The 72,089-nt window shown below is 37.5% G+C and overlaps 1 protein-coding gene and 1 long non-coding RNA gene across 3 annotated transcripts; one reads left to right on the top strand and one right to left on the bottom strand.

Moving 5' to 3' along the window:
* The first annotated feature begins 36,119 nt into the window (after positions 1 to 36,119).
* LOC121992288 lies at positions 36,120 to 38,324 on the top strand. The gene is made up of 2 exons (XR_006114834.1): positions 36,120 to 36,493; positions 37,831 to 38,324. It is a non-coding gene; the product is annotated as an uncharacterized LOC121992288 (long non-coding RNA).
* Positions 38,325 to 41,148: 2,824 nt separating this feature from the next.
* LOC121992287 (chloride channel protein CLC-f-like) lies at positions 41,149 to 47,697 on the bottom strand. 2 transcript variants are annotated; one of them, XM_042546568.1, is made up of 9 exons: positions 47,139 to 47,697; positions 45,954 to 46,356; positions 45,410 to 45,604; positions 43,825 to 44,279; positions 43,640 to 43,744; positions 42,979 to 43,221; positions 42,649 to 42,870; positions 42,251 to 42,412; positions 41,149 to 41,683 (listed from the first exon to the last, which is right to left on the bottom strand). In XM_042546568.1, the coding sequence occupies exons 1-9, from the start codon at positions 47,499 to 47,501 to the stop codon at positions 41,618 to 41,620; spliced, it is 2,214 nt and encodes a 737-aa protein (XP_042402502.1). In that variant the 5' UTR covers positions 47,502 to 47,697; the 3' UTR covers positions 41,149 to 41,617. The 2 variants fall into 2 exon arrangements, with proteins under 2 accessions (XP_042402502.1, XP_042402501.1); XM_042546567.1 differs by having other exon boundaries at positions 42,180 to 42,412; positions 47,139 to 47,696.
* Between the last annotated feature and the right edge of the window lie 24,392 nt (positions 47,698 to 72,089).

Here is a 72,089-nt window from a genome sequence, read left to right as displayed (position 1 = left end):
ATTTCAAAATTTTAATTTTAAACTTAAAAATTAATTTCAAAATTTTAATTTTAAACTTAAAAATTAATTTCAAAATTTTAATTTTAAACTTAAAAATAAATTTCAAAATTTTAATTTTTAACTCAAAAATTAATTTAAAAATTTTAATTTTAAACTCAAAAATGAATTTCAAAATTTTAATTTTAAACCTTTCAGAAACAAATTAAGTGAAACTGGGGAAATTACTAGAAATAAGGCTAGGCTAGTTGCCAAAGGGTTTAGTCAGGTTGAAGGACTTGACTATGATGAGACCTATGCCTCAGTAGCAAGATTAGAATCCATTAGAATGTTACTAAGTTATGCAGCCCACAAGGGATTCAAATTATACCAAATGGATGTTAAGTCTGCCTTTCTTAATGGACTAATTAAAGAAGAAGTTTATGTAGATCAACCTCCTGGGTTTGAAAGTCTAGAACACCCTGATTATGTTTTTAAGTTAAAGAAAACATTATATGGACTTAAACAAACACCCAGGGCATGGTATGAAAGGCTAACATCTTACTTAACATCTAAAGGATTCAACCAAGGTCAAATTGACCCAACCTTGTTTGTTAAATCATTAAATACAAACATATTTATTGCACAAATATATGTAGATGATATAATATTTGGTTCAACAAATTCAGATTTTTTAGAAGAATTTATTAATCTAATGGAAAAAGAATTTGAAATGAGCTTAGTAGGAAAATTAACTTATTTCTTAGGATTACAAATCAAACAAACAAATGAAGGAAATTATATTTATCAACACAAATACACTAAAGAATTACTTAAAAAATTCGGAATGGAAAATACAAAAGAAATAAAAACACCTATGGCAGTAAACACAATCTTAGATAATGACCCAAATGGAAAACCAGTTGATTTAAAACATTATAGGAGTGCAATAGGTAGCCTACTGTACTTAACTGCAAGCCGACCTGATATTTTATTTGCAATTAGTATGTGTGCTAGATACCAAACGTGTGCTAAGGAATCCCATTTGACACAAGTTAAAAGAATTTTTAGATATCTTAAGGGAACAACAAATGTAGGAATTTGGTATCCTAGTGTTGGTGCAATATCCCTTAGGTCAAGGTTGACTGATTTGACCAAGCTTGAGTCTTGGTCATAGTTTCGATGTTTGACAATACACGTAGACACATGGACAATGCAGGTGCAGTTGGTCATGTGGGGAGACTCTGATCAGGGACTGATCAGTGTGATTGAAGAAGAGTCAAGTAGGTCAAGGATGACCGGATACTTGACTGGGAAGACCTTGTTAGGATCTCTTCGTACTCGGCTAGAGAGGGGGGTGTGAATAGCCGCCCCAAATCGCTCGTTTCTTCCTACGATTAGGTTAGTGCAGCGGAAATACAACGTAGAAAGAAAACAGGAGAAGAAAGATAAACCATATAACGAGGTTCGGAGATGAACTCCTACTCCTCGGCGTGTCCGTAAGGTGGACGAAGCCTACCAATCCGTCGGTGGATGAGTCCCCGGAAACCCGGCTAATAGATACTCCTTGTGGGTGGAGAAACCTCGCCACAATAACTCGCAACAGCAAGATAGAATACAAGGAATACAAGAAGTAATACAATAAATGTAACAATACAAGCTTGCCTTCTTGTCGTCGACTGAAGTCCTGGAAGCAACAACTTCACGAACGAATGCCAACAAGCAGCTCAGCCGAAGGAAGCTCACGCGGGGCTTCGGAAGTGAGCTCAACAAAGCTCAGTCGAAGCTGAAACTTCAGCAGTAGAACAGAAGTTCTAAGAAGGGAAAAAGGAGAGTACTTTCACAGAAGATGCCCTCGTCTCCTTTATACCTGCGAAGAAGAAACAGCGAAGAAACTAGCCGTTCCGTCGCAACGGCTAGAACCCTGATCGGTCTGTGGACAGATCATCTGTTCCGTCCCCGATCGGTCCATGGACCGATCAGAAAACCCTGACCGGTCAGGATGAAGCTGGACCTCTCGATCGGTCCGTAGACCGATCATGCTTCTCTTCTCGCTAGTTTGCCATCGATCTCCTTCGATCGGTCTGCACCGATCGATAACCATCGATATCGATCGGTCACTGATCGGTCACCAGACCGATCAGATGAGCCATGTATCATTGGATCGGTCTGCAGCCCGATCCAAACTTCTCAGCCCTAAACCTAAGGCTTCCACACCAACATCCGGTCAACCTTGACCTGTTGGTACATCATGCCTAGCATCCGGTCACTCCCTTGACCTGCTAGCACTCCCCGCTAAGTGTCCGGTCAATCCCTTTGACCCACTTAGACTTTTCCACACCAGATGTCTGATCATCCCTGATCCATCTGGATTTTCCTCTTCGTGCCAAGTATCCGATCACTCCCTTGACCTACTTGGACTTTCCAACACCAGAAGTCCGATCATCCCTGATCCATCTGGATTTTCCCTTGCCTGGGTTCACTCACCAGGACTTTCACCTAGCTTCACTCACTAGGGTTTTCACACTGCCTAACATCCCAGTTAGGACTTTCTCACTGCCTGGCTTCACTCACCAGGACTTTCCAACTGCCTAACATCCCAGTTAGGACTTTCCCACTGCCTGGCTTCACTCACCAAGACTTTCCAACTGCCTAACATCCCAGTTAGGACTTTCTCACTGCCTGGCTTCACTCACCAGGACTTTCCAACTGCCTAACATCCCAGTTAGGACTTTCTCATGCCAAGCTTCCTGCTTGGACTTCTCCGTGCCAAGGCTCCATACTTGGACTTCTCCAGTGCTCTCGTGCCAAGCTCCCTGCTTGGACTTTTCCCGAATCCGGTCAACCAGGTCAACCTTGACCTACGGTTGCACCAACAATTTCCCAAACATCTATTCTTGTCAAACATCAAGAATAGAACTCTCTTCTCGACAAACACCAACATACAACTCAACTAGGTCAATCTTGACCTAAGGTTGCATCAACAATCTTCCCAAGTCAAACATCAAAATACAACTCAAGTCGGGTCAACCAGGTCAACCTTGACCTAAGGTTGCACCAACAATCTCCCCCTTTTTGATGTTTGACAAAACCATAATCAAGTTAGGTTAACCCGATAACCTAACTTAGGTTTTCCAATGTTCTCCCTAGAACATTTTCCCATTTTCCAACACTCTCCCCCTTTGGACATCTCTCCCCCTAACTTAGGTTAATCCGATAACCTAACTTGGGTTCTTCAATAGTTCTCCCCCTTTTTGACACACATCAAAAAGAGTGAATCAAGGTCAAGAGTTTCCTCCTAATGAAAGTCCCATATCTTTCATTGAAACTCTTAATTTCCCTCTTGATACTAAACTCAACAATCAACTTAGTGATAATCTCATATCACTAATCCTCAAAAAGTCTTAAGGAGTAAAAACTCCCCCTAAAAGTCAACTCCCCCTTGACAATTAGGTAAAACTCCCCCTAAAGGTCAACTCCCCCTTGACCATTGCACCAACAATGTCTTGGAGAGTTTCAAACCTTTAGAAACCCAAAAACACCCCCAAAACTGAAATTTCAGACAACTGGCACGCACTGATCGGTCCTCAGACCGATCAGAAGCCCCCTGGATCGGTCCCCAGACCGATCCACGCTTCACTGATCGCACTGGATCGTCACTGATCGGTCACCAGACCGATCAGGCCTTCCCTGGATCGGTCTGGTGACCGATCCAGTCTCTGAAATCAGAGATTTCTGATTTTCTCCCCGGGAGAAGTTCAGAAACTCACAGAAAATTACAGAAAATTCCAAAAATTACGAAACTTTGAGGATACATTCCTCATATCATACACTATCATGGAAAAATTGTTTTCTATGAAAATAGCTTCCATTTTCAAATCTTGATACAAAGTTCAAAAACTTTGAAATAGTTCAAGTTTAACTCAACTTTGTATCATAATGTTCAATGATGAATGCTATCACTAGGAAAGCTTCATCAAGGTTTTTCAAATCAATTTTAATATGTTTTTAAAACCATTTGAATTTAGGACCATAATCTTAGGGCTAGATGTACATGACTTGTACACAAGCTTTCCCTATGATCCTTAATTTCTTGAATTAGGGTCATCTAGGTACAAGGACTATGCACCTTGATCCTAACTCATGATCCTAATATCTCACACACATCTAAGGTGTATCAAACCACATTCAAGTCAATTTGATGTGAGATATGGATTAAGGTCAACTTAGGCTAAATTCTCATGCATTTTCTAAACACCAATTTGATCTCAATATCAAATTATATGTTTGTCCTTAAATCAATTTCATTGATTATAATGCAAGAGATGATGACATGGCATATAATGATATCATAAGTAAAAACATGTGCCAATGTCATGATGTCATGACATAAAGTTTGAAAACTTAAATAAAGCATGACATATAAACTAGCCTAAGCATTATCATGACATTTCAAATGATAATAAAACTAAAACTTGATGTCATGACATGTGAGGGCAAACAATCATGGCAAGATTTAGCATAAATAAATATACCTAGATTACCTATCTAAGTATCCTTAACCACTTTGCTAACCTAAAATTTTACCCTTGATTGCCCTAAAATGCCAAAATCCTAATTTTGACACTTCTTGAACTCTAGATTAATTCATGCCACTTAAAGATCAAATTTATCCTCAAAACTTGACATGTTTCATTTTTCCTCGAGAGTTCTCTAGATTTTCCCAAATTGTGCCAATTAAAATCATTCTTTTCCATAATGGCACATTTTACTCTTCCAAGGAGTAAATGATAATTCCATTTCATTTTCAAAGGTTCACAAAACCTTGAAAATGCTCCTTGAGTGTCAATTTCCTCAAAGTTGGGTTAACTACCCTTCTTATTGGAGTTGACACTCTCTAACCCATTTATGGGGTAGAGAAGATGCTCCTAGGAACCCAATACCTATTTGAGCTCATTGGGTTCACTAAATATTCACTAGGGATAACTTCCCTAGCAACCCTCCTAATGACCCTCTTAGGCTCTGAAGCCTTGGTCATTTGGGTCTCATCAAGATCAACTCTAGGGGTGACTCCCCTTGTGACCTTGGTGTTGGTCTCCCTAGCCCTAGGTCTTGTTCCATAATCGAATGGAACATTATGATAGGTGGGCTTGACCATTTGGGACTTAGGTTTGTGACCCAAACCTTTCTTGTCCTTGGACATTGGTTTTTGACCCTTAAACCCTAGAGATGACTTCTCCAAGTTCTTAAGAGGCTTTTCCAGAGTATCAAGTCTTGACCTCAAGACTTGATTTTCCTTCTCTAATACCTCAATTTTTAACTTGTCATTTGTCTTTGAGGTATTCCTAGGCATGTGTCTAGTTGTTTTGGGATTTCTACCTAGGTTATCCTTAACCTTAGATGAGTTGATCCTAGGATTGGCTTTCCTAGTGTTATCCTTATCTAGACTAACATGTTTGGCACCTAAGCACATATATTGGTTCCTAGAATTAACATGCTTATCATTCTTGACAATTGCAATAAGACTACTAGCATGTATCTTATTAGAAGTGCAAGAATGAACCTTAGAGAATACCTTAGGGTTTGCCTTCGCTCCCCCTTTACACGTGCTTGGTTTTTTGTCCTTGTGAGATTGCCTCCCCCTTGGACATTGACTCTTATAGTGTCCTCGTTGCTTGCATTGGAAGCACACCACGTGCTCCTTGCCCTTGCATTTTGGAACTCCGACTTCCTTGACCTTAGGCGCCGGTGGAGTCTTCCTAACTCTCTTTGGACATTTGCTCTTGTAATGTCCATACTCCCTACACTCAAAGCATAATATATGTAATTTGCTCGAAATTAAAGTGTTTGAGTTACCTAGGTTTGTGGATGGAGATGAGCTTTCTTCTTCAACCCTTCCGGAGGTGGAAACTTCTTCTTCTTGCTCCGAACTTGAGCAAGAGGAACTCTCCTCCTCTTCTTCCTTGGATGTTGAGTAGCCCTCAACTCCCAATTCGCTCCCTCCATGATGTGAGCTACTTGGCTCACTAGGCTCCTCTTCATGGCTTGAAGTGGAGCTCTCCTCATGGTACTTGGCCAAGTTATCCCACAACTCCTTGGCATTGTTGTATTTACCTATCTTACTCAAAATATTAGTAGGTAATGAAAATTCAATTGTTTTAGTTACCTCATTGTTGATCGTGGATTGGTGGACTTGTTCCTTCGTCCACTTGTTCTTCTCTAGAGGCTCTCCTTCTTTATCCATTGGAGGAGTAAACCCTTCTTGCACACAAAACCAGTTCCACATATTAGTCCTAAGAAAATACATCATCCTTACCTTCCAATATGCGAAGTCGTCGTTGTAGAAGGGTGGAATGGTGATGTCTTCTCCGAATTGATCCATCTCTAGCTTGTGCTCCCACGGGTGTGAATCCGATGAAGAGCAACCTGGCTCAGATACCACTTGTTAGGATCTCTTCGTACTCGGCTAGAGAGGGGGGGTGTGAATAGCCGCCCCAAATCGCTCGTTTCTTCCTACGATTAGGTTAGTGCAGCGGAAATACAACGTAGAAAGAAAACAGGAGAAGAAAGACAAACCATATAACGAGGTTCGGAGATGAACTCCTACTCCTCGGCGTGTCCGTAAGGTGGACGAAGCCTACCAATCCGTCGGTGGATGAGTCCCCGGAAACCCGGCTAATAGATACTCCTTGTGGGTGGAGAAACCTCGCCACAATAACTCGCAACAGCAAGATAGAATACAAGGAATACAAGAAGTAATACAATAAATGTAACAATACAAGCTTGCCTTCTTGTCGTCGACTGAAGTCCTGGAAGCAACAACTTCACGGACGAATGCCAACAAGCAGCTCAGCCGAAGGAAGCTCACGCGGGGCTTCGGAAGTGAGCTCAACAAAGCTCAGTTGAAGCTGAAACTTCAGCAGTAGAACAGAAGTTCTAAGAAGGGAAAAAGGAGAGTACTTTCACAGAAGATGCCCTCGTCTCCTTTATACCTGCGAAGAAGAAACAGCGAAGAAACTAGTCGTTGCGTCGCAACGGCTAGAACCCTGATCGGTCTGTGGACCGATCAGGCAACATCCTGATCGGTCTGCAGACCGATCAGGGAAGAAGCCTTCGCTTCTGTTCCGTCCCCGATCGGTCCATGGACCGATCAGGAAACCTCCTGATCGGTCCACAGACCGATCAGGGAACCTTCTGATCGGTCCGTAGACCGATCATGCTTCTCTTCTCTGCTAGTTTGCCACTGATCTCCTTCTGATCGGTCTCCAGACCGATCAGATAACCATCAGTAGCATACTGATCGGTCACTGATCGGTCACCAGACCGATCAGATGAGCCATGTATCATTGGGTCGGTCTGCAGCCCGATCCAAACTTCTCAGCCCTAAACCTAAGGCTTCCACACCAACATCCGGTCAACCTTGACCTGTTGGTACATCATGCCTAGCATCCGGTCACTCCCTTGACCTGCTAGCACTCCCCGCTAAGTGTCCGGTCAATCCCTTTGACCCACTTAGACTTTTCCACACCAGATGTTCGATCATCCCTGATCCATCTGGATTTTCCTCTTCGTGCCAAGTATCCGATCACTCCCTTGACCTACTTGGACTTTCCAACACCAGAAGTCCGATCATCCCTGATTCATCTGGATTTTCCCTTGCCTGGGTTCACTCACCAGGACTTTCACCTAGCTTCACTCACTAGGGTTTTCACACTGCCTAACATCCCAGTTAGGACTTTCTCATTGCCTGGCTTCACTCACCAGGACTTTCCAACTGCCTAACATCCCAGTTAGGACTTTCCCACTGCCTGGCTTCACTCACCAGGACTTTCCAACTGCCTAACATCCCAGTTAGGACTTTCTCACTGCCTGGCTTCACTCACCAGGACTTTCCAACTGCCTAACATCCCAGTTAGGACTTTCTCATGCCAAGCTTCCTGCTTGGACTTCTCCGTGCCAAGGCTCCATACTTGGACTTCTCCAGTGCTCTCGTGCCAAGCTCCCTGCTTGGACTTTTCCCGAATCCGGTCAACCAGGTCAACCTTGACCTACGGTTGCACCAACAATTTCCCAAACATCTATTCTTGTCAAACATCAAGAATAGAACTCTCTTCTCGACAAACACCAACATACAACTCAACTAGGTCAATCTTGACCTAAGGTTGCATCAACAATCTTCCCAAGTCAAACATCAAAATACAACTCAAGTCGGGTCAACCAGGTCAACCTTGACCTAAGGTTGCACCAACAGACCTAACTAGGATGTTAGGCAGAAGAAGGAAAGTCCTAGTAAGTGAAGCTAGGCAAAATGGAAGTCCTGGTGAGTGAAGCCAGGTGAAAGACCTAGTGAGTGAAGCTAGGCAGTGTGAAAGACCTAGTGAGTGAAGCTAGGCAGATTGAGAACCCTAGTGATTGAAGCTAGGTGAAAGTCCAAGTAGGTCAAGAGAGTGACCGGATACTTGGCATGAAGAGAAAAGTCCAAGTGGGTCAAAGGGATTGACCGGACACTTGGTGTGGGAAGTCCTAGCAGGTCAAGGGAGTGACTAGGTGCTAGGCATGACGTACCAACAGGTTAGGGTTGACCGGATGTTGGTTTGGGAGGTTTGGGACTTGGTTTTGGGCAAAAACCAAGTGCTGGATCGATCAGTGGATCGATCCAGACCTTTCCCAGCGAACAGAAAGCCTCTGGATCGATCAGTGGATCGATCCAGAGGTCCCAATCGATCAGTGGATCGATCCAGAGGTCCCAATCGATCAGTGGATCGATTGGGACGCTGCTGCTTCGCGCGATAAGCACTGGATCGATCCGTTGATCGATCCAGGCATTTTTCCAAAGCACAGAGGCGCTCTGGATCGATCCGTGGATCGATCCAAAGCCTCCCCGATCGATTGGGAGTAATCCAATCGATCGAGATCCGACCGTTGGCGTCGATAAAGGCCGCAGGGGCACGATTCCTTCGGCATTACTTCACCGATTCAACTCAGATCTTCACCAGCTCCTCCACAGCTCTTCTCAAGCTCGAGATCGCCAGTTCTTGAAGGTTCTTGGAGGCTCTTCCAAGTCAAGAGGCGGATCAAAGCAAGAAGAAGAAACTAGGGTTAGGGTTTGTGCTTTCATTGTAAGCTTGTATTTCTTTACTACCCTTTCTTCTTCTTGTATTGAGTCTTGTAGGGCTTCTCCGCCCTTGGTAGTTACCATAAAGGAGAGTTTCATTAGTAGAGGGTGTGTGCGTTGGTGTGGATCCTTGGACTAGTCACCTCTTGTGAGGAGGATATCAAGTAAACCAACCGTGTTAGCGTTGTGTGATTGTTTCTTTGTATTTCCGCTGCGCATCTTTGAAGAAACAAGCAACGAAGCACACTTAGCAAGCGACGAGCTATTCACCCCCCCCCCCCCTCTAGCTACTTTTGGTCCTAACAAGTGGTATCAGAGCAAGGCCGCTCTTCACCGGAATCATCGCCGGAAGGGTCAAGCATAACAAGCAAAGCTGGAGGGTGAAGAAGTTGGAGCAAATTCTTCAAGTTCAAGATTTTATCAAGCTCAACTTCAAGATGCAATTCCAAGATGGACTTGGATTTGACACAAGGGTGGCTCCACCATACACTTCCGCGAGTTTCGATTTTTGGAAATCAAGAATCGAAAATTTCCTTATGATGGAGATAGAGCAATGGTTTGCTCTAATGGAAGGCTTCGAGGCTCCAAGAAATTCCAAGGGCAAAGTTCTCAAGAGGAGCAAGTGGAGCCAAGAGCAAGTCCAAAGGTGCGAGGCCAATGACAAAGTGACCAAGCTTTTGGTCAATTTATTGCCAAGCACCATCCTTTGCAAAATTGGAGAATTTGAAGATGCAAAGGAATTATGGAGCAAATTGGCCAAGCTTCATGAAGAGATCCCCTCCACTGTACAAGAGCAAGAAGAATCTAGAGAGGGTGACTTTTTGGAGCAAGACCAAGAGGAGGACTCCGAGGTTGAGAGATGCTCAACCCCCGAAGAAGAGGAAATCCAAGAAGCTTCATCCTCAAGGGAATGCATCGAAGGGAACAAGGAGGGAGCATACTCCTTGTTTCATATTCAAGATGATGAAGCCTCCACCTCTAGGATTGAGGGGGAGCAATCCTTGGTGACACCGGATCAAGAAGAAGGAGAAGCCTCGACATCCGGGTCAAGAGACGAAGAGGAGGAAGAAGATTCTACCTCCACAAGTCAAGCAAAATCAATTGGAGGAGAATCAAGGTCCGATCAAGAGGAAGCTTCTACCTCCGGATCCAAAGGAAAAGATGTCACCCCTACAAGCAAAGGTATAAATGTTTCAGTTAATAACAAAAATCATATTATATGCTTTGAATGTAGGGAACATGGGCACTACAAGAGCAAGTGTCCTAAAGTGGCCAAGAAGAAGGGCCAAGTGACACAAAAGGGCAAGGTGAAGCCCAAGGAGACCATCCCCAACACAAAGAAGAGCAAGGAGCATATTATATGCTTCTCTTGCAATCAAAAGGGGCATTACCGAAGTCAATGCCCTAAGGGGAAGAAGGTGGTCAAGACTCATGGAGGAAGCTCAAGTCAAGGGGGAGCCTCCAAGGTAAAGAAGAAGGTAACATTTATTGAGCCTACCCCTTTACATTATGGTAAAAAGCATGATAGTTCAAATTTTTATCATTTTAATGCAATTTACCATAAGAATAGAAAGCATGAGGGCTTTAAGGAAAAGCATGTGGCCCTACATGCTAAAACTACCCAACCTAAGGTTAGGAATGTAGATAGACACTTGGGCTGGAACATAAAGTATAATAGATACATGCCCAAGAACAAAAATGCTCATGGACCAAAACCTAAGGATTTAATGATGGAAAATCAAGTCTTGAGGTCAAGGCTTGATAAAATGGAAAAGACCCTAAAAAGGATGGAAAATATCCTAAAAGGGCAAAATGAGCATAGCATAGGTCTAGGAGCACAAAGGTCATCTAATGGCCATAGAGGTTTGGGATACAAACCCAAGGCTAAGAAGGATGTGCCCTCTTACCATAGGGTTCCATATAGTTATGGAACCAACCCTACGTCTAGTGGTCAAGTCAAAAATACTAGGAAGGTTATTCCTAAGAGTATTTTTGCAATAAATGTGACTAAGGCTTCTAAGAAGTCTAAGAAAGTCACAAACAAGGTCACAAGGGAGGTCATCCCTAGAGTTGACCTAGAAAATGTGACCAAGGCTTCTAAGAAGCCCAACAAGGTCACTAGGAAGGTATCTAGGGAAGTTATCCCTAGTGAGTACCTAGAGCATCCAAGGAGCACCAATAGGTGTTGGGTTCCTAGGAGCATCTTCTCTACCCCATAGATGGGTTAGAGAGTGTCAACTCCGATTAGAAGGGTAGTTAACCCAACTTTGAGGAAATTGACACTCAAGGAGCATTTTCAAGGTTTTTGTTAACCTTTGAAAATGAAATGGAATTTTTATTTACTCCTTGAAAGAGTAAAATGTGCCTAATGGTGGAAAAGTTGATTTTATCTTAAAATGGCATAAATTGGGAAAACCTAGAGAAATACCAAGTTGGGATTTTGGTATTCTCTTAGAAATTTTAAGGCAATCCGGGCCTTGATTTATATGATTACTCTTGTGGAAGAACGAAATATGCCAACATTTGAGAAATAAGATTAATTTCAATTGGCATAATTTAATCAAGAGAACTAGAAATGCAAACTTAGGCTTTGGCATTTTCTTGGAGCATTTAGAGGGCAATCTAGGGTTAAGCTTTAACTTAGCTAAGCTTTAAGGATTCTTAGATAGGTAATCTAGGTATATTTTATTTATGCTAAACCTTGCCATGATTGTTTGCCCATAATATGCCATGACATCATATTTTATTTTAATTTGTATTTTGCATTCATGACTTATCATGAAAAATACAAAAATACCATGTCATGTCATACATACATCATGTAGTTATAGGAATCTTTCTTTTGAAAGCTATTCTATTTTGATGTATGTCATACCATTATCATGCATAATGTTTATTTCCTTAAAAAATAAGGACATATGGCATTAGTTCAACAAGTGGCATTTGTTTACAACAATTGGAATAAACAAGTGACATTTGTTTAACAAGTGAATCAACAAGTAACATCCTTTGTGGATGTCTACCTCTCAAAATGCCTAGATAGAAATGCATGAACCCTAGAATAGGGCAAAACCGAAATCTTACATCTCACAAAGACCTATAAGATGACTTGTATGTTATTTGTACACAATAGATACAAGTGAGATGTTAGGATGATGAACAAAAAAACTCAACATGTTGATTTAGTACATTTCTTTTGAGTTTTAAGTTCATCAAAATACATAGTTATGTGTTTTCCCATCATTGGGAAAGCTAATGTACAAGTCATGTGCATTATGCCCAAGGAACATGATGGGATATTGGTTTTGAAAATGTTTTTAAAAAAGCTTTTGGAAAACCATGGTGAAGGCTATCTTTTGATAGTAATCACAATTGAAGAGTTAGACACAAACTTGAAGAAAACGCTAAAGTTTTAGCAAGTTTTCAAGCTTGTGTCAATCTTTGAAAATATGATGTATTTTCATAGAAAACTATTTTTCCATGATTAAGTATGCCCTAAAATAATGTCTACACGAAATTTCATGTTTTTTGGATTTTTGTAGAATTTTCTAGGGGTTTCTGAAGTTGACTGAAATGGAATTTCAGTAACTATCAGAGCTCCGATCGATCCATGGATCGATTGGAGTGCCTGAATCGATCCGTGGATCGATTCAGAAGGCAAAGCTCGCTGGATCGATCAGCCGATCGATCCAGGTAGTCTGAATCGATCAGTGGATCGATTCAAAATGGTTCAATCGATTGGAACCCAACTCCAATCGATCCAAGTTGCTGATTTTGGCTGGGAAGGCCTGATTTCAGCATCTTTGAACCTCTTTGAGTCTAGGTAACCATTCCAAACCCCTAAAATACATTTGTATACATACAAAGGGTGTTTTCGTGTGGAAAACAAGGATGGATTGGTTAAGGAAGGCTAAGTTGAAGTTTAGGTTGAGGTTTGTTTCAAATTTTGAATGTTTGAACCTCAAAACTTCTCAATTTGGGTTTCCTAAAGGTTTAGGGATTCCAAGTCATTGTTGGTGCAATGACAGAAGTTACCACCATGTCTTTAGGGGGAGGGACTCTTTAAAGGCATGAAAATTATTCTTCATAAACCTTGGAAGGTGGTTAACCTTCCGTTAAGAAAATGCTCATGGCTGAGTGTTTGAACTTGAAATGGGGAGTGGATATCCTCAGTATTTCAAGTGGTCTCAAGTAGTTGAAAAATGCTCAAGGTTGGGCATTTGTCTACATTGAGGAAGAATTTAGCAGGAAGAATGAAGGGGATGGGACCTTCATTATCGTATTGCTCACAACAAGTGAAGTTGTGAACATTGAGGGGCAACTCTTCAGGGGGAGAGTTTTCAACAATGGATTTGTTGAAGTGTGCCCAAAATTGAGGCACGGGTTAATGTGTGCTCAAGGATGGGTTGATGTGTGCCAATAGGGGGAGAATGTGTGGTTTAAGTTAAGCCTTCATTACCTATGGGGGAGGACATAGGGGGAGAATGAAGGGAACCAACATTCATACTTTGGCATGAATGGAGTTAAGGCTATGGGATTAGCTTAACTCAGAATGGTCCAAACTTAAAGGTATTGTCAAACATCAAAAAGGGGGTTAAGGCTATGGGATTAGCTTAACTCAGAATGGTCCAAACTTAAAGGTATTGTCAAACATAAAAAAGGGGGAGATTGTTGGTGCAATATCCCTTAAGTCAAGGTTGACTGGTTTGACCAAGCTTGAGTCTTGGTCATAGTTTCGATGTTTGACAATACACGTAGACACATGGACAATGCAGGTGCAGTTGGTTATGTGGGGAGACTCTGATCAGGGACTGATCAGTGTGATTGAAGAAGAGTCAAGTAGGTCAAGGATGACCGGATACTTGACTGGGAAGACCTAACTAGGATGTTAGGCAGAAGAAGGAAAGTCCTAGTAAGTGAAGCTAGGCAAAATGGAAGTCCTGGTGAGTGAAGCCAGGTGAAAGACCTAGTGAGTGAAGCTAGGCAGATTGAGAACCCTACTGATTGAAGCTAGGTGAAAGTCCAAGTAGGTCAAGAGAGTGACCGGATACTTGGCATGAAGAGAAAAGTCCAAGTGGGTCAAAGGGATTGACCGGACACTTGGTGTGGGAAGTCCTAGCAGGTCAAGGGAGTGACTAGGTGCTAGGCATGACGTACCAACAGGTTAGGGTTGACCGGATGTTGGTTTGGGAGGTTTGGGACTTGGTTTTGGGCAAAAACCAAGTGATGGATCGATCCAGGCTCTGGATCGATCAGTGGATCGATCCAGACCTTTCCCAGTGAACAGAAAGCCTCTGGATCGATCAGTGGATCGATCCAGAGGTCCCAGTCGATCAGTGGATCGATTGGGACGCTGCTGCTTCGCGCGATAAGCGCTGGATCGATCCGTTGATCGATCCAGGCGTTTTTCCAAAGCACAGAGGCGCTCTGGATCGATCCGTGGATCGATCCAAAGCCTCCCCGATCGATTGGGAGCAATCCAATCGATCGGGATCCGACCGTTGGCGTCGATAAAGGTCGCAGGCGCACAATTCCTTCAGCATTACTTCACCGATTCAACTCAGATCTTCACCAGCTCCTCCACAGCTCTTCTCAAGCTCGAGATCGCCAGTTCTTGAAGGTTCTTGGAGGCTCTTCCAAGTCAAGAGGCGGATCAAAGCAAGAAGAAGAAACTAGGGTTAGGGTTTGTGCTTTCATTGTAAGCTTGTAAGCTTGTATTTCTTTACTACCCTTTCTTCTTCTTGTATTGAGTCTTGTAGGGCTTCTCCGCCCTTGGTAGTTACCATAAAGGAGAGTTTCATTAGTGGAGGGTGTGTGCGTTGGTGTGGATCGTTGGACTAGTCACCTCTTGTGAAGTGGATACCAAGTAAACCAACCGTGTTAGCGTTGTGTGATTGTTTCTTTGTATTTCCGCTGCGCATCTTTGAAGAAACAAGCAACGAAGCACACCTAGCAAGCGACGAGCTATTCCCCCCCCCCCCCCCCCCCTCTAGCTACTTTTGGTCCTAACACCTAGGACCAATAATTTTGAACTAATAGGATATTCTGACTCAGATTATGCTGGATGTAAATTAGACCACAAAAGCACAAGTGGTGGATGCCAATTATTAGGTTCATCACTTGTCAGCTGGTTTAGTAGAAAGCAACATTGTGTTGCTCTATCTACAACTGAATCAGAATACATAGCTATAAGCGAATGTGTTGCACAATTATTATGGATGATGCATACTCTAAAAGATTTCAACTTAAATATCACAAATGTAAAAGTACTAATCGATAATATAAGTTCAATTAACTTAACCAAGAACCCTGTGCATCATTCAAGAACCAAACATATTGAAATAAGGCACCACTTTATCAGGGATCATGTTACTAAAGGTGATATTGAACTCAAATACATTGAGTCCAAATCAAATTTAGCTGACATTTTCACAAAACCACTCCCTGAAAGTGAATTTAGCAACTTACGTCGAAAATTAGGGATGTGCTTAATAGACTAGGATTTTTCAAAATCGTTTTCAAAAATAATTGTTTTCAAATTATAAGTTAAACCTGTTTGTTTTCAAAACTTTCTATTTTTAGATTTTCAAAAACAGTTTTGGCCTTAGACTAGTTTTGAATCCTTAGAAAGCATGTACCCATAGGACTAGTTTTGAGCATCTCATCAACACCTTAGGTTTACCTTGCTTGTGTTTGACAAACATAGAAAGGGGTGAGATGCATAGGCCAACTGTCTAGACTTAAGATGCTTATTTCAGTGCATCAGCATAAGTCTGGACGTTAAATACAAATCAGACAGTAATCAGATTAAGTTCATCAGTCAAGTCAAACACTGACTGCTTATAATCAACTTAATCTGACTAACCAAGTGAAAGCTACTATCTTCTGATAGTTAGTTAGTACCTAATTGGTTAGACAGCTGTTTAATTTTAAGTGTCAAATTCAGGGGGAGAAATTAATTAAAATTTTGTATATTTGAAAAATGCTTTTGTATATCTACTTTAAAACTAACTTATCTTTGAACACTAGTTTTCAAGAAGTTAAATTTAACTAAGTGTTTGAAAAATTGGAAGTTTAAAAATCCCACCTAATTTTTAAACTTAGTTTTTATCAAATTAGCTTTAACAAATTTATTTTGGCTAAAATTTTACTTACTTAAAACTAGATTCAACTTAGTGTTTGAAAATTAGATTTTACCTTTTGAAAAGTATATGTTACTTAAATTCTAAATTTGAAAAACCTGATTTGAATAATTTTAAACGTTTGAAAAGATTATCAACTTTAAAACTTATTCAGTTTTGTAACATATGCTTGAAAATTAAACTTTCCAAACTTAGCTTTTTAGCCTTAACAATTTATTTTGGCTAAAATTTTACTTGTTTTTTTTAAAAATCTTGCTTTGAAAAATCTAAATTTGAAAACCCGGATTTGAAAATTTTACACGTTTGAAAAGTTAAACTTGATTAACCTTAAACTTATACTTTTCAAAATTCAACTTGGCTCCCCCAAGTCGACTTGAATATCCTTTTAAATTGGTTTTAAAATTGTACTTTTTTCAGTATCTTTGAATTTTGAATCAAACTTAGAAATTTTCCAAAATTCGCTGTTTCTTAAATTAATAAACTTTTACAGTAACTCTACACTATTCTTGTTTACCCTTGCATATTTTTGCTGAATGCCAAAGGGGGAGGGTTAGGTGGTTAAGTTAGCTAAACCTAATTGAAAACACTAAAACTAACTTTAGAAACCATGTACCTGTTTTATTTATTTATTTTTGCGTCTTTTCACTAACTTAACCAGGTTGTCATTCCATCAAAAAGGGAGAGATTGTTGGTGCGGGTAGCACTAACGGTCTAACCTAGGTTTTGATGAATGACAAATAGGTTAAGTTAGTTTTGTTGTTGTCTGACACTTTGATCGAGTGTGCAGGAGAAGTCCAGACAGGTCGACGGGCTGACCGGATGTCTAGCACGAAATCCAGCTAGGTCGACGGGCTGACCGGATAGCTGGCGAGAAGCCCAAGCGGGTCGATGGGCTGACCGGACGCTTGGAAAGAAGTCCAGTTAGGTCGACGGGCTGACCGGATAGCTGGCGAGAAGTCCAGACGGGTCGAAGGGTTGACCGGACGTCTGGCAGGTAAGTAAGGTAAGTCACTGGAGGGGAGTGATTGCGAGGACGCGTTCCCGGGAAGGGAACATTAGGCGTCAATCCGGCTTAGATTCATTTCGGATATCTAAGTCGAGATCGTGACTAGATTCCTGTCTCGGAAAGACGGAATCTAAGTCATACTTTTTCTGTTAATTCATACCTTATAAATTGTGCTAACAATCTGTGTTGCAGGATATATTTTGCCTCGGACTAACCTTGTTTTGCAGGAGAAGGAATCTCTGGAAAAAGGTGGTCCGGGCGCCCGGAGGGGATCCGAGCGCCCGGAGGCAAGTTTTATCCTCTGCGTCGTCTCGCCACGTGGAACATCCTGACTGGACTTGCCACGTCGCACCAGGGCGCCCGGAAGGGATCCAGGCGCCCGGAGCAGCATATAAAAGAAGCCCCAGGGGTGGAGCTTCTCAACAATCATCATCTCAGAATTCCCAGATTGCTTTGCTGCTCTGTGCTCTAGCGACGCTGACAAAGCTCCGACAACGCGCCCTTGCTCTTTAAGTTTTCCTTTCTGTCGGTATAACTTTGTATTTTGTTTCATTAGCATTTCTTGTACTCTTTTCTGTAATCATATTCGAATTGCTAGTGATTGCCCAACGAAAGTGGTCAAGGACCACGGACCTTCGAGTAGGAGTCGTCACAGGCTCCGAACGAAGTAAAATCAATTGTGTTCATTTACTTTTCCGCTGCGTACTTTTATACTCGAGTTTTCGAATCGATATTCACCCCCCTCTATCGAACGATCACGGTCCTACCAAAGTATAAAAATGACAATCAAGAAAGGCATTTGTCGGGCCGCTGCTCTCCCTGCTGGTGGTTGGATAAGGCCTACTAGTGCAGATTGACTTAACTGGGCTAACTAACCTTCATCATGAGTGAGATATAGACGTTACTTCTCTTGAACTCTACACAGAAGGTTCAGCCACTAGAGTCATCCCCGCGCGAAACTCTTTCTCCTTTAGGGGGAGGCGAGACTGCGTTATGCCAAAGTGCCCTGTCAATTTGAACCTTAATAAACTGTGCCAACTGTCCTATGGTATGGGACCTCCTGTAGTCTCTACTATTACTGGGGGAGTGGATTGTCTTGGCTCCTCTGATCCTTCCCTTCGCGACTCAGTGATCGTCCTCTTGGTGTTCACCTTCTTCATGCCTTAGTTCCCCCATTCTCACAGACGGTGCAAGAAATGATGCGGTCAGAGTCCCCCCTTCTGCTGCCCTAGATCTCCTTTTCTGTCATAGTACTCTAATAAGGGTTTACACTTATAAAGCCTCTCACCTTGGCAATCATGCTATCCTCCCACAAGTTCCCAGCCCATGGCTCCAAGTTCTCCTCCAATTTTGGGCACTCTATTATCTCCGTCTGCAAGCGATTGCACCTCTAAGATATTGACCGAGACAACAAAACTAACATTGGTGAGAGAGGCCTAGCATTGTAGGCTTTGCCCTTCTGATGCTTAGTCAATGAAATGTTAAAGAGAAAAAAGATGCCTCCCAATAGGAGAGGGCTTAAGCTACAAAAGAAGGGTCTTCAATGGCGAAGGACCTTGATTGGGATCGTAGCCAAAAAAAAAAGGAAGGAAAAAGCCTCAAAGACAAGAAGAAGATGATATGCTTTAGCTTTTGCTCCCCTTTTTATCGGGAGGAATCCTTACCCTTATCACTTCACCTTTAGGAAGTATGGGCAGGGGGTTATCTCTTGCGTCGAATGACTACACTTTTGTGTTAGAGATATGCTCTAACACAACCTGCCCTCTACCTGCCACAGACACTCAACGACCAATCCCTTGGTGTCAAATGATAGTATGTCCCTAGGTGTGGGACACCTTATGATCTGAGAAACACCTTTCTTGCTATCATCCTTCAACTCGGTTAACAACCACAACTCCCATGAGAGTCAATGAGGAGGGGGACATAGGACAATGGAAAGGACTAGACTATATGGGAAAAATTGTCTGTACGAACTACTCCCACAGCCAACTTGAAAGAGTCCCCTTATGGACTACTAGTGATTGGATATAGTAAGAGAGATTAGTCGAAGGGGGCAAAAACCAAGAAAGCTATTCCCATGAAGGGTATTCTTGTTGGCCTAGGTGACAGGTTGTGGGCATTCCTTAGAGGGGATGCTCCTGTGCTGTTAAACTACTTTGGGGGTGCTCCCAAGGGGACATTCTCAACCTGTGCCTTTAGAGTCCATGAGAACTTAACCTTTCTAGAAATGTACCCAACGGGTTATTCCCAATCTTTATCCTCGGAGTCCCTAAGGACTTAGGTTGCATCCACATCTCTAGGTCACATATTCTTGTGGCCAAAGACTCAGAGATTTCCTTGTCATGGATTACGAGGCGCATCAAAAATATCTTTTACAAGTATGAAAATGAAGCACACATAATTTACAATGAAATCACTTTAGAGAGAAAAATAATATAGAACACTAACCGGTTAGAGAGAAAGGGAATGAAAATTAAGGTTTTATCACATCTCATCTTGAACTGTCATAATCCCTTATATTGGAACTATTGACATCGCTAAAGAAGGGAAAATAGTGATTCATGATTCTCTCATCATTTGTTGATCATCATACTTGTCTACAATGAGTTAAAATGTGACAGAAATAAAATTTAGAATAAATTAAAACACATGACACATCAAGATTTTACGTGGTTCGAAACCCCCATTTATTCCACGACCTACTTCTAGTAATACTCCACTAATTTTTATTGGATCAAAAGAGCTAGGGGGTGAATAACATTTATGGCTTTTTCACGTTTTCATAAAAACTCAGAGTAAAGAGAAAGTGCAATGGAAATAAGAATAAAGAATAACACGACCAAGTTTTTTTACTTAGTTCGGAGCCTATAGCGACTTCTACTCCAAGGCCCGCATTTGAGAGTGTTTTCATTAGACAATTCATTAATAATTCAAAGTATTACAAGAGAGATCTCGATTATAATGTAAATGAAAATATATAAAATTTATCAACAACTAGAGATTTGAAGATTCATGCTTTCGGTCGTCGGAGCAACATTTTGGCATCGTAGAGTCATTTTTGGAGCAACGCGCAAGAGAGAAAGTCATTCAAATTATTGTACTCAAGTTGTTGATCGACCCTCCTTTTATAACCCCATATGGGTGCTTGAACCGATCCCTAGACGCCCCTATAGTGCTGACGTAGCGTGCTCTCGTTGAAATTCTATCTAGTGAATTTTATCCATCTTCGGGCACCCGGACTATGACGTAGGCTAACGAATCAGCGTGTACCACCTCAGCCTCTGAGGTCACCCACTCGGTACCATCCCAAGTGCCTGGACCACTTCCGAGTGTCCTAACGTCCGGGCCCCTAGGACCCTCTCGTGCGCCTGGATAGCCTTTTTTTAGCTTTTGATTTTCTATAATATAGAGTTAGTCCAACAAGTAATAATATGTAAATTGATAATCTTCGGACTGTTTGACATTGACTTCAAGTTTCGCTGAAATTCTAGATCAGACCGACGCCTATTATTCCCTCTACGGGGAATGTGTCTTCACCTACTTCTCTCAATAGAGTTTACCTTTGCCAAAAATATTCTTTAGATTGTTTGGACTTTTGCTAAGCATCCGAGACTTTAGGACTTTCCTCTAGACCTCTGACCTCGATCCATTTAGTCTTCCGCCTAGTGTCCTCGACCCTAGGATTTTTGCCCAATGTCCTCGACTTGCCAAGACTTCACCTAGTCCCACAGACTAGAACTTTCTTGCCTAACCGCAACTAGAACTTTCCACCTGTCTAGTGTCCACTAGGACTTCTTTGCCTAGTCTCAATTAGGACTTTCACCTTTCTTAAGATCACTTAGGACTTTCTTACACACTTAGTCAAACTTGTTAGAATAACAACAAAGCTTAACTTTGAACTCTTTTCCATTATCAAAACTTAGGTTGATCATCTGGTGCTCCTTGTACCAACAATCTCCCATTTTTTATTATGACAACATAGTCCAAAGATAAGTTAAGCAAATAACATTTCAACAAGTTAAGAGAAAATAAAAATTTTCATTAGTAAGAATTTTCAAAGAAAAATACTTTTTTAAAGTAAGAAATTTCTAAGTATAGAAACATAACTTAGAAAAATATTCATAATTTTCAAAGTTAAAGTTTCTAAGTTCAAATTCCACAAAGAATATTTTAGCTTTAAGCTCCCCTAAAAAGTAACTTTTAACCAAAAAAAAAAAAAAAACTTCTTTAAAAACTTTATCTTTGAAAATACTTAGTTTTTGCAAAACTTAACTTTTAAAATTTTAAAGAATAACTTGATTTGAAATTTTGAAAAAGATAAGCTTAATAGTTTTTGAAATCTTGAAAAAGAACTTAATTTTAAACATAACTTTTAATTCTTTTGAAAAATTACTTTGCTTTAAATTTTGCATAACTTTTGAAAATACTTAATTTTTAATCTCTTTTTCTTTCCCTTTGACATATATCAAAAATAAGTGGTGTTCTTTGAAAAAAAAATTAATGATTTAAAATTCCTCCCCCTTAATCAACACCTCTCTTGAAAGATTTTGAAAACAATATTAATGAAGTTTAGAAAAATTTTGAAAATATGTTTCAAGATGAAAATGTTTTAAGGATTGGAAATTTTGAAATTAATTTTGAAAAGTTTTTAAGGAAAGAAAAAACTGTGTAACTAAAATTAATACTTGCAAGAATGAAGGACTGGGTAAAATAAAAGCACAAGTATGCAACCCAGAAAGCAAACATGATTAAAAATGCTTAATTTTTCTAGCATCTCACCTATTTTAGATTTTCAAACGTGGTAGCCTTATGTGTTTTGAGAGATGCATAATTTATATAATGCAGAATTTTATTGGATTGAGTCTATCATTTTTGGTAAGTTTATAAAATATGATTCGAATTTATAGGATTTAAATTAGTTGTTAATGAAATCATATTTGATTTAGAGTTTATCAAATAGAATTCTCATCTATTTGATTTGATTCGATTTAGAGTTTAATCCAAGTTAAACTTGTATTAAGTTTAAATTATTTTTAGATAAGTTAAATTAAATTAGTTATAAGTTAATTAATTTTGAATTAAGTAAAATTTCTATTGATAAATTAAGTAAATTGAATTAATTAAATTCAGACTACAATAGTTTAGATTGAATTTAAGGTTTTAAAATTTAATTAAAGTTCTAAAAATTAATTAAAGTTTTAAAATAAATTAAGGTTTTGAAATTAATTTAAGTTTTAAAAAATAATTTAAGTTTTGAAATTTAATTAAGGTTTTGAAATTTAATTAAGGTTTTGAAATTTAATTAAGGTTTTGAAACTAATTTAAGTTTTGAAACTTAATTATGTTTTAAAAATTAATTTAAAGTTTGAAAAATTAATTTGAGTTTTGAAATTTAATTAGGTTTTGAAAAATAATTTAATTTTTAAAAATTATTTAATTTTTGAAAATTAATTTAAGTTTGTATTTAAAATATATATATATGTTTGAATTTTGGAAAATATTTAAATTTGAATTTTGAGTTAAGTTTGATTAGGTTTTGGTTTAGGTTTGATTTAAGTTTAATTTAGATTTGATTTAACTTTGATTAAGTTTAATTAGGTTTAATTAGGTTTGAATAGGTTTTATTAAATTTGATTTAACTAGTTCTCATCTAGATTTTCAAACAGAAAATCTTATAGGTTTTGTGAGATAGTTAATTTTATCTTCAATTTAATTTGAAATCTAAAAATTGATTTACATTTAAGTTAGATTAGGTTTATAGTTAGTCAAATAAATATCTATTTCGATAATTGGCTTTCAGGCTGTGTGTCGAGGTACAGGGACCTTTTTGGGTATCAAAGCAATGACCACTTCTAGACAAAGCCTTTTAAAAAAATTAAATATTTAATTTTCTTTCTATTAATCCTAGGTCTAACTAGTTAAATGTCAATCAAGCCTAAGTCCTTATCTAACCATCCTAATATAGGAAGAAATAAAGAAAGCAGTAAACAAGAAATTAAGTAAATTTATCTAATAATAAAAGTAGTCTTTCTATTGGCTCACTCTGGATCATAGCCTCGATATGGTCTATCATGGTAATGAATTTGATCCTTGGGGATTCAATATTAATTAAGTCTAACTTGATTAATCAAGTTAGACTTAGAGACCCATGCTTGAACTAGATTTTGATTGGTTCAATTTACTAATGACAAGTAAGATCTAAATCGATGCTTAGCCTTGTATCCTAGTTTGGATAGATTGTATATGACCCTTTACTTTCTAAGAATCAGATCAAGGTTCTTGGAACCCAAAGTGAACCATTCCAATGTGTTTTTAAGTTCCTTGACTTGATTTTTCAAGGTAGACTTCTCTTCCTCGAATTGTTGGATTTGAGTTAAGGTTCCATCATGAACTTGGTCAGTCAAGGAACTTAGGTTCGTCACTTCCTTAAGGGATTTGACCTCCTTTTAGAGTGACTTGACCTGGATATTGGACTTGGCTAATTTTCTAGACAAATAAGAAATTAAATTTTCTAATCTTACTAACGGACATACAATGGAGTTGGAATCGTATGAATCGGACATGGATCTGTGGCTTCGCTTGGACTTGTCTTCCGATTCATTTTAAGTTTGGTTTTGGCAACTTGTTCTCGGGCTGGAAGTGTGAGGAAGCTTGTTTGCTTGTATCCTTTGTCAAAGTCTTCTGATGAAGATCAGAAGACTCATACCACGTTGTTTATAGCGCCTTCTTTGTCCATTGTTTCTTGGCTTCCTTCAGATTCAGACTGTTCACTTTAATGTGTCCTTTCTTATTGCATCCGTAACAGGTGACTATCTATTTGGGCTTCATGGTTTGATTCAAACTAGGCTACTTGCTTTTGGATTGGATCATCTTTTTCTTATTAAGCATTTTTTGAACTAGGTTGACTAGTTCAGTGGTGATCTCGTCTTCATCTTCAAAATTCGATTCGTCTTCAGATTCGAATTTAGGTTGGTACTTGGGCTTCACCTTCTTAGTCTTGAATTTTCTTGCATCCAAAGCAATATCTTTTTCGGCCGAAAGTGCATTAGTCTATTCATGTAATTCAAATTTAGAAAATAGCTCGTCTACTCTAATAGATGAAAAATCTTTTGGAAACTTTGTAAGCATCTACCATGGATGCCCACAATGTATTCCTCGGAAAGGCATTTAACGCATACCTTATTATGTCACGGTTCTTCACAAAGTAGTGAAGGCCGATCGGGAGGGATTCTGCGCACACAATGGTCCAGTCAGTCGGACTACAGCCTCCTTCGACTAGATTTGAAGGGGAGACATTTGATGCGATGATAAGGAGGGGCTCACCTTGGGAAGGGTCTTCGCCGCAATGGAGGTCAAAGTCAAGGCAGTCAACGCCCCACTATCACTGGCCGGGCAGGCGAGTGGTTCGCCCGACCAAGATATAAAAGGTCTGATCCGACATCATCACTAGCTCGGCCACCAGCTGAGTTAGGATGCTCAAGACAAGAATGAACGCCAAGTATTTGCAAAAGCAGGCCGAGCGGCTACCCTGCTCGACCTTACATCAATACTCAGAACATCTGTAGAGTAGAGTCATAGCCGAGCAGACCACACATGAACAACGCTACTACAGCCGAGCGGCTACCCTACTCGACCTTACATCAATACTTAGAACATCAATAGAGTAGAGTCATAGCCGAGCAGACCACACATGAATAACGCTACTACAGCCGAGCGGCTACCCTACTCGACCTTACATCAATACTCAGAACATCAGTAGAGTAGAGTCATAGCCGAGCAGACCACACATGAACAACGCTACTATAGCCGAGCGGCTATCCCGTTCGATCAAGATGCACGTATAGCAACCGGACAGTGGAAGTATCGGCCGAGTGGATATCACGCTCGACCAAGTAGTAGATTCATCAGCCAGACAATGGAGACTCCAACCGAGCGGTCGTCCCACTTGGCCCAGCAACGGACGACATTGGGACAGGGAACTGTCAGCCGAGCGACCATCCCATCCTGCTGAGCAACAGACACCACGGGATATCCTTCGATATCCTTTTGAGAGTTAGTGTCGCCGACGGGCGGCATGGTCAGGTAGAAGATCCTACGGCGGAAGCTTCCACTGTCACTTCAGAGATATATTCAGCTCGTTAAAGTACTGTGTCAGGGACACTTTACTGACATGTCTATTCACGAAAGATTTGGGACAGCATGCTCGCTTTGAGAAGTGTGCACATACGCTACAGGAGCCCTATATAAAGGGGGGGTCCAGGCATCGACGGAGGTATACTTTTCTCGTGATCTCTACAGTTGTGCTACAGTTTGCTTTGCTTCTTGTTTCGTCAGAGACTGACTTGAGCGTCGGAGGGCCATCGCCGAGGATCCCTTCCCTGGCTTGGCACTGACGCTGCTTGTATTGCAGGCAAGAGCAAAGTCCTTCAGAGGTCAGCAGGAGTGCCACGTCCCCAGCATCCACCTCCTCGACTTTCGGATAGGATCATTAATGTTTTTGCTAACCCTAATTTTACCCAAAAATCCTCCGCCACATTATTGTCGCTACACGATATTACTGCCAGCACTGTCGTTATTTGCTGCCAACGTCGCCATTGTCGCTTCACCGACACTCTATAACATATACATTTTGATTAAGGTGAAATTTTCTTATCTGATCTCTTTCGATTACGAATCTAAGTATTAGAAAAATATATAGTGTTAATTTTTTTCATATTCATATTTTTGTTTGCTAGTCAAGTATGTTATTTATTTACTATCCATTTTGTTTGTTATTTATTTTAAAATTGTTAGAAAAAAATAGTTATTAAATTAAGTCACTTAATTGCTAGTAAGTATGTTATTTGTTTACTATCCATTTTGTTTGTTATTTATTTTTAAATTGTTAGAAAAAAAATAGTCATTAAATTAAGTGATTATGTATCTAAAATATTATACTAATGATAAAGTAGGTGAAATAGTAATGTTAAAGTATTTTTAAAAAATACAAGATATACTTACTTCAAATAGGGGATCTCCCCCTCCATCACATCCTCCTCTACTTTTTCCATTACTTCTTGATGCTGACTCGAATGAGTATCGAGTATAATGTGAATTAAAGAGAGACAATTATAAATTTTATTTTATTAGGTTGCTAGTTATGATAATTATTTAGATCAGAATGAATGTCTTAGATATATGAATAATAAATATTATGAGAAAACGAGATTACAAATAATTCTTCGACTTTGAATCATAGATAAGCTCTAGCGATCGACGGATCGTGGTTTCAACTAAAACCAAGGGTTAAAGTCAAAATTTTTGAATTTAAATTTATTTTTAATTAACTTCTTAAATTCGAAATTTAGACTTTTGGATCATAAAAATTAATCTACACTAATATTTAGAAATTTTAAAAATCATCCCTCCCGGTCTAAAATTCAGACTATGCCACTAATGGTGAATGTATGCACCAATTCATCCAACGACTTGGTTAGATTTCTAATATCTCTTTGAACGATCTAATGGGTAATATATGAGATATTATCATTATGAGATCTGAGGTTTGAATCTCAACATAATCAAAATAAATATCTTCCACATATATCAATTATTATTCTAAAGATTAATAATTATTCATGATTTATTTTTTCAGGTTAACCCTCACATGAATTAGTGAGTGTTAGCCCAGATATGTTTTTTTTTTCCGCCTTGGTTAGGCTTCCAGCTAATTCTCTACAACAATATTCTCATTACATCTGTTATTATGCTTTACCAACACATGAAAGAAAGTGATGTTGCGATCTACCTCTTTGAAATAACCCATCTTTATCCGTTGCATACAAAAAAAATATAAAATTATATCGGTTACCACACGAATGTGTACGTAAACCAGATTAAATTTGCATTGTAACCATTACAATTTAAATATATATTATATTAAATAGTTATTATAATATTAAAGTAAAAAATGAAAGTCATCATGATTCCTTAGGACGGTCCAAGAATAATAATAATTATAGAAAGCATTTACCTTCGTGTAACTGCCTTTTGCATAAAAGACATCAGATAAGTATATATATAACCAAAATCAGATAACCAACGACGTATTTTACGTCAGACGGAAATTCAACTCAAAATTTATTAAAATAATCATTCATCTTAATTACTATAGTATGAATGTTATTGAGTCAAAATTTATCAAATATTATATTTAATATTTGTGGCAGACATATGAGCGTTTTTTTTAATTAAAAATCAAAAAAAGGTATGGGCTTCTAACTTTTTTTTTTCAACTTTATCGAATCCATTAAATAAATTTTTAAAATATCTTAATCACGTATTATAATTTTAAAATTATTAAATCATATATTCACTTCCTATTTTATTTTCGTCCTTAATCAATTTGAATGAAAAAAATAAATCAACCGATTGTTTCCAATTGAATCAATTTCATAATATTTTTGAAAAACTTATTAATAGATTCGATCAAAATCGACTTATGGATTTAGAGATCTTGGAATGATATAAAATCAATACTTATATGATCGTCTAGTTCTCCCAACATCAGGAACAGATCTAGAAATTCAAGATGGACTAGGCTAAGCTTGAGTTGATTGAATTTGTCAAATATATCATAAAAAAGGTTTGAGTAGAAAAGGTTTGAGTTAATTTCACGTGAGCATATTATCATCTTATTGTATAAAAAAATTGAGTTAAAATCTAAATCTACACCGAAATAAAAATTATATTAATTTAAATTGGAGTTGATTTAGATATGATTTAGTTAAATTATAATCAGATTAAATACATGGATGGATTAAAAATGACTTACGTTATTTTTTTTTATACTTTTTTTCTCCTTTTACTCTCCACGTACACAACAGCCACAACCATCCTCTGATCCTCACCGCCTCACAATGTTGACTTCTTCCCCTCTTTTCTTTCTTCCCTGGTTTTCCCAAGTGCAGTCTCTGCTCTGTTCTTCTTCGATGACAGCAACAACCTTGTGTAATAAAATTAATTATGCTAATACAGTAATCTATAATTACACCAATAAATAACGAGCATGTAATAAACGTTAATAACAGTAAGGGTTAAGAAATTGTGTATCTCCGGTCGAAGCGTCAGACGTGCCGATTGTCTTTAGAGAATTTATTGCCGCCCACAGTACAGAGGCTCTCCGGCAAAATCCTCCCAAGATCTGACAACCGCTCGCGTCGCTCATAGGTGCACTCCAAAACGAGCACCGCACTCGGACTCAACCTCAGATCGCGAACCAAGCCTCAGAACAACTCGGAAAGAAGGAAGAAGAAGTAGAAAGCAAGGAAGAAGGAATGCTTCGCTTTCTGGAGTGAGTTGAGAAGGAAGTGAGGAAGTGTATTTATACACTTGAAGCAGTGCAGAGGAAGAGACGCACACTTTGCTTATGCTTCCTCTTCTCACGCGCGGATGCGTTGCTTCGCATCCTCACGCGACGCGGACAGAACCGAAGCGCTGCTTCGGTTCCTCACGCGGATCAAACCAGGTGTGAACCAAACCGGCTAACAAAAACGAACCGGGTGAACCAAACCGGACTGGCAAAAATGAACCGGGCCGCCCGTAAGCGTGAGGCCCACGAGTTGGGGATTTGCACCCCCCCTGCGCGCGATGATCGCGTGCGTCGCGCCCGGTTTATGGATTTCCGGTTCGAACCCCCTGAGACCACCTGATTTGGGCTTAGCCCGCGCATGCGTGTAGGTCCTCCTTAACTTGACTAAGCTAGCATGGAAGCCTTCCATATATAAAGGCTTCTAAGCTTCTTTAGCTTAGCAATGTGGGACTAAAGGGAATTGAATTAAAAATCCCAACAATCCTCCACTAATTCAAATTATTTTAGTCAAAAACAAAGATATGTTCTGAGGCTGGGTTGCAATGAGCTTTCAGTGAAAATACCTTCCGGTTTGAATTTTCACCTAAGTACACCAATCTTATTCACATAGGTTTGAAGAAAACAGAGTCTTGATCTTAAACCTTTTATATGTGAAGATCAATTGGTAACAACTCATCATGGCGACGGTTGAATCCTTCTGGGTTGGTGCATTACGGCCATGCCACCGAATCTTGTTTCATAAGTGCTAAGGAGAGTTGCCTAGACCCCCCACACTGCGGCTTCACAGTTACACTTACATAGGTGAGTTCTCCAAGGATGTACTGCAAGCATCCTGTCATTAAGACCTTGAACTCATTAAGAGCTCCTAAGCTCATCCTTACTAGCAGTCAAGCATCTATCCAGGGAAGAGACTATGAGATTACATCTCAATCAATTTGATGCTTACGTTTCACCCTTATAGCTTGTTTGTACCACATTGAACCTATTTTTTGGGATCTCCAATCTGATAGGTTGGGTTGCCGCTATAGATGAAACCAGGACAGGCCTCAGTCCCATTCCCTTACTGGATCTCTTGATTTTCTCAGAATCAAGTCCTTTAGTGAGTGGATCAGCAATATTATCTTTTGAACTTACAAAGTCCAATGACACCACTCCAAGAGACACTAGTTCACGAATAGACTTCAATCTTATTCGTACATGTCTCTTCTGTTTCTGGTTATACTTGGAGCTTCTAATCTGAGCTATTATTGTTTGATTATCACAGTGCACTGAAATAGAAGGTATTGGCTTCATCATCAAGAGAATTTCAAAAAGAAGACCCTTAAGCCAATCAACTTCAGTTACTGTGGTATCCAAAGCACACAATTCTGCCTCAGATATAGACTGGGTTATAATTGTCTGTTTAACACACCTCCAAGCAACCGCACCGCCTCCAAGTGTAAAGACATAACCAGTAACGCCTTTATACTCAGCAGTGTCAGCTATCCAACTAGCATCACTATATCCCTCCAGGACTACAGGGAATCTCCCATACCACAAGCCCAAGGATATAGTGCCTTTCAGATATCTGAGTACTCTGTCTAATGCATCCCAATGTATTCTGTCCGGACAGCTGGTAAACCTGCTCAATTTCGTTATAGCAAAAGAAATATCAGGTCTAGAACAATTAGCTAAATATATTAGACTACCTATTATTTGTGAGTATCTTAATTGAGACACTGCCACACCACTATTATTCTTGTGGAGAGTTTTTGAAGGGTCATATGGTGTGACAACAGATTTAACTTGGCTATAGTCATATTTCTCTAATACTTTCTCAACATAGAGTGACTGAGAAATTGTTATTCCATCAGTTGATCGAGTCAACTTCAGCCCTAAAATCATATCAGCACAACCCATATCCTTCATATCAAACTTACCACTTAAGAGGGTCTTAGTCTCTTTTATAATAGAAAGGTTAGTTCCAAACAGTAGAATATCATCTACATATAAGCATAGGATAATACAATTATCACCTTTCATTTTAGCATATACACATTTATCAGAGTCATTCACTTCAAAGCCAAATGATAGCATAGCTCTATCAAATTTTTCGTGTCACTGCTTTGGGGCTTGCTTCAAACCATAAAGAGATTTGACTAACCTACAAACTTTGTTCTCATTTCCAGAAACTACATATCCCTCAGGTTGATCCATATATATCTCTTCTTCAAGATCTCCATTAAGGAATATCGTTTTGACATCCATTTGATGGATCTCAAGATGATATATGGACGACAATGCTATTAACACTCGGATTGTAGTAATTCTTGTAACAGGAGAATAAGTGTCAAAATAGTCAATCCCTTCTTTCTGTTTGAATCCCTTAGCAACTAGGCGGGCTTTGAATTTATCTACTAACCCATCAGGTTTTAGTTTTCTTTTAAACACCCATTTACATCCTATAATGTTACACCCAGGAGGTAAATCTACCAACTCCCAAGTGGCATTAGAGATAATAGAGTCCATTTCACTTTTAATGGCCTCTTTCCAGTGCTTAGCTTCAGGAGAAGCCATAGCATCTCAATATGTCACAGGGTCACCTTCTATATTATAGGTGATAAAGTCCTGGCCTAAATCCGTAGACACACGTTGCCTCTTGCTCCTTCTCGGTTCTGTATACTCACTAGATTCATCTAGTCTAGAGTGACTTGAGGAAGGTATACCCACTACGGATAATGGGACCTCTACGGAAGAAGGTTCATTTCTAGTAGGAATACTAGATTGAGGTGTTCTCGTCTTCATAGGAAATATATCCTCAAAAAATGTAGCATCGCGAAGTTCTACAATAGTATTTGTATCTATTCCAGGAATTTCTGATTTAATAATCAGGAACCTATATGCAATACTATTTTGAGCATAACCCAAGAAGATACCATCTACGGTCTTTGGACCAAGTTTTTTTCCTTCTGTGTTCAGGTACTAGTACCTTTGTCAGGCACCCCCACACTTTAAGGTATTTCAAACTTGTCCTTCGGCCTTTCCAAAGCTCATATGGGGTTTTATCCCTTGACTTCATTGGGACTCTATTTAGCACATGGCATGCAGTGTATAGAGCCTCCCCCCACATAAAGTTGGGTAACCCAGAACTGTCTAACATGGAATTAATCATATCTTCAAGGGTTCGATTTTTCCATTTTGCTATACCGTTGGATTGAGGACTATATGGAGCAGTTACCTCATGGATTATACCTGTATCTTAACAAAAATTTTGAAACAGGTTCGAGGTAAATTCTCCACCCCTATCAGACCTTAACCTCTTAATAGTTTTATCGGTTTGATTCTCAGCTTCAGATTTAAAAATCATAAATTTATCTAAAGCTTCATCCTTGGTTTTTAGCAAATAAACATAACAATAACGAGAGTGATCATCAATGAAGGTAATGAAATACCTTTTATGGTCTCTCGTTATTACACCGTTAACACCGTTAAACTCACAACAGTCAGTATGAATCAATTCTAAAATATCAGAATTTCTATCAACTGATTTGAAGGGTTTACGGGGTTATTTATATTGCACACAAATTTCACATTTTTTCTATCATTTATAGCATGCTTAGGGATCATGTCAAGATTCATCATCCTTTTTACGGTATTAAAATTGACATGTCCTAATATGTCATGTCACAGATCATAAGACTCAATGTTATATGAACAACCAATATCAGAAGTTTTATTTAAAATAGCATTTTCTACATTGAGTTTAAATAAACCTTCATTAAGGTAACATTTTTCAATAAAGGTTCCTAAATGTAATATTACAACTTTATTACATTTGAAGTTCAACTTATAACCAGCACGGACTAACTTTGATCCGCTAATCAAATTCCGACGGACCGCTGGAACATGATGCACCTCATGCAGTGACAGGACTTTTCCAGAGGTGAACCTCAGGTCAACTTGTCCTATCCCAAACACCCTGGCTGCAGAATGGTTCCCCATGGTCACGGAAGTGCCTTCAATTACCTGATAAGTAAGGAAGGCAGAGTGATCAGCACAACAGTGTACATTAACACCTGTATTAACTAACTATTCATTGGGTTGATAGATCAAGTTTAGTTCGGGTTTGAAGGTAACAAACCTATCGCTGGTGTCGTCACTAGCAGTCACGACATTTACTTGTGCCTTGGTATTGGACGTATTGCTTTGGTTTTTCTCCTTGTCCTTTCGCTTAGGGCAGAATTTGGCATAATGTCCAACCTGTCCACATGCCCAGCAAGGCTTAGGTTTGGTTCCAGTTTTCTTTTGAACCTTTGGGTTGGGTTTCATTTTATTTTTCATTTTTAGTTTTTTGAATTTCTTTTTGTCAGATGAGACTACTACATTCGCCTTTGGAATAAAATCCATAGGCATTCTTGTATCATCATTTTTATGTTGCTTCCGATGTTCTTCTTCCATATTTAATGCAATCATCAAATCTTCGAGAGAGATTTTACCTCTCCGATGTTTAAGAGTCATGCCAAAATCTTCCCAACTCGGAGGCAATTTTTCGATGATTGACAAGACCTGAAATTTTTCAAGTAATGACATATCTCCTTCAGCAAAACCATGAATTTGGACTTGGAATTCATGTGTCTGCTCTATCACAGATTTGCCTTCAACCATTTTGAAGTCTAGGAATTTTGCCACAGTGTACTTTTCTAAACCAGAATCTTCAGAGTTGTATTTTTTATCCAAAGATTTCCACAGCTCTTTAGCTGAATCGGTTGAACAGTACACATCAAATAGTGCGTCTGAGAGGGCAGATAGGATTCTCCCATGGCAGAGATAATCCCTTTGCTTAAACCTCTCTAAGGCAGCACTACGGGCAGGTTCCTCTGCATTGGGTGAAGGAGGGTCTGTTTCTATAACGAAGAATAGCCCTAGCGTAGTAAGCCAATATTTCATTCGTTGTTGCCAACATCTGAAGTTTTGCCCGAAAAATCTTTCGGGTCGGGCGCTAGCCTCATCAGACCCCGTTACCCTATCATTCATCATGTTTATTGATGCTACAATAAATTCTCTAAAATTGTAATAGAACTAATTACGCTAATACAGTAATCTATAATTGCACCAATAAATGACGAGCATGCAATAAACGTTAATAACAGTAAGGGTTAAGAAATTGTGTATCTCCGGTCGAAGCGTCAGACGTGCCGACTGTCTTTAGAGAATTTATTGCCGCCCACGGTGCAGAGGCTCTCCGGCAAAATCCTCCCAAGATCAGACAACCGCTCGCGTCGCTCGTAGGTGCACTCCAAAACGAGCACCGCACTCGGACTCAACCTCAGATCGCGAACCAAGCCTCAGAACAACTCGAAAAAAAGGAAGAAGAAGTAGAAAGCAAGGAAGAAGGAATGCTTTGCTTTCTGGAGTGAGTTGAGAAGGAAGTGAGGAAGTGTATTTATACACTTGAAGCAGTGCAGAGGAAGAGACGCACACTTTGCTTATGCTTCCTCTTCTCACGCGCGGATGCGTTGCTTCGCATCCTCACGCGACGCGGACAGAACCGAAGCGCTGCTTCGCTTCCTCACGCGGACCAAACCAGCTAACAAAAACGAACCGGGTGAACCAAACCGGGCCGCCCGTAAGCGCCAGGCCCACGAGCTGGGGATTTGCACCCCCCCCTGCGCGCGATGATCGCGTGCGTCGCGTCCGGTTTATGGATTTCCGGTTCGAACCCCCTGAGACCACCTGATTTGGGCTTAGCCTGCGCATGCGTGTAGGTCCTCCTTAACTTGACTAAGCTAGCATGGAAGCCTTCCATATATAAAGGATTCTAAGCTTCTTTAGCTTAGCAATGTGGGACTAAAGGGAATTGAATTAAAAATCCCAACACCTTGTTGTTTCTTTTTCTTCTTCCAGCCATCCTTTCCCTCTCCAACTCTCCTCTTCTCAACCATAGTAACCCTAGCTGCTCTGTCATCCTTCATCTCGAATAGCAGTTGTTGTTGCCCTTTCTCAACAACAAAAGCAGCAACTTGCTGCCCTCTTTCAACCATAGCAGCAGCCATCTTCCAGCAGGGCGGCCAACAGCTCAACAACAAGTTTCTTCCAAGTTTACTTCAAACCTTAAGCAATAAGCAACATGTTTCACTTGTCATGTTGTTTAACAAGAGCAACAACAATAGTGTTCTTCTCTTCTTCCATTTAGTTTCTTTTTTTTTTCTCCCAATCCACAATAGTCTACTCTAATTCTCTTCCTTTGTTTTCTGATGAGCATAGCAGCAAGATCCAGTGATCCACCGCTGCTGAACATTGTCAAAGCCTACCTACTCGTCACTGTTGCTTGCTTGCCATCGTAAGCTAAAGAAGAAGTAACACTATCCTCCTTTTCTTTTTTTGTTTCTAAACAGTTGTATTTACTTGTGTGCGAGAATCAATCGATTACTTTTCTTTCCCTTGATGTTGTACTTAGGCAGGGCTGGGCTATAGCCCAGGACCGCTCCTGGGTGGCTCCGTCTCTGCCCAATATGTAAAAATACTATCAAACATCAATTTAACCCAATATATTGAGAACTGTAATTTTTTGAACATGAATTAATTTTTCGAACACATTCGTGTTCAAAAAATCAGTGTTTTCAATATTAGGTTAAATTGATATTTGATAGTATTTTAATAATCAGGAGAACTAGACGAACACATAGAAATTGATTTCATATTATTCCGAGGTCTCTAAGTCTATCAGTCGATTTTGACAGAAATTGGCTAATGGATCTAGAGATCTTAAAATAACATAAAATAAATTCCTATATTTTTATCTAGTTCACCTGATTTTAAAAATGCTATCAAATATCAATTTGATACAATATATTAAGAGTAGTGATTTTCTTTTGAAATTATGGTCAAATGAACCTAAATAAAATTAATATAGGTTCATTTGGTTAAAATCGATTAATAGGCCTAAAATATTTGGAATGAAGTGAAACCAGATCTTATAAGTTCTTCTATATTGTAAGATTATATTCATGCCCACAGACACATTTATGTTTAAAAAAAATACTCTCAATATATTTGATTAAATTAAAATTTGATAGTATTTTTATCTAGAGACCTCGAAATGATATAAGTGGGCTTGTTTTTCAATTCTCTTAATTATAAAAATATTATCAAATATTAATTTGACGAATATATTGAAAGTAATGATTTTTTAAATATGAATTAATAGTTAAAAGTCATTGTTCCTAATATATTACGTCAAATTAATATTTGATGATAATTTTATAATCAAAAGAACAGATAAATATATAAAATTTAATTTCATATTATTTCGAATTTATTTTATTAATCAATTTTTATTAAAATTGACTTGATGAATTTTTTTAACGGTGCAGAAAGAAATTAATTCGATTAGAATTAATTGACTTGAGTTTTGTTTTTCCAATTGAATGAGGATAAAATTAGAAGTGAGTATATGATTTAATATTTTAAAATTATAGTACCTGATTTGATATTTTAGAAACTTATCTATTCCCTAAAAAGCGATTTTTCGCTTTGTCTGTCTTTGATCCATCCACGTGGAGTACCGCAGGGGCTTCTCACTCTTTTATATCGTATCCCAAAGCCCTAGACATCAAAACTCCATCGCCGGCGCCGAGACGGAAACCCTCTCGCATTCCAGGCGGAGATCGATCAGCTCAACAGCCTCAGCACCAACACTGTCTACTCCAACAAGGAGATCTTCCTCCGCGAGCTCATCAGCAACTCCTCCCATGTGAGCCAACATCTCGATTTGCATCATATCTGCCTCTTTGATGCGTTTTCGTAGCTCTCACATGAACAAGAGCAAGCTCGAGGCCTGCACAGAGATCAGGTCGCTGCCACCCCTCTCTATATCATTATCTGTCGATTACGGATGGAGAAGACTCACGTCGTCAACGATCTAGGTACTCGTGGCCAAGGGCTTCGGAGGTTCATTTCTTCTCATTATTGAACTTCAATTGCTGCATCAAGACCCAGAAGATCAGCGTTCTTGATTCTTACATTTACATTTGGAAAAACTTTTTTCCCTCTATTTTGTGTCTTTTACAACGTCCATTTCTGTTCTATTTTAAATTGTTTCTGGACTATTTTTTAGAGCCAACTTGCAGGTCGAAGTCACCATATTTACATGGTGAACTTTGGATGATCGTTGGCAAAAACAAGACTGCAGTTCTCCCATGCTTGTTTCAAGCCTTCTGCTGGGACAGGCTTAGAGTTACTGCAACATTTGAAAACTGAACTATATTTTGTCAAAATATTAGGTCATCTTCAAGTTCATTCTTCTATCAATCACTCCGCATGCCTGCAATAATGCATCATTCTGTACTCAAACCTTAGTCATGCATCTTATGATCAATTTGTCTGTTGTGGTTTGTAGTCGCAGTATCTGAGTTTAACAATATTTTTCTAATAAATCTAACTTAATAATTATATAATATTTTTCTAAAGTTTTTAATCAATAAAGATATTTACTTATTTAATTAGAATTCATATTGTCATTCTCTCATAACTAATTTATGCATTAGTATCTTAATCTTTTTTAATTGTAATACATTAAGGTGATATTTGTTAGTTTTTGTTATTGATTCAAAATGATCTTAATATTGTAACAGCTAATTAATGGCAATCATTAAATGGCTGCTACAACTTTGTAGCGGCCAATTAAGTGTCTACTACAATTGTAACATCCATTTAATAGTTGTTACAGTAACATTATGATAATTTTGACTCTGTTGAAGCTATTTTGATTAAGTTTAAGCGATTTTGTCCAAGTTCATAAAGAGTTTTTTTTTATTAACTTGTTTTATGTATAGATATTTTGATGGAGTTAAATTGTTTTTTTTTTTTTTTTTTTTTTGGCATGGTGCAGCAGCTATTCTGTAACTATTATGATAACAATGCTGGAATAAAAGTATTTTTGGTACGAGAAATATAGTGGGGTGCTCTTTTGTTTTTTGTTTTTTTAAAAAAGGGATGCCCTTATGACAATTCTGATAATTAGGAACTTCCTTTTGATTTTTGCCTAACAACAATTTTCCAAAGGATCTTTTCTGTAACTTTTTTCTACATGCTCACTGATTTGTATTTTTTCTTTTCATGAAGTTACAGTATTAAATCCCTTTGGCATTGCGATATTAGCTAAATTTTCCTTTCTAGTTGTAGAATTCTTTTCTATAGAGTTGCTTACCATTGTAAATTCATTTTTCTTATATTAGATTTGATGCTTTTCGCTATCATATAGATAAGGAGAAATGAGGAAAGAAAATGCACCACAGTAAGTCTGAGAAGCACTCGTCGAGACATCATTCTGACCAGGAAGAGAGAAGAGATATTCACACATTGATGAAGAATGAAGGAAAGTCTAACTGTACCAAACAGTCATCAAGAGTTCATTCAGATACAGAGGATGCTACTGACGGTGCAGAAAGGAAAAGAAACAGTGATAGCCATGAGATCAGACTTTTCAAGAAGCAAGACTTTTCTGGATGTGGCCCCAAAGATTATTTATGGAATTGAGAAAGAAGGTGGCTATCGTTGAGCTTATTAGTCACGAAGAAGTTCTGCAGTCCATGATAGCAATGCATTTAGGTGGTGATACATTGAGTTACGGAAATAATCTTTTACAATGTACATTCAATCTTTTTCGGGACCTTGATAAGAGCTTTGTGCACTTGACTACCTATGTGATTATTTCTTATAAAAAAAATCCTAAGAATCCTGCATTAGCTAAAGGAATTAAAACTCTAGTGCGAACTCTTGCAATCTCCTATTGTGTTAAACACATCACACCTGCCAACTTCACCAATGATCAGTCAAGTTAATAAAAATGGAGTATAAATGGCAAAATTGATCTATACATCATCCTAAAAGCTATATGTGACATCCTCAATAAGTCATCATTTGCTAATTCACTTCTGCAATGTAGTCATCATTCACTACTAAATACTAATAAATCCTCTTCCATAAGAAAATGGACTAATGTTATCTTAAGATTTACCTATGACTAGTATCTTAACCTTCCATAATAAGATTAACTTTGTCCTGGCTTACCTATATGAGTATTTATTTTAATAGATAGGATTAATTTTTAACAGATATAAAATATCTTGTTGAATGTTTGATCCTCCTATAAAGATTGTTAGGATAAAATATTCACTATAATTTTACCTACATGTATTTTATTGCAAGTTTACTCTAATAATAAGACTAACTTGCCCTTGAGGTAATGATGTATTGGCATCTTCTCAATTTCCCATACATCTAAGGATGGAGTCCTACCTTCAATAAATTAACTGATGAATTTGGACGGTTAACCTAAGAACATTACGCCTATAAACAGTTCGTTGTAAGTACTCTCTGATTTATCCTAATGATAAATTAAAAATTTTCATAAAACCGAATTAGTTATCTTTAAAATTAATCAACATAACCTAAACATCTAATATCAACTACTACTACTAATAATAATAATAACAACTTGGTCCACGGACTATTGGTTATGTCACCAAAACAATCTATCCATGATTATGTCATCAACCGCATCTATACAATCAAACACCAAACTCAATCGATCAACATATACCATAATATTTAACTTTGTTTCCACTACCTATGCCACATCCAACTCCTTAAATAAGGGTAAGATCATACATCCCCATGGATGTAGCGTAGTGGTAGAACACTCGAAGAAACAATAATATAAATTAAATTTAAATTTTAAATGAGATAAATATCTTGAAAGTCATCTCCTAGAAGAGATCGTCTACCTCTATGATTAGGCCGGCGAAGATCAACTATCACTACTTATAATGCCCACCATTGATGAGACTACGCACTATGAAGAAAAGAAGGTACTTCCTCAATTGATTAGCTCTTTTCCCAACATATAGTTCTGCAATCGAAGACCTACCTATTGTTCTGAGAATAGATCTATTTTTTTTTCTTTAATAGATTTAATCTCATTGCTACAATGGGATTAGATCTATTAAAGAAAAAAACATAATTAGCAAACCATTAAATTGATTGAACAAAACTTATATGATCTAGGGCAATGGCGTTGCACATATAGATGATTTTTTTTCACTTATCAAATAAATCCGAAGCACAACTTATGTACACTCAGAAAATAACCTTCAAAATATTCATTTGTATTGAGATATAAATCTAAATATTTTTAGTTTTTCTTTTGGATACTTTACTACTGCATCGGACAAGTAAGAGTTTAAAAAATCATATCATTGTATTATGTCAGGGCATCTTCAATCATAAGAGCCCTAAATAGTTTTTGTGATCCCAAATATATCATATCAATGTTACATTAAAAATGTAAAAATTCACTATTCTCTTTATTATAAAAAAAAATCTCAATAAATTTTTTTTAAAGCTTACACTATTAAATCACTCATCTTTATTTATTATTTTTTCATTTTATATATGTATTCTCACATTCTCAATTTTGAACCTCATAGTTACCATGATTTAAACTTTTTTTTTCTACTTTTTGATTTTATAAATCTCGCCAAAAATTTTACATTAGAATTGCTCTCAAAGTGATGTCATAATGAGAATCGACCATTTGTATTGAGATTTAAATCTTGATATTCTTAATTGTTCTGGAGTACTTTACCACTGCATCGTACCTACCTGTAAGAGCTTGCAAAATCATACCATTGTATCTTGTCAAAATGACGTCAAAAAAATATATCAATTCACTCCTCTATATATATATATATATATATATATATATATATATAATAAAATGTAGTATTATTATGGCATATTAATTTAAAAGTTTAGAGTAATTTTTATTATTTAAAATTTATTTACCATTATTTAAAATAGAGATATATTAGGAGAATAGTGAAACTCAGTAATTATTTTCAGGATGCACAGAATAATAATTCGACAAGATTAAGGGAGAATGTGTAATTTATAGAGTTACCTTCATAACCAACTTAAGTGCGATGCAATGTTCTGCTAACGGTCCAAAAGGATGGATTAGAAAGTAATCCGATACACAATCTCTTTCAAGAAATGATAATATCATTCCCCTTTCAGCATTCAATTATTTCATGATGAAATTGATAAATGAAGTGAAGTCTCTTTGAAATTGTTCTTGATATGCTTCGGCTATCAAAGAAGGATTTGTCAAAATATGGAAAATTCTGATAGGCTTCTGTGCCCTCTTTTAATACTTCACACAAGTCTTTTTACAGACAGTGAACATGTCAGATGAGCTAAGAGACTCTTGTGATACGTTAGGAGATTTTGATTTAAATCTAAATTTGTGGAATTGATTGGATAATTAAGTGCGATTTAAAAAGATGGACAATTTAGAAATATAGACAAATATATTAATAAATAATTGTATAAGAGAACAGAAAACAAACAATTAGATGCAGAGTGAAATCACATTGAGGTTTCAGCAGGGTTTATAAGTGCCTCAAAGGTTGATTGATACACATCCAACCCCTCATTATTAATAGAGTAGCCGGAATAACACTCACTTAAAGATGTCAAAGGATCGGTTCAAATTCGATTGCCAATCGAGCAGAAAAGATTGACTCATGAAAATAATATTTCTTTTAAAAAAAATCGTGCATAAACATTTGCAGAAAAATCAGTTACAGACTCTAATATACCACCTGGAACTTGCTGTAGAACCAACTTAAGCTATAAAAGATAATATTACAGAATGGCATATGCATAGACAATTAGCATTCGCCTATACAGGGATTCTCTAGCCTAAACAATTCATAAAATTGTTCTTGTGCAACTTGTAAAATAAACTTCATAATCAAATCTAAGAGCACCAAACTGCCCTATTTATGGTATGCTTCTTACCAGCATCAGCAGAGTGCCCGTGTATGGAGTTCAGTGTACGCTGGGAGGCTCATGTCCAGGTAAATACGACTGCCTTGGAAAGGGCGGGATGTCGATGAGCAGGATCAGCTTGACTACTGCATCCTCTTGTAGTCAAGGCAACTCTGAAACATATCAACCAGTATTCAGCTTATTGTCAATGGCCATTAGTGATGCTCTCTTGAACGTGTTTTCTTTGCTGATAGATAGCCATCCAGCGAGCTACCTCCTCTCTGAAAATGGCAGAAAATGATAGGTAAGGAAATGCATATAGAAGATATTCAAAAACAATCTAGCAAGCCAATCCAGATTAGCTTAATGCATTTGAAAATATAACACAATCCAGCAAGACAATCCAGAATTATTTAGCATATTAGCAAAGAATAAATCCAAAGGATTTATGGACCAAGGATTTATTTGAGACAATGGAGATGAGGCTTTCAGTGAAATAGGGAGAAGAGAAAACCATCGGATTCTTTTGCAATCTTGAAAAGAACTATAGTTGTCCAAGGAATATGAAGAAGCATATAAAAATGTGTATATCTGAGAGAACATACTAAAAAATACTATAATATGTTCTAACTACTCTACTCAGGAAAATGTCTCATCTAGTAAAACTAAAATACCTGCAGTCGTCGAGTTAATACTTTGCAAAACTATTCACAATCAAGTCAATAAATAGAAAAAAAAACAAAATCTGATTAAATAAAAAGAATAGTAACAGCTAACCGAAGACAATTTCCAATTGAATCATAATAGAGAAGGCCAACAATTCTGCGCTTCCCATTATTGCTGCGTACCCCACCACGCTTGACCACTGGCAATTGCTTAATTCCCTTAGCCTCCATAAGCTGCTTTGCAGTTGTCAAATCTGTGTCGGGAAAACAAGTCAACAACCCAGTTTCTCTACCCCGGTGTCGAAACCCTCTACTAAGGCAGCATGAAACTGTGTAAATATTCACCTGCAAAATGACTCACTTAATTGTTCAATGAATAAAAAAGGTATTTTCTAAATGATGTTAGCTCCTATTATAAGAAAGGAGATTATCTATTGCCCATGAAAAAAGCCAAGTTGGGAATCAATAACTTAATTAGAGCATAACAACAACTTAGGCAATGCCAGGGCAGATTGTTGGTTACCAAGATTATGTTTACATAAATTGCTCAAAGATAGCATCATAAATCCTAGAGTGCATACATCTGAGACTGCTGTATCTCCTCTGGGAGTGCCAGGAAGCTCTCCACTTGTTTCAAACCCTTTCCTCCGAATGTCGCCAAGTGTAAGAATACCCTCAAGAAAGTCTTCGTGATCAATGATAAGAACACAAGTTTGTTGTTTGTCATGCATAAGCACAATGGCATCCTTTAGTATAGTAGTTGTATGAACTTTAGCATAGGTCTTTGACATGGCTAAAGAAACCTGGAGGAGAAAATAAATGTTTATGTGAAGCCAAACAAATTAAGAAGCACTAGTTGGGCTAGTAAGAAAGCTCTCTCATTACATTCGCCACTACCAATAAATTCATACCTTAAGGTCATCTAGCAGCATTTCATTGTTGATAGTGCCAGAGCGGTGAATGTCAGTTTCCAGTTGAGAAAGTTCGAGATCACCTCCATCATCATGTTGCCTCCAGAGGCAGTTCATTTCATTCTTGTCTTCAGTAGATGATAAAGAAGAATATCCACGTTTAGGAGACCTTGCCTCTGTTAATTCATTGTCCTTTGACTGGTTTGCTACAGAAGGAACCCATATAGCTAGACCAACTGCACCCTATTAAAAATTATAAGTAATTAATGCTATAAAGGCAGAAACATTCCTATCTAAAAGCCTAAGAACTAAGTAAAGATACAAAACTAGGAACATGTTGAATAGTAGTGTAATGAGACGTTTATTTAACCAAAAGAGAATCAAATTTAGTATAAGAGATTGTATTTTCAGGAAAAAAAAATGGACCACATGATATCATAAATTAGTGGCAATACACTTATAGAAGTAGAGAAAATTCTTTGCAAGCGAAAACAAATAGAAATATTGGGAGAAAAAAACTCAGAATGCCATTGCATCCTGAGAGGAAATGAGATGAACAATAAATGCTAGAATATAGAAAATAGCACAAGTTACTAAAAAACTTGATAAAGAAACAGCATCCCATTGCTAGTATCTTGGTCAAAACAAATCCATTAGTTACCATGAGTGGAAGCAATATTCTGTAGTCCTTTGTTAGCTCAAAGAGCAACAATACTGAGGTTAGTGGAACTGAACAAACTGAAGCCAGTGTAGCAGCCATTCCAACCTGTATCAATGATATCAGTTTTAAATAATGAACAGGAATTTGAATCTCCTTGGATTTTCAAAGAATGTAACGACACCTACTAATGCATAAGCCTGGGGCTGAGCAACAGCACCATTTCCTGGAATTGCTGAATTTATAAGTTCTGCAGCTGAGCCTCCAAAAACTGCACCAAGGGCAGCACCTATCATCAAGCTTGGCGCATAAAGGCCACCTACAAGTCCAGAACCCTTGCAAATAGCAGTAGCTACTACTTTTGCACAAACTAGTTGAGTTAAAAGCCATATTCCTGGTGCTGAAGCACTCTTTCCGGTATGTAAAATTTCTTCAACATTTGTGAAACCCCAGTATAGAATTCCAGGGTACTTGAGAGCTATCATGCCTGCCCCTAAACCACCTAAAGCAGGCAACATAACAGATGGAAGAGCAAACTGGTCCTTTATAAACTCAAAAAACTTTGTAAACCAAACTACCAGGCGAGAGAAAGCCACACTCACGGCCCCACAAAGCATGCCCAAGATGAGATATAAAGGTAGTTCTGCATAGAAAAAAGTAGTGAAATAAAGGCACTGAAATCGGGTTATGCACTTTGTCTCTTCTAACCAAACAAACATCATCTTGTAGACAATTTAGTTTAACGTCAGTTTATATAACTATCAAAATGACTTCTTCCTCAGAAAACTCAAGTAATATCTAAATACAATCAACATCTTCTTATATGGAAATTATGTTGTGATCCTCATAAAGCTGCAAGATGAAATACTTCCAAGTGATTTTTAGAAAAAGAAGCAACAACAAGCAGAACAAGACAAGTTTAGATGACAATGACACTAGTGAAGAACAAGATAAAGTTTAAGTCTTCTTCTTTATAAAATAATTATGCACAACGTTACCAACATCCTTTCAAACAATTTCATGAGCATACTGAGAATTCATTCAGAATGCACCCAATGCAAGGAGTGTAATATACCATCTCAGTTATACAATGTCAATATTGGCACGAAAGAAGAAGAAAATCTCTACCACTCTGAATCTGCTTGATTAATTCTACAAAAACTATTTTTAATTCATGAGCTGGAAACAGGTAGAGTTAAGTTGTTTGTGCCTTCTTAAGAAACCTGACTCTACCCTCTTAAGAACAAACAGTTTTCTGATTAAAATATCCAAAAGTCACATGCAGAATTACTAGGATCCTAAGACATACATAAATACATCATTGCGAACTGAACAGACTTGACCAATTAAGGCATTGTATTGAAAGAGCAATTGAGGATTCAATCGTCAACTAACTTTTGTGGTTCTATTATAACAGGATGGATTGCTTCTTGCTTTGCTTTCATGTGAAACCTAGGTGAAGCATAAGATAGAATTCTTAAAGAATGTTTATAGTGGGCAAATGCATGAGAGATATATAACAATGGATCAGAAGGAAGAACACCAAAGTTAGAAAATATGAAGGTGAAGGATCTATGTATTTCAACATGTCAATATTCTTATATTTTTCTTTATTAACAAAATGTGAATACAATCAAACTAATTTCCCATGTATCAAATAATATCAAAAAGCTCATAACATCAAAGTGGCCACAACAATAATTGGAGTTTCCACAACTACAACAATAAATTTGCCTAGCAACATCGAATTGGTCTAGAGTAATCAAAAAATACCAGCAGCAGATTTCAGTTCGTATGCTGGGACAATAAAAGCTGGCTTCTCTCCAAGCAAAACGTTTGACACTGTAGATGAAATAACAGACGCCAATATTATCATAGCAGTTGTAAATGGTGGTGAATTTTCTGCTCGAAGTGGCCTCAGTACAGTTTCAATGGCAAAAAAACACCCAGCGACAGCAGCATTGAAACCTGAATATCCACAAAATATGTCAAAAAGTGTTTCCATATTTTCAGCAATATGACAAACAACTAAATTTCTAATAAATTACTGATCAACATAATGTTAATTGTGTAAAGTTCAAGGTCTTAAGGAAAGCAGATATGTAGCTATATGTTAAGCAGGGACAATAAGTTGAAGATAGAACAATGCAAACAAAATAGTTAATCTTGAAGCGGATTTGTTTCATTGATGCCCTCCAACATAAAAATGTATCCCCTTTCTGAATTGTTTCAGCTTATAATGACCACTAGATCTTCAGCACAAAAGAGAGAAACTAGATACATGCGATAATACAGTCCCAAAGTTTCTAGTCTGTACCTGAAGCAATTCCAGCAGCAGCACCGGCTGCAACAAGAGCAATCCTCCGTTCTCTATTGTTCTCCATCATTTCTGAACACCCGTTTGCACATGACTTACCAATATCTACACTGGGCCCCTCAGGCCCTAAAGAACAGCCAGTACCCAGAGTAACAGCAGCCTGGATGGCTTTTATTGTTGGGAAGATGGCTGCCAGCAAGTCGAGACCTTGTCTTTGTGATGATCTTGACTGGTTTATCTGCTCAAATATTTCAAGTAGACCATGCATCATGCCAACAACAACTCCTCCAGTTACTGGAATCAGCAGTATTCTATGCCAAGTATCAGCCAGCCTCTGTAGACGCAGCCAAGCAGCACCCTCGTTTGGGGTACCTGCCCATGCCCATTCATGTATCACATGTACCTATATAAAGAACCATTACTTCATCAACATCAAGTGTTTGAATTTTTTATTAATTGCACTAGGGCAATCTAATTACTAGTGGTATAGCCTTGCATACAACTTAAAAGAGTGATAATATTCAAGAAGAAGATCCTAAATAATTGGGAGACAAATAGATTAATTATGAAGATTTAGGGGAATCTAAGAATGCTACCCTATGTTCATATCAAGCTTCTTCCTCTTTGGAGACAATTTTATGACATCTCTGGGAAAAAACAATCACAATAATGATTTGGCAATATATATTGATGTGAATCTAAGAGGCATGCAGAATACTGTGATTTGTGGATGTTTCTGAGAAAAGTATAATTGATAAATCATTAGTCGCAAGAATGTTGCCTTAGAGATCTTCTTTCCTAGATAACTCTTGAACATATTTTTGTAGTTTTGTTGTCAAATTAGATAGCGATGAAAATTCAATTGACAAAATTAGTTGAATTTCATGTAAAACAATGATTACTATCAAAGATCATCCGTCGAGATAGTGAAAAAAGGTCATCAATTGAGGAACAGAAATCAGATCTGGCATGTTTTTTTTTAAGTTCTTACATATTGTTCTGATCTATGATTAAAATTTTGAACAAAGAAGTAGAAAAACTTTTAGATGCATCATATAACCCAAAAAAAGGGCATCGAACCGGGCCCATAACAGGAGAATAAAATACCATAGAGAAAAGACGTCATAAGGGAATAACAATTACTCATTGAAGATTATCAAGGGTAACGGCAAGTCAAGTACTCACCCCTCGATTAAATGCGGCAACACAAATACCGGTGGCAAGGCCAAGGAGGCACCCTATAAGCAGCAGCGCCCACTCAGGAGGCGCCCCGTCCCCGAGAGGGTCGTGCGACCTTCCATCTGACCGGGGTGACAAGCCACTCCGGTCCACATGCCGCCGACCCAGGCTCCGGTTAGAGAGACCCCGATCCAAATGCCGAATAAGATCTCCGATCCCGCTCTTCTTCGCCGACGACGGACTCCCTGTGCCGACCGCCGATGTCCCGGCCAAATCTGGACCCTGGGATTCCAGATCTGGGCCGGTCGGCAAGGGAGAAGGACGAAGGAGGGACTTGTGATCCTCGAGCTCGAACTCGCCACTGGGCATCTTCGCCGGCCAGGTAGAAGAACCCTAAATCTTCATCTCCGGCAGAAAGTGGTGGAATTCTATGGACGAGATCGGCTTCAGCAATCGACGACGAGAAGAATGGGGGCGACGATTTCGTCCGCCCTCGCTCCTCGAGTTTTCTTAGAAAACAAAGAAAGGAAAGGCGGAAAAGGGAGGAACGAAACAGAGACGGCGAGAAAGCGAGCCGGTATATATATTTCCTACGTATATTTGCATATACAATCGTATATAATAAGCGAGGCATTTACACGATGCCAGCCAACTATTGATCTGCCATTTTAGTTGAACGAAATGTGGGTCCCAGTTGAGACTCCCGCGTCTATCTCAGGTAAAAAGCAATCGGGTCGGATTTATAGATCGAACGGTTCAGAGATCGCCACGTGGACATTTACGTTTGGCATACGATTTAACACCCGGTGGGCGAAGAAGCGAGGGGATTCGCTGTGCACGTGTCATAGAGTTCGTGTGTCTGTTAGGGCACCTCCAAGGCTCCGATGAATAAACTTGAAAAAATTTACATGCAATCCTCATTGATAAATATAATTTTGTATATAGTCTTTATTTTCCAAATTTTTTATTTTCACTTCCTAGTCAAACATATTTATCTAATTACTCATGATATTTTTAGGTATAAAAAGTTCAAAAATCAGTATAATTCATCTTAAATTCAGTACATTAAATTTAGAATCTAGTATATTTTTTATCAAATTGAGTACGATATTTTTTTCATCTTAATTGGGTGGAAAATATATAATATTTTCTTTAAATGGTACTCAATTGAATGAAAAATATACTAGATTTTCTTTAAATGATAAATAATGCTGAATTTAGGAGGAATTATATTAAGAAAAAAGTTGTGCTCAATTTAATAGAAAATATACTCGATTCTAGTTTAAAGTGCTGAATTTAATAGGAATTATACTCGTTTTTAGACTATTTGTACATAAAAAAAATGAGAGTTAATTTCGATAGAAAATATACACGATTTTCTTTAAATGATACTCAATTGGATGAAAATATACTAAATTTTGTTTAAATGGTACTGAATTTAGGAGAAATTATATTAAGCAGGGAAAAAATCATGCTCAATTTAATAGAAAATATACTTGATTCTAATGTAAAATACTGAATTTAACAGGAATTATACTCGTTTTTAGATTTTTTATACGTAAAAAATATGAGAGATAATTTTGATAGAAAATATACTCGATTCTAGTATAAAATGCTGGCTTTAAGAAGAATTATACTCATTCTTGGACTTTTTATACTTAAAAAATCTGAGGGCAATTAGGTCATGATATTTACATGAGGGGAGTTGAAGCAAAGGAAATTTTGCATGTAGGGAGTGGAAACAAAGTTTTTTGGATAGAGAGACTGCATGCAAAATTAAGAATGGGATTGGAGATTTTTCTCCACTTTACCGAACAAACTTCAATAGTTCAATGAGGTTTTTTTTTTTATTTTCTAATGTCACACCATTATCATATCATAACTAAAAAATTTAACTCTTCTCTTCACTTCAATTCACTTATCTTCTCTTCACTGTAAACAAAAACTAACTATAACTTTTTTTTTTATAGACCTCACACTCAATAATTCATATATCCTAAAAAAAACTTTAATTATTTATTAATGATCACTCTTATATCACTAAATTTATTAAACAATAATATTAAAATTTATAAATTTTAAAATTAGAAATACAACATTAAATAGTAAATTATTACAAATAATTTATAAAAAATAATCTTTTACTGATTGCACTTGTAGCGTATCCAAATATGCTCAACCAAGTTGGCTCGAAATTGAAGATGTACTTGATTTTCACGTAGCTCACAATTTCTCTGAAAGTATTCTTGAAACTCTTGGGTGCAATCCTAAAATGGGTTCGGAGTAGCTCACAGAAGAGTACATCGGTGGACGAGAAGGATCCGCACGACGGTTTGAGGGACGAGAAGCCGGGAGGAAGGTTGCTTGAGGAGAAGACTGTAAAATAGGTTCGGGTGAGCCATATTCCGATTGACCTAAATCACCCAAATTAGAGGAGCGACAAAAGAGCAAGAGAAAGAAAGTGGAGCTCGGTAGCAGTTGCTGAAGACACCTTCAAGCTATTAGAAGATGCCTTCAAAGCTTTCATGGAAGACACCTTCAAGCTATTGGAAGACACCTTCAACCCTTCATGAAAGGCATCTTCAAGCACTTGAAGGCGCCTTTGACTGGGCAAAAGTGAACGTTGGGAAAGGATAAAGCTTTATCCTTTCTTGCTTCACTGGAGGCGCCTTCTAGCCTATTGGAGGCACATTCCAGCCTTGGATAAGATTTTCCAAGGGCTATAAAAAAACCCCTAGAGCTAGGAAATAGACATCAACTCCTGTATTCTTTTCCTAACACATTTCTGAGCGTTCAACGACTGTAATAGGTTTTTCCGTCTATACGAAGGAGAACTTTTTAGCGCTTTCTTCTGTCTTGGATTAACAACCACCTATGTTGTAACCGAGTAACTCCTTTGTGCCTTTTACTTATTAGTTGCTTAATTTTCTGTTTATAAGTGTGCTACTAATTTGAGTTGAAAGATCGAGAAGAGTTTTTAGTTTTTACATTTTTACAGGCAATTCACCCCCTCTTGTCGGCCCCGCTGTGCCAATAAGTGGTATCAAAGCCCAACTACTTCAGAAGGACTAATCGCCAACTGAAGTACAAAGACGATGCCCGGTGCAAGCATTCACCCACCGAAATTTGACAAAGACTTCGCAACATGGAAAAAGCGCATGGAGATATTTTTTAAAACCGACTTTGAAGTTTTATTAATTATGAAATACAGTTTTGTAGTACCTATGGATCAGCACGGAGACAAGAAAGAAGAATATACATGGACGAATTACTAAAAAGAGAGTTCCATCCACTTAGCGTTCTTCCACCCCAGGAGGTAAGCCAGATCGGAAGTTACGACTCCACCAAAGACCTCTGGGAGAAATTCCTAGAACTCCACGAAGGTACTTCGGAAGCAAAGTTAGCAAGGCGCGACATCCTCCGAACCCAATTAATAAACCTTTGGATTAACAAAGGAGAAAAGGTAACGCAACTCCAAGCATGAATCAAAGAACTCATCACTCAGCTAAACAATCTCGGAGAATCAGTAATAAATCGAGGCTTAATTCGATACGCGCTCAATGCCTTCCCGAGTACTCCATAATAGTCATCCTTAGTAGATGCATACTTCATCTCTAAGGATTTCGAGGTAAGTACACTAGAAAATTTGTTTTCTATATTTGAACTTCATGAAACTAGATATGCAGATTCTAAAGAAATAGAAAAGAGGAATGACAATCTTGCCTTGAGAGCCAAGAAGGAAGATCAAGACTCTGAAGCATCAATCGATGAAGACGAAGTGACCCTAATGATAAGAAAGTTCAATAAATTTATTAGATCTAATAAATTTAAGATGCAAGCTAAGAAACAATCACAGAGCAAAAGGAAGGTCCGGTGTTACAACTGCAATAAAGAAGGATATATCAAGGATAATTGCCTTAAACTAAAGAACAAGGGCAAAGGACCTATAAAATTGAAGCTCAAACCCCTGAAGGCGACATCGAACGAAACGTCATCATCAGAATCTGAAGTTGAAGAATACGCCAGACTAGCCCTTTTGACATACCATCAAAGAGAAGAAGAAAGTAGTTCTGAAATGAGCATAGATCAAGGGAGAGGATCATCAGAGGAAAACTGCGATGAAGGGGAAGCATCAAATCACAAGGTAAGTGAGATACGTGTGTTGGAGGGTATACTAAAAACCTATCTTTTGTAAATATTTATTTTTGAAATAAAAGAATCACATTGGTCAAATGTCTATATTTATTTGTTAAATATAGTTGTTCAATTAATTTATAAAGTAGATAACATGATGTGTGGTGTCACACACAGAAGATCATATTATCAGCTCTTTATAAATTATAAACAGTTGCTCACTACTAAGATGGAAAGGAACAAACCAATGGTATAGTCGTAGTGTAATTAAGTATTAGTTTATTTTGACTAATAAATTACACTAGTACACTCTAAGTGCATTGAGTAGGACCATTTTAGGTAAGTTCTTTTTATACTGAGTTAATAAAAGAACTAGACCTTAGTTATTATGGAAGTGTGTGCTCTTAATCCTAATATAATAACAAGTATATATATTTAGTATCTATTTCTTTAAGTTATCAAAGGGTAAGATTTAGCTTGATAAATCAATAGGCTCGATAAGTTGGGAAATGATATTACTTATAGTGTGTGTTGTTGATTATAGAAGGAAACTGTGTCCTAGTTATCTAGGTTGAGAATGTCCCCAAGAGGAGCTCATAAGGATTGTCATGTTAAACCCTGCAGGTGGACTTAGTCCAACATGACAATGAAGTTGAGTGGTACTACTCTTGGAGCTAGATATTAATTAAGTGAGTTGTCAGTAACTTACTTAATTAGTGGACATTCGTTATCTTAAACACAAGGAGACTAACATACTCATGGTAAGAAGGAGCCCATAATGTAATTTGGAATTGGTGTGGTAGTGCAACAATAACTCTCTAGTGGAATGAGTTATTGTTGATGAACTTGAGTTATGTGTTCGGGGCGAACACGGGATACTCAAGCTTGTCGGAAGGTCAAAACCAATTTCTCCTCTATGTCCCTGTCGTAGCCTCATTAGTGCCTTATAAACCACTTATTAAAAGCTCATCTTGGTGTCCAAGAGAGGGCCGACCCAAGGCTTGGTGACCAAGCCAAGGGTCGGCCACCATATCCTCTTAAGGGGTCGGCCCCTTGCTTGGTGCCCAAGCAAGAGGGGGCCGACCATAATAAATTCAAATAGGAGAGGTGTTTTGAATTTTTTAAATCATCTCTTTGTAGAATTCTTCAAGTTTTAAAAGAGAGATTTTAATTTTAAAAACTTTTCTTATTTGAATTAGGCCACATGGTTTAATAGAGAGTTTTAAAAGTTTTAAAACTTTCCTTTTTTTAACCATTCTCATAGTTTTAGAAAAAAGGAAGAGAAGTTTTAAAATTAAAATTTTCTATTTTTTTGTAACCATGTTAAAGAAGGAAATTTTTAGAAGAGAAGTTTTAAATTTTAAAACATGGTTTTAATTTTTTAAAACTTTCCTTTTTTAACATCCACTTTAGCAAAGAGAGCAAGTAAAATTTTATAGGAGGATTTCTTATTTTATAAAATTTTATAAAAAATTTTCCTTCCCCTTGATGATGTGGTTGGCCACCCTTGCTTGGTGCCCAAGCAAGGGGCCGGCCAAAATAAATAAAATTAAAATCATCATCCAATTAATATTTGATGATTGATTCAATCAAGAGGAAAGAAAAGGAAAAATAAAAAGGAAAAGGAAAAACAAGAGGAAGATTTTAACTTTTTAAAAAAGTTTTTCCTTATTTACCTTGAGCAAGTAATATAAAAGAAGGGGTGAGGAGGCCTCATGAGAAATCAACTCTTATTCTCTTGGTGGAGACTCTCTTGATGGTCGGCCCCCTCTCCCTCTCTTCTCCCTTTGCTCTCTTTTCTTTTGTGGTGGTGGTGGCCGAAAGTTTGAGAAGGAGGAGTTTTTGGGTGGTGTTCATCTTGGAGGATCGTCGCCCACACGACGTCCAAGGCGAGGCGAGGAATACGACAGAAGATCTTGAGGTCATTAGCTTGCAAAGAAAAGGTATAACTAGTAATTTTCTTCCGCATCATGCTAGTTATTTTTCTTTATTAGAATTCCAAACACAAGAGGCATTAGATCTAGTTTTTCGAATTAGTAATTCGTGTTTGTGTTTTTCTTTGTTTTTCGAATTTGTGATTCGATTGTTCTTTTTGGTTAAACCTAGAGTTATATAAGGAAATTAAATATTAGCTTTCCTTAAAAGGCTTTGTCTAGGCGGTGGTGGATGCTCCCATACCCAAGAAGGCCATGTACCTCGCCATGCAGTCCTGAAGCCAATTTTAAAAATTAATATTTAATTGAATTTATAACATAGGTGGATTTGGATCAATAGTGTTAAGTTCCGCTTGCGATCCAAGTCTAAATCAGTAAGAACAGATAAGTTAAATTTGGAATCAATAATGTTAAGTTCCGTTTGTGATTCCTAATTTAACTTCTAAAGAACACAATAGGTTGTTTAGAAAAAGTTAGACACTTGTACAAAATTTTTGTACAATGGAACTGGTACGATCTTCCTATGACCAACCAACAATTGGTATTAGAGCTAGGGTTTTGCCTCTGTGTGATTTGGTTTTCAAATTAATTATGCACATGTCATACATAATTTAGGCAGGATAATAGTAGGATGTGCTAACTTTGTGGTTGCAGGCTCCAACTATTATGACATATAGATATTATGTGTGATTGGACCCTTGGACATATCAAGAACATTATTTTGTGTGTGCATAATTATATTTAACTAATATAGCAGGATCTATATTAGCTATAGGTTTTTAGAATTTTATTTTTTGATCTAGATTACATGTACATTCCTTTGTGGGATATAGGATCGACATATGTTAAATTCTATATTTGTCGCGGATCGTATTCTTACAAGGCGTGGTGCTTTTGGAGGACCAGAGACGCAGCGGAATTATAAGCAAGATAGATGCGGCAACTCGACCCGATGGCGGTGGCTAAAGATGACAGCAGCTAGGATTGGAGCATACTGAAGACAGTGATGGAAGAGGCCATAATAGTTGGAAAATTAATTTCCATATTTATTATTTTTATTTACTGTGATGTATGTGTGCATGATATGCTAGCATAGGTTAAAATCCTCAATTTTAAATAACTAAGTGGGAGAGGAATTTTAATAAATTCCACGGTCTTCATTACTAATTTGTAAGTGATGCAAACAAACTTACACATTGGCTCTGAGTGCCTTCCTCCATATCAGATGAGTTTGTTTGTGGATCACTAGATCAAACTTCCATTTTGGATGACTATAGGAAATTAATTAAGAGCATGTGATCTTCCCCATCGGAAGGGGCACAATCTTATTAATGGACTAAGTGTCAAGTAATGGTATACACTTAGGCACGTCTAATAGTATCCTCCCATCGGAGTCACTACTATTATTTGTGTGACCGAAGGAAAACCAACTATTAATTTTATTTGTCATAAAGTTAGGTTGACAAGAATAAAATTAATGGGTAAAACCTCCTCTTACAAATATTGGATTTTGTATACGTCCACACTATTGTGGCATGTAAAATTCACGGTGATTTGAGGTGTTGGTTAATTTAAAATAGTATTGTTTATGGAATCAATATTATTCTAAATTTAGAGTCTTGACCAAAGTTTATTTTTCTGATTCTTAGGATAACTTTCAACCCACTGGCCATTATTCTGAAAGAGAATAGACTTACTGGTCCCAACTATATAGATTGGAAAAGAAACCTAGATATTATCTTAACTGCTGAAAGCTATAAGTTTGTACTGTCAGAGGTATGCCCAGATACACCTAATGGTGACTCTACCCTAGAGGAGATTGAGTATCATAAGAAATGGGTAAAAGCAGATGAGATGGCGTGATGTTACATTTTGGCTTCAATGTCAAATGTATTGCAACATCAGTATCAAGATTTACCAACTGCTTATGATATAATGAATAATCTGAAAGAACTCTTTGGGCACCAGAGTCGGACTGCTAGGCAAGAGGCAATGAGAAAGTTAATGACAGCCACCATGTCTGAGGAGGCACCCGTAAGGGATCATATCCTCAAAATGATGGCCTATCTGAATCAAATACAAGTCCTTGGAGGAGAAATTGATGGGGAAACCCAGATCGATATAATTCTCCAAACGCTACCCAAAAGTTTTGAGTAGTTCTGCCTGAACTATAACATGAATAAAAGGGAGTATATGTTGGCGGAACTTCTGACAGAACTACAGGCAGCAGAAGGTATATTTCGTCATAGTTCTCAGATTCACTATGCTGAAAATGGTTCTACTTCTAAGTTGAAAGGCAAGAAGAAGAAGAAATAAGTATTTTCAGCAAAGAAAGTGAATAAACCTCAGGGTACAAGACAAAAAGCTGGAATGAAGAAGCCGAAGGGCAAGTGCTTCATCTGCAAGCAGTCAGGACATTGGAAGGCGGACTGTCCTCGTAGAAATCAGAACAATAAAGGTATATCTCATGCTCTAGTACTTGAAACATGTTTAGTGGTGTTATCTACCAGCACCTAGTGTGTAGATACGGGAGTCACTGATCATGTCTGCAACTCTTTGTAGGGGTTCCAGGAAACCTGACGACTATTTGAAGGAGAGATAACCGTCTACATGGGTAATGCTACTAAGGTGGCGGTTGTTGCAGTGGGAGACATCTACTTATCTTTTGATAGGAATAGAAGTTTGGTTTTAAGAAATTGTCTTTATGTACCTAGTTTCAGAAAGAATTTAATTTCAGTTTCTAAACTGTATTTGGATGGATATTCTGTTTCTTTCAGTAACAATGTAGTTATAAAGAGAAATAGAGTTATTATCTGTTCTGGTGCATTGGTTGACAATTTATATACATTAAATCCAATTTCTCCCATAAAGCAACAAATGAAAATTAATAACACATCTTCTAACTCTAATAAGAGAAAAGAACCTTCGGAGATGAACCAAATATATCTTTGACATCTAAGGCTTGGTCATATTAACTTAAGTAGGATTCAAAGGCTTATAGCCGATCGACTCTTGGGTACATTAGAGTTGGAAAATTTTCCAACCTGTGAATCTTGCTTGGAAGGTAAAATGACCAAGAGACCTTTTAAGGCCAAGGAGTATAGAGCCAAAGATGTGTTAGAACTGGTTCATTCTGATTTATGTGGTCCTATGTCTATCCAGACAAGAGGTGGTTTCGAATACTTTGTCTCTTTTATAGACGATTATTCGAGATACAGATACATTTACTTGATGCGTCGGAAGTCTGAGGCTTTGATAAGTTCAAAGAGTACAAGGCTGATATGGAAAAACGTCTTGATAAAAGTATCAAAACACTACGGTTTGATCGTGGTGGCGAATACCTCTTGGGAGAGTTTAGGAATTACTTATTAGAGGTCGGGATTCAATCCCAGTTGTCTGCACCTGGTACACCCTAACAGAATGGTGTGGCAGAACGAAGGAATATGACTCTTATGGAGATGGTTAGATCGATGATGAGTTATTCAGAATTACCAAATTCGTTTTGAGGATACACTCTGGAAATAACAGCGCACATTCTGAACTTAGTACCTTCTAAATCAGTACCTTCTACTCTCACAAAATTGTGGAATGGGCGAAAGCCCAGTCTAAGACATATTCGAATTTGGGGTAGTCTAGCACATGTGCTGAAAGTTGATGCTGATAAGTTAGAATCTCGTACAGAAGTTCGTGTGTTTGTGGGTTATCCTAGAGGAACGAAAAGTGATTTATTTTATAGTCCTAAAGACCAGAAGGTCATTTTTAGCACCAATGCCCAGTTTTTAGAAGAAGATTATATAATGGACCACAAGCTCAAAAGTAAAATTGTTGTATAAGAAATGAGAGAGGACACGTCTACTTCAGTACCAACAGTACAAGATGAAGTACCACAAGAGACTGCAACACGTGTCACACATGATACACAACCAGAGACAGTGTCTCATCGTAGTGGGAGGGTTGTAAGGCAACCTGAGATATTCATGTTTTTGGGAGAGTCTTCGGACTTGATCCCGGGTAAACATGAACCTGATCCCCGAACATATAACGAAGAACTCCAAGATATAGATACAGTATCTTGGCAAAAGGCAATGAATTCTGAAATAGAATCTATGTATTCTAATAAGGTCTGGGAGCTTGTAGAACCATCAGATGGTGTAAAAGCCATTGGATGCAAATGTATCTTCAAAAGGAAAAGAGGGACAGACGGGAAGGTATAAACCTTCAAAGCAAGGCTTGTTGCGAAAGGGTATACTCAGAAAGAGGGAATCGATTATGAAGAGACTTTTTTACCGGCAGCTATGCTAAAGTCTATCCGGATACTCTTATCTATTGCTGCTCATATGGATTATGAGATTTGACAAATGGATGTCAAGACAGCATTCCTTAATGGAAGTCTTGAAGAAAACATCCATATGAAGCAAACAGAAGGGTTCATTGAAAAAAGCAAAGAGCATCTATTGTGCAAGCTCAATCGGTCCATTTATGGACTGAAGCAAGCTTCAAGATCTTGGAACATCTGTTTTAATAAAGTAATCCATTCATATGGATTTATTTAGTGTCCGGATGAGTCTTGTGTGTACAAGAAGTGTAACGGAAATGTGTTGGTATTTCTTGTACTATACGTAGATGATATTTTGTTAATTGGCAAGAATATCAAAGTATTATTGGACGTAAGAGTATGGTTGTCCAAATAATTTGATTTGAATAACCTAGGAGAATGTGCACACATTCTTGGGATTAAAGTTATAGGGGATCGCAAGAAAAGAATGTTGTGCCTATCTCAAGCTTCATATATAGATACAATCCTTCCTCGTTTTAGCATGCAGAACTCCAAGAAAGGTTTCTTACTTTTTAGGTATGGAGTAGCCTTATCTAAAGAGATGTCTCCGAAGACATCAAAGGAGATAGAGGACATGAAGGCAGTTCCTTATGCTTCGGCTGTGGGAAGCCTAATGTATGCAATGCTGTGTACGAGACTTGATATCTGTTTTGCCGTGGGCATGGTTAGCAGATATCAGAGTAACCCTGGACGAGGACATTGGACTACTGGAAAAAATATATTGAAGTACCTGAGATGGACTAGAGATTATATACTAGTTTACCAAGCAAACGATTTGCTCCCTGTGGGTTACATGGATTCAGATTTTCAATCAGATAGGGACAACATTAAGTCTACATCAGGCTATGTGTTTACTTTAGGAGGTGGAGCCATTCAATGGAGGAGTGTTAAGCATAAATGCGTTTCAGACTCAACCATAGAAGCTAGGTATGTGGCAGCCTCTGAGGCAGCCAAAGAAGCAGTATGGCTCAGGAACTTTCTAATGGACTTAGATGTGATTCCTGGTTTGCCCAAAATCATCACAATTTATTGTGATAATAGCGGTGCAGTTGTAAACTCGAAGGAACCATGAGCCCATAAGGCGAGTAAACATATAGAGCGCAAGTACCACCTGATACGAGACATCGTCAAGCGAGAAGAAGTTGTCATCGCCAAGATTGCATCAACAAATAACCTGGCAGATCCTTTCACTAAGGCCCTTCCGACGAAAGCTTTTGATCGGCATGTGGAGGTGATGGGAATCAGATGTATGGCAGCAGATATGGCATCTTAGTCTTTTAGTATAAGTGAGAGATTGTTAGAGTGTATACTAAAAGCCTAGCTTTTGTAAACATTTATTTTTGAAATAAAAGAATCACATTGGTCAAATGTCTATATTTATTTATTAAATATTGTTGTTCAATTAATTTATAAAGTAGATAACATGGTGTGTGGTGTCACACACAGAAGATCATGTTTTCAGCTCTTTATAAATTATAAACAGTTGCTCACGACTAAAATGGAAAGCAACAAACCATTGGTATAGTCGTACTGTAATTAGGTATTAGTTTATCTTGACTAATAAATTATACTAGTACACTCTAAGTGCAATGAATAGGATCATTTTAGGTAAGTTCTTTTTATACTGACTTAATAAAAGAACTAGACCTTAGTTATTATGGAAGTGTGTACTCTTAATCCTAATATAATAACAAGCATATATATTTAGTATCTATTTTTTTAACTTATCAAATGGTGAGATTTAGCTTGATAAATCAATAGGCCCGATAAGCATATATATTTAGTATCTATTACTTATAGTGTGTGTTGTTGATTATAGAAGGAAACTGTGTCCTAGTTATCTAGGTTGAGAATGACCCCAAGAGGAGCTCATTAGGATTGTCATATTAAACCCTGCAGGTGGACTTAGTCCGACATGACAATGAAGTTGAGTGGTACTACTCTTGGAGCTAGATATTAATTAAGTGAGTTGTCAGTAACTTACTTAATTAGTGGGCATTCGTTATCTTAAACATAGGGAGACTAACACACTCATGGTAAGAAGGAGCCCATAATGTAATTTGGGATTAGTACGGTAGTGTAAAAATAAATCTCTAGTGGAATGAGTTATTGTTGATGAACTTGAGTTGTGTGTTCGGGGCGAACACGGGATACTCAAGCTCATCGGAAGGCCAAAACCAATTTCTCCTCTAGGTCTCTGTCGTAGCCTCATTAGTGCCTTATAAACCACTCATTAAAAGCCCATCTTGGTATCCAAGAGAGTGTCGGCCCAAGGCTTGGTGACCAAGCCAAGGGCCGGCCACCATATCCTCTTAAGAGGTCGACCCCTTGCTTGGTGCCCAAGCAAGAGGGGGCCGGCCATAATAAATTCAAATAGGAGGGGTGTTTTGATTTTTTAAAATCTTCTCTTTGTAGAATTCTTCAAGTTTTAAAAGAGAGATTTTAATTTTAAAAACTTTCCTTATTTGAATTAGGCCACATGGTTTAATAGTGAGTTTTAAAAGTTTTAAAACTTTTCTTTTTTAACAATCCTCATGGTTTTAGAAAAAAGGAAGAGAAGTTTTAAAATTAAAATTTTCTATTTTTTGTAACCATGTTAAAAAAGGAAATTTTTAGAAGAGAAGTTTTAAATTTTAAAACATGGTTTTAATTTTTTAAAACTTTCCTTTTTTAACATCCACTTTAGGAAAGAGAGCATATAAAATTTTATAGGAGGATTTATTCTTTTATACAATTTTATAAAAAAATTTCCTTCCCCTTGATGATGTGGTTGGCCACCCTTGCTTGGTGCCCAAGCAAGGGGCCGACCAAAATAAATAAAATTAAAATCACCATCCAATTAATATTTGATGATTGATTCAATCAAGAAGAAAGAAAAGGAAAAATAAAAGGGAAAAGGAAAATAAGAGGAAGATTTTAACTTTTGTAAAAAGTCTTTCCTTATTTACCTTAGGCAAGTAATATAAAAGAAGGGGTGACGAGGCCTCATGAGAAATCAACTCTTATTCTCTTAGTGGAGACTCTCTTGGTGGCCGACCCTCTCTCCCTCTCTTCTCCCTTTGCTCTCTTTTCTTTTGTGGTGGTGGTGGCTGAAAGTTTGAGAAGGAGAAGGAGTTTTTGGGTGGTGTTCATCTTGGAGGATCGTCGCCCACACGACGTCTAAAGCGAGGCGAGGAATATGGCAAAAGATCTCGAGGTCATTAGCTTTCAAAGAAAAGATATAACTAGTAATTTTCTTCCGCATCATGCTAGTTATTTTTCTTTATTAGAATTCCAAACTCAAGAGGCATTAGATCTAGTTTTTCGAATTAGTATTTCGTGTTTGTGTTTTTCTTTGTTTTTCGAATTTGTGATTCGATTGTTCTTTTTGGTTAAACCTAGAGTTATATAAGGAAATTAAATATTAGCTTTCCTTAAAAGGCTTTGTCTAGGCGGTGGTGGATGCTCTCATACTCAAGAAAGTCATGTGCCTCGCCATGTAGTCCTGGAAGCCAATTTTGAAAATTAATATTTAATTGAATTTATAACATAGGTGGATTTGGATCAATAGTGTTAAGTTCCGCTTGCGATCCAAGTCTAAATCATTAAGAACAGATAAGTTAAATTTGGAATCAATAATGTTAAGTTTCGTTTGCGATTCCTAATTTAACTTCTAAAGAACACAATAGGTTGTTTAGAAAAAGTTAGACACTTGTACAAAATTTTTGTACAATGGAACTGGTACGATCTTCCTAGGACCAACCAACAATTAGTATCAGAGCTAGGGTTTTGCCTCTGTGTGATTTGGTTTTCAAATTAATTATGCACATGTCATACATAATTTAGGCAGGATAATAGTAGGATGTGCTAACTTTATGGTTGCAGGCTTCAACTATTATGACATATAGATATTGTGTGTGATTGGACCCTTGGACATGTCAAGAGCATTATTTTGTGTGTTCTTGATTATATTTAACTAATATAGCAGGAGCTATATTAGCTCTAGGTTTTTAGAATTTTATTTTTTGATCTAGATTACATGTACATTCCTTTGTGGAATATAGGATCGATATATGTAAAATTCTATATTTATCGCGGATCGTATTCTTGCAAGGCGTGGTGCTTTTGGAGGACCAGAGACGCAGCAGAATAAGAAGCAAGATAGATGCGACAACTCGACCTGATGGCGGTGGCTAAAGATGGCAGCAGCTAGGGTTGGAGCATACTGAAGACAGTGATGGAAAAGGCCATAATAGTTGAAAATTTAATTTCCATATTTATTGTTTTTATTTACTGTGATGTATGTGTGCATGATATACTAGCATAGGTTAAAATCCTCAATTTTAAATAACTAAGTGTGAGAGGAATTTTAATAAATTTCATGGTCTCCATTACTAGTTTGTAAGTGATGCAAACAAACTTGCGCGTTGGCTCTGAGTGCTTTCCTCCATATCGGATGAGTTTGTTTGTGGATCACTAGATCAAACTTCCATTTTGGATGACTATAGGAAATTAATTAAGAGCGTGTGATCTTCCCCATCGGAAGGGGCACAATCTTATTAATGGACTAAGTGTCAAGTAATGGTATATACTTAGGCACGTCTAATAATATCCTCCCCATCAGAGTCACTGCTATTATTTGTATGACTGAAGGAAAACCAACTATTAATTTTATTTGTCATAAAGTTAGGTTGACAAGAATAAAATTAATGGGTAAAATCTCCTCTTATAAATGTTTGATTTTGTATATATCCACACTATCGTGGCATGCAAAATTCACGGTGATTTGAGGTATTGGTTAATTTAAAATAGTATTGTTTGTGGAATCAATATTATTCTAAATTTAGAGTCTTGACCAAAGTTTATTTTTTGTGATTCTTAGGATGACTTTTAATCCACTGGCCATTATTCTGAAAGAGAATAGACTTACTGGTCTCAACTATATAGATTGGAAAAAAACCTGGATATTGTCTTAACTGCTGAAAGCTATAAGCTTGTACTGTCAGAGGTATGCCCATATACACCTAATGGTGATTCTACCCCAGAGGAGATTGAGTATCATAAGAAATGGGTAAAAGCATATGAGATGGCGCGGTGTTACATTTTGGCTTCAATGTCAAATGTATTGCAACATCAGCATCAAGATTTACCAACTGCTTATGATATAATGATCAATCTGAAAGAACTCTTTGGGCACCAGACTCGGACTGCTAGGCAAGAGGCAATGAGAAAGTTAATGACAGCCACCATGTCTGAGGGGACACCCGTAAGGGATCATATCCTCAAAATGAAGGCTTATCTAAATGAAATACAAGTCTTTGGAGGAGATATCGATGGGGAAACTCATGTCGATATAATTCTCCAAACGCTACTCAAAAGTTTTGAGTAGTTCCGCCTGAACTATAACATGAATAAAAGGGAGTATACGTTGGCGGAACTTCTGACAGAACTACAAGCAGCAAAAGGTATATTTCATCGCAGTTCTCAGATTCACTATGCTGAAAATAGTTCTACTTATAAGTCGAAAGGCAAGAAGAAGAATAAACAGATATTTTCAGCAAAGAAAGTGAATAAACCTCAAGGTACAGGACAAAAAGCTGGAATGAAGAAGTCGAAGGGCAAGTGCTTCATCTGCAAGCAGTTAGGACATTAGAAGGCGGACTGTCCTTGTAGGAATCAGAACAATAAAGGTATATCTCATGCTCTTGTAGTTGAAACATGTTTAGCGGTGTTATCTACCAGCACCTGGTGTGTAGATACGGGAGCCACTGATCATGTCTGCAACTCTTTGCAGGGGTTCTAGGAAACCCGACGACTATTTGAAGGAGAGATAACTGTCTACATGGGCAATGCTACTAAGGTGACGGCTGTTGCAGTGGGAGACATCTATTTATCTTTTGATAGGAATAGAAGTTTGGTTTTAAGAAATTATCTTTATGTACTTAGTTTTAGAAAGAATTTAATTTCAGTTTCTAAACTATATTTGGATGGATATTCTGTTTCTTTCACTAACAATGTAGTTATAAAGATAAATAGAGTTATTATCTATTCTGGAGCATTGGTTGGCAATTTATATACATTAAATCCAATTTCTCCCATAAAGCAACAAATGAAAATTAATAACACATCTTCTAACTCTAATAAGAGAAAAGAACCTTCGGAGATGAACCAAACATATCTTTGACATCTAAGGCTTAGTCATATTAACTTAAGTAGGATTCAAAGGCTTATAGTCGATCGACTCTTGGGTACATTAGAGTTGGAAAATTTTCTAACCTGTGAATCTTGCTTGGAAGATAAAATGACCAAGAGACCTTTTAAGGCCAAGGGGTATAGAGCTAATGATGTGTTAGAACTGGTTCATTCTGATTTGTGTGGTCTTATGTCTATCCAGGCAAGAGGTGGTTTCGAAAACTTTGTCTCTTTTATAGACGATTATTCGAGATACAGATATATTTACTTGATGCACCGCAAGTTTGAGTGCTTTGATAAGTTCAAAGAGTTCAAGACTGATATGGAAAAACGTCTTGGTAAAAGTATCAAAACACTACGGTTTGATCGTGGTGGCGAATACATCTTGGGAGAGTTTAGGAATTACTTATCAGAGGTCGGGATTCAATCTCAGTTGTCAGCACCTGGTATACCCCAACAGAATGGTGTGGCAGAACGAAAGAATATGACTCTTATGGAGATGGTTAGATCGATAATAAGTTATTCAGAATTACCAAATTTGTTTTGGGGATACGCTCTGGAAACTGCAGCGCACATTCTAAACTTAATACCTTCTAAATCAGTACCTTCTACTCTCACAAAATTGTGGAATGGGCGAAAGCCCAGTCTAAGACATATTTGGATTTGGGGTAGTCCAGCACATGTGCTGAAAGCTGATACTGATAAGTTAGAATCTCGTACAGAAGTTCACGTGTTTGTGGGTTATCCTAGAGGAACGAAAGGTGGTTTATTTTATAGTCCTAAAGACCAGAAGGTCATTGTTAGCACCAATGGCCAGTTTTTAGAAGAAGTTTATATAATGGACCACAAGCCCAAAAGTAAAATTATTCGAGAAGAAATGAGAGAGGACACGTCTACTTCAGTACCAACAGTACAAGATGAAGTACCACAAGAGACTGTAACACGTGTCACACATGATACACAACCAGAGACAGTGTCTCATCGTAGTAGGAGGGTTGTAAGGCAAACTGAGAGATTCATGTTTTTGGGAGAGTTTTCGGACTTGATCCCGGGTAAACATGAACCTGATCCCCGAACATATGATGAAGCACTCCAAGATATAGATGCAGTATCTTGGCAAAAGGCAATGAATTCTGAAATAAAATTTATGTATTCTAATAAGGTCTGGGAGCTTGTAGATCCACCAGATGGTGTAAAAGTCGTTGGATGCAAATGGATCTACAAAAGGAAAAGAGGGATAGACGGGAAGGTAGAAACCTTCAAAGCAAGGCTTGTTACGAAAGGGTATACTCAGAAAGAGGGAATCGATTATAAAGAGACTTTTTCACCGGCAGCTATGCTAAAGTCTATCCGGATACTCTTATCTATTGCTGCTCATATGGATTATGAGATTTGACAAATGGATGTCAAGACAGCATTCCTTAATGGAAGTCTTGAAGAAAACATCCATATGAAACAACCAGAAGGGTTCATTGAAAAAAGCAAAGAGCATCTAGTGTGCAAGCTCAATCGGTCCATTTATGGACTGAAGCAAGCTTCAAGATCTTGGAACATCTGGTTTAATAAAGTAATCCATTCATATGGATTTATTCAGTGTCCGGATGAGTCATGTGTATACAAGAAGTGTAACGAAAATGTGGTGGTATTTCTTGTACTATACGTAGATGATATTTTATTAATTGGCAACAATGTCAAAGTATTATTGGACGTAAGGGTATGGTTGTCCAAACAATTTGATATGAAGGACCTAGGAGAATGTGCACACATTCTTGGGATCGCAAGAAAAGAATGTTGTGCCTATCTCAAGCTTCATATATAGATACAATCCTTCCTCATTTTAGCATGCAGAACTCTAAAAAAGGTTTCTTACCTTTTAGGCATGGAGTAGCCTTATCTAAAGAGATGTCTCCGAAGACATCAAAGGAGATAGATGACATGAAGACAGTTCCTTATGCTTCGGCTGTGGGAAGCCTAATGTATGCAATGTTGTGTACGAGACCTGATATCTGTTTTACCGTGGGCATGGTTAGCAGATATCAGAGTAACCCTGGACAAGGACATTGGACTGCTGTAAAGAATATATTGAAGTACCTGAGATGGACTAGAGATTATATGCTAGTTTACCAAGCAAACGATTTGCTCCCTATGGGTTACACGGATTCGGATTTTCAATCAGATAGGGACAACAGTAAGTCTACATCAGGCTATGTGTTTACTTTAGGAGGTAGAGTCATTGCATGGAGGAGTGTTATGTAGAAATGCGTTTCAGACTCAACCATAGAAGCTAGGTATGTGGCAACCTCTGAGGCAGCCAAAGAAGCAGTATGGCTCAGGAACTTTCTAATGGACTTAGATGTGATTCCTGGTTTGCCCAAAATCATCATAATTTATTGTGATAATAGCGGTGCAGTTGTAAACTCGAAGGAACCACGAGCCCATAAGGCGAGTAAATATATAGAGCGCAAGTACCACCTTATACGAGACATCGTCAAGCGAGGAGAAGTTGTCATCGCCAAGATTGCATCAACAGATAACCTGGCAGATCCTTTCACTAAGGCCCTTCCGGCGAAAGCTTTTGATCGGCATGTAGAGGTGATGGGAATCAGATGTATGACAGCAGATATGACAGCTTAGTCTTTTAGTATAAGTGGGAGATTGTTAGAGTGTATACTAAAAGCCTAGCTTTTGTAAATATTTATTTTTGAAATAAAAGAATCATATTGGTCAAATGTCTATATTTATTTGTTAAATATAGTTGTTCAATTAATTTATAAAGTAGATAACATTGTGTGTGGAGTCACACACAGAAGATCATGTTATCAGCTCTTTATAAATTATAAACAGCTACTCATAACTAAGATGAAAAGGAACAAACTATTGGTATAGTCGTACTGTAATTAGGTATTAGTTTATCTTGGCTAATAAATTATACTAGTACACTCTAAGTGCATTGAATAAGATCATTTTAGGTAAGTTCTTTTTATACTAACTTAATAAAAAAACTAGACCTTAGTTATTATGGAAGTGTGTACTCTTAATCCTAATATAATAACAAGCATATATATTTTGTATCTATTTCTTTAACTTATCAAAGGGTGAGATTTAGCTTGATAAATCAATAGGCCCGATAAGCATATATATTTAGTATCTATTACTTATAGTGTGTGTTGTTGATTATAGAAGGAAACTGTGTCCTAGTTATCTAGGTTGAGAATGCCCCCAAGAGGAGCTCATAAGGATTGCCATATTAAACCCTGCAGGTGGATTTAGTCCGACATGACAATGAAGTTGAGTGGTACTACTCTTGGAGCTAGATATTAATTAAGTGAGTTGTCAGTAACTTACTTAATTAGTGGGCATTCGTTATCTTAAACATAGGGAGACTAACACACTCATGGTAAGAAGGAGCCCATAATGTAATTTGGGATTAGTGCGGTAGTGCAACAATAAATCTCTAGTGGAATGAGTTCTTGCTGATGAACTTGAGTTGTGTGTTCGGGGCAAACACGGGATACTCAAGCTCATCGGAAGGCCAAAACCAATTTCTCCTCTAGGTCTCTGTCATAGCCTCATTAGTACCTTATAAACCACTCATTAAAAGCCCATCTTGGTGTCCAAGAGAGTGTCAGCCCAAGGCTTGGTGACCAAGCCAAGGGCTGGCCACCATATCCTCTTAATGGGTCGACCCCTTGCTTGGTGCCCAAGCAAGAGGGGGCCGACCATAATAAATTCAAATATGAGGGGTGTTTTGAATTTTTAAAATCTTCTCTTTATAGAATTCTTCAAATTTTAAAAGAGAGATTTTAATTTTAAAAACTTTCCTTATTTGAATTAGGCCACATGGTTTAATAGTGAGTTTTAAAAGTTTTAAAACTTTCTTTTTTTAACCATCCTCATGGTTTTAGAAAAAAGGAAGAGAAGTTTTAAAATTAAAATTTTCTATTTTTTGTAACCATGTTAAAAAAGGAAATTTTTAGAAGAGAAGTTTTAAAATTTAAAACATGGTTTTAATTTTTTAAAACTTTCCTTTTTTAACATCCACTTTAGGAAAGAGAGCATATAAAATTTTATAGGAGGATTTATTCTTTTATATAATTTTATAAAAAATTTTCCTTCCCCTTGATGATGTGGCCGACCACCCTTGCTTGGTGCCCAAGCAAGGGGCCGGCCAAAATAAATAAAATTAAAATCATCGTCCAATTAATATTTGATGATTGATTCAATCAAGAGGAAAGAAAAGGAAAAATAAAAGGGAAAAGGAAAATAAGAGGAAAATTTTAACTTTTGTAAAAAGTCTTTCCTTATTTACCTTGGGCAAGTAATATAAAAGAAGGGGTGACGAGACCTCATGAGAAATCAACTCTTATTCTCTTAGTGGAGACTCTCTTGGTGGTCGGCCCTCTCTCCCTCTCTTCTCCCTTTGCTCTCTTTTCTTTTGTGGTGGTGGTGGCCGAAAGTTTGAGAAGGAGGAGGAGTATTTGGGTGGTGTTCATCTTGGAGGATTGTCGCCCACACGACGTCCAAGGTGAGGCGAGGAATACGACAGAAGATCTTGAGGTCATTAGCTTGCAAAGAAAAGGTATAACTAGTAATTTTTTTCCGCATCATGCTAGTTATTTTTCTTTGTTAGAATTCCAAACTCAAGAGGTATTAGATCTAGTTTTTCAAATTAGTAATTCGTGTTTGTGTTTTTCTTTGTTTTTCGAATTTGTGATTCGATTATTCTTTTTGGTTAAACCTAGAGTTATATGAGGAAATTAAATATTAGCTTTCCTTAAAAGGCTTTGTCTAGACGGTGGTGGATGCTCTCATACCCAAGAAAGTCATGTGCCTCGTCATGCAGTCCTGGAAGCTAATTTTGAAAATTAATATTTAATTGAATTTATAACATAGGTGGATTTGGATCAATAGTGTTAAGTTTCGCTTGCGATCCAAGTCTAAATCATTAAAAACAGATAAGTTAAATTTGGAATTAATAATATTAAGTTCCGTTTGCGATTCCTAATTTAACTTCTAAAGAACACAATAGGTTGTTTAGGAAAAGTTAGACACTTGTACAAAATTTTTGTACAGTGGAACCGGTACGATCTTCCTAGGACCAACCAACAACGTGCACTACCTCCTGAGCAGTATTTTAATTTTAGCAAAATGCTTTCTAAAAATTTATGCAAATTTGAAAAATAAAGTATTTATTTAAAAAGACAATTAGCTAATCCATGTCCTCTAGAATTGTATGATAATCTAAAATTAGAAAATTAAAAATTAAAAATACAAATAGAAATATTGAAAGATAACCATGCATGTTCTAATTCCTATCAAAAACCAAGATTTAAACATTATAGAAGAATCAACTGGTATATTAGAAATCACTAGGGACAAATTAGAAAAATTCCTAAAAATTATGTTCCACCAAAATTTCTGATTAATCCAGTAGGTAAGAATCTATATTGGATTTCAAGATCATGTTTAGACTAAAAAACTTATAATTTTAAATGTCAGAAAGGAAATTAAATATTAATTTCTTTAAATGACTTTGTCTAGAAAGTGATTGTTACTCCAATATACAAGAAGGTCTAGTGCCTCGCCATAGCCTGGAAGTCAATAATTAAAATAAATATTTAATTGACTATCTATTAAACGATTGACTGTTATAATCTTTTAACAAGCTAAATTTTTTTGGGAAAAATTAATTCTTTTCAAAATTCGGTCTATGTATTGAAATGATTACTTGTCAAATACTAGGTATGACTTTATGAAAAAAAAATTGTTAACATTCTGTTTATTATTATGTACCCCTTCAACTTGATTCTTTATGTCATTTTTTTTCTATTTTTTTATGTGATCAAAGGGGGAGGAATAAGTACAAGTTAGGGGGAGTTAGGATTTTTATCAATTTTGAATTTTGCGACAAACTTGTTTAAGCGACTAACTTGTTTAAATTCATTTATTTAATACTTATGTTATTAAAATTTGTTTGATTTTTTTTCTCTAACTTGAACTTGGGTTGATGCACATCTAAAAAGGAGAGATTCTTGGAACCCCGTGATAGTTTTGATGTGATCAACCAAGTTGAGTTAGGTCCTGTTGTGTTTGATCCTTGTATCTAAGTGTGCAGGAGCTTAGGAACACAAAAAGTCGAGCGGAAGACGCAGCTAGCAAGAAGGATTGAACAGGAAGGGAGTCGACGGGCTCGGTGCATCTGAGGGATGTGGTGTTGTGGAAGAGTACACCAGTAGATAAGAAGGACGTGCACGACGATTCAAGGGACGAGAAGCTGGGAGGAAGTCTGCTCAAGGAGAAGATCGGAAAATGAGTTTAGGTAAGCCCTATTCTGGTTGGCATAAATCACCCAAGTGAGAGTAGCAGTGTAACGCCCCAATTTTCCCTATTTCGAGTTCTAAAAGTCCTTATAAAAATCTAGAAATGCTTTAGAAAAATTCTAGAGATTTTTAGAAATTTTTAGAGTATTTATATGCAATTTTTGGAGTTCGTTTAGTATGTTTACAAATAGAAAGAAGATTTGACCAAAAATGTTGAAGTTGAGACTCGAACTCAAGACCTCCGGCCGAACCCAACCTAACCGGACACAGCCAACCAACTGGGCTGCGAGTATTTCGTTAACCCTATATGTAACGAAACACATTTAAGCAGTAGTTAGGGAATAGGAAATAAATTGAAAATAAAAAGGGGGCTCGGCAGGATTCGACCCCGTGATTCCAAGTATGAGCCAAGCAGCAGCCAACCAACTGTGCTGTAATTGTTTCGTTAATCATATATGGGGCGGAATTAATTTGAGTAATAGTTGGAACTGAAATAACCTAGGTTATTAAAGGGAATTATTTTCCTTTCCCGAAACCTAATTTCTTTCTCACCTCTTCTCCTCACGCGGCGTCGCGACTTCTGCTCGGGCGAAGGAGGCGGCGGAGCTAGGTTAGGGCTTCTCTTCCGACGGCTGGTCAAGGTTCTCCGAGGGGTCTTCTCCACCTCCTTGAGATCCTCTCGTTGAGGAGAGTCCGTGAGCACAAGAAGAGACCGAGATCGCAAGTTTCTCCAAACCCGAGAATCTCATCTTCTCCGGTTGTAAGTCAAAGTATTCCAAGAAAAGGTGAGTTGCTACTCACCTGCAGTAGGATAGCTCTGAGATTTGGCTTTGGTGTTTTTCTTGTTTTCTTGAGTTTTGCCGTGAAGAATCTTGGTTTTTTTGTTTGCTGCCGTGAACCTTAAAGAAAGAAGAGACAAATTAGTTCAGTAAGCATGAAGAACAGATTTCGGATTCCTGTGTTGGGCAAGGAACAAGGAAGAGTTTAGTTTCCTTTAAAGCATGTAGTTTGATTTTGTAGAATGGTATGTTATAATACAACACATGAAGAACAGCCATGTTTTCCTAGGTTTTCAGTAGCAAATCTTTGTTTGGTTGCAAGGTGTGTACAATGGCACAATGTTGGTGAATATGCTGTGAGATACTTGATTGTAGTTTAGTCCTTAAAGCATGTAAGTAATGTACTGCAGATTTATGCAATTGATATGGAATTTGTGATGTGTTCAGATTATTTTATAGCAAATAGAAAGATGTAAGTGCAGGTGGTTACAAAATTAAATCTTAGACATGAAGGATTTTATGGATCTTAAAAGGAAAACGAGAGCATGAAGCTTTTTAATGTTAAAGGATCTTAGTTGAAGAATTAGCAATGTGAGAGACACAGTAATATAAAGATAAATAAGAGTTAGAGGGAGACAAGGGATAGTCATAACATATGACAGTATTAAGCTCTATAATAAGTCAGATCAGCAGGAATGATGATAAGAGAATACTAGTAATGTTAGATGGATTCTAAGTAAATTGTAGTATATAGTATATTTACTGCAACTCTACTTGTGCTATTCAGCTTATATCAGTTAGATCTCTTAATGGCTAATTTGAACATGCAGTGATCTCTTCATTTTGTAGTTTAGTGTTTCAGTTTGAAATTGTTCTGTTAATTCCATGCAGCAATGATTCCTTTATTTTCTAGATTCTATTGCATGCCTAGTAGTTGAATTTGTTTTACTATCACAGCATGCTTAAGTTGTTCTAGTTTCCTATTTGCTATTGGAATAACATGAGCAGTCCTATTTTTATAGCATGCAGATTTTAGATAAGCTTAGTATGCAGATTTTGATAGGCTTAATATGCAGAATTTTGTTAAGCTTTGCATGCAGATTTATGTTAAGCTTTGTATACAGATTTTCAGTACGTAGGGTGTGTTCTAGTGCACACCAAGTGCTTGATAAAATGCTTAGTTCAATATAATGCTACAGTAGGCATTTTAATAGCTCAGTTAATGCAGTAGAAGCATTTAAAATCACTTATTTAGTCTTGCTTCAGCTTATATGGGACTACGG

The sequence above is a fragment of the Zingiber officinale genome, chromosome 6B (genome assembly GCF_018446385.1).
Source record: "Zingiber officinale cultivar Zhangliang chromosome 6B, Zo_v1.1, whole genome shotgun sequence".
Taxonomy (NCBI): Eukaryota; Viridiplantae; Streptophyta; class Magnoliopsida; order Zingiberales; family Zingiberaceae; genus Zingiber; species Zingiber officinale.
This window is presented reverse-complemented; position numbering and strand designations above follow the sequence as displayed.

Bases quoted from the DNA above. Each gene is read 5' to 3' on its own strand.
- LOC121992287 (XM_042546567.1), bottom strand. From the start codon at position 47,501: ATGCCCAGTGGCGAGTTCGAGCTCGAGGATCACAAGTCCCTCCTTCGT. The intron at 45,605-45,953 runs GTACAGACTAGA...GTGGATATTCAG, and splicing joins TGCTGCTGGAATTGCTTCAG to GTTTCAATGCTGCTGTCGCT. The intron at 43,222-43,639 runs GTAACTAATGGA...AATTTTTAATAG, and splicing joins GAATATTGCTTCCACTCATG to GGTGCAGTTGGTCTAGCTAT.